Source organism: Ixodes scapularis, unplaced genomic scaffold (assembly GCF_016920785.2).
Source record: "Ixodes scapularis isolate PalLabHiFi unplaced genomic scaffold, ASM1692078v2 PGA_scaffold1__304_contigs__length_218370807, whole genome shotgun sequence".
NCBI lineage: Eukaryota > Metazoa > Arthropoda > Arachnida > Ixodida > Ixodidae > Ixodes > Ixodes scapularis.
This window is the reverse complement of record NW_024609846.1, coordinates 179,412,535-179,484,623: the sequence shown is the minus strand read 5'-3', so window position 1 is coordinate 179,484,623 and position 72,089 is coordinate 179,412,535. Positions and strand designations below refer to the sequence as shown.

At 44.4% G+C, this 72,089-nt stretch overlaps 1 pseudogene; it reads right to left on the bottom strand.

Moving 5' to 3' along the window:
* Positions 1-48,408: 48,408 nt before the first annotated feature.
* LOC115327248 lies at positions 48,409-50,126 on the bottom strand (annotated as a pseudogene).
* Positions 50,127-72,089: the final 21,963 nt, after the last annotated feature.

Here is a 72,089-nt window from a genome sequence, read left to right as displayed (position 1 = left end):
AACATCTTCCACTTTTGGAGCTTTTTTGTGGTGGGGTTGTCTTGTATTATGTTTGAAGTAAGGCGAATGCATGGTTTATTTTTCAGGCAGTCGCTGTGAGTCTCATGGAGAGCTCTCACCTCGGCAACGTTCACCAGTCAGTCATTTAGCTCAAGAGTACACACATGGTAACAAACATTTATCACTTTTCGAGCTTTTTCTCAACACCACTCCAGGATAGCTTTCCTGCGGTGGGGTTGTCTTTCTTGTATCATGTTTAAAGTATGGTGACTGTTTGGTTTCTTTTTCAGTAAGCCGCCATGAGTCTTGTGCGGAGCTGTAACCTCGGCACCGTTCAGCACCCGGTTATTCCTCAGAACAGTGGACACATGGTAATAGATATTTATTACTTTTGGAGCTTTCTCTCAACACTCCCGGATAGCATCTCTGTGGTGGAGTTGTCTTTCTACTATGTTTAAAGTATGGCAAATGCATGATTTCTCTTTCAGGCAGTCGCCGTTAGCCTCGTGGAGAGCTGTCACCTGGACACCGTTTCGCAACCAATTATTCCTCTCAAGAGTGGACACATGGTAATAGACGTTTATTATTTTTGGAGATTTTTCTCAACACCACTCCAGGATAACTTTTCCATTGTACGGTTGTCTTTCTTGTGTTATCTTTAAAGTACGGCAAACGCATAATTTCTCATTCAGGCTGTCGCCGCGAGCCTCGTGAAGAGCTGTCAATTCGGCGCCGTTCAGCAATCAGTTATTCCTCTAAAGAGCGGACACATGGTAACAAACATTTGTCACTTTCGAGCTTTTTCTCAGTACTTTTCCAGGATAGCTTTGCCTGTTTTGTTGTTATATTTATTGCCTTAATTGTATATACCGTAATGTACCGAGCAAGCGCCCACTTAAAATTTGGAGATAATCGCGAAAGGGGCGGGGGGGGAAGGGGAGGGGTGCTCGCTAGGTCATCAATTTCCCCTATATTTGTACTGCGCGTAATCTTTGAGATGCCACAATATTTGTGGGTGGGCGCTTAGTGTGAAATGGGCGGACGCCCACGATTTTACTGCACTTTTTTAATATTGTGCACACATTATTTTGTCATCAGATATACTTACCGTGCATTCCATAAAGAAATGTCGCCTCGTAGTCAAGCGAGCAAGTCACCTGGTTGGCGGGAACATGGTGAAAAATATTTGGTTTTTGTTTGCTTGATTTGTTTATGGAAGACAGGAACCTAACTTGTGCTTTAATGAAACTAGCATAGTCCACGCTTCGATTGGCTGATTTCACTGTTTTGCAAGTTATTATCTCGAGTGTTTTTTTTATATCTGCCCTATTGTGGTAATTAAGCGCTAGAAGAGCTTTGTTACACTTCTCTTTTCTCCCGGGAACCATCCCACCTCTAGACAGTGGAGGATTACTAACTGTGGGCGTTCATGGAAACATAAGTTATTAGTCTCAGTCTATTTGCAATATTTGGGACTAAGTTTGAACCTGTTTACTGTGGATGTGCATTGTTATACACAGTGTGTCGAACCGAAAAAAATACGGGTTCGGTTACGGTTCAGGTTCAGGTAAATTTATTTTGTTCCGGTTCAGTTCCGGTTCGATTAATTCGATCCGCGAACCGGTTCGGAAATTATAAATGACAAATTGCAACATCAAAATAAGTTACAAATAAAACATCTGAAATCAGCACATACGAAACGGGATACATCGTAGTGTAAGGCTCAGGGATTTCTACCAGGAATGGTTTCTTTATGTGCACTCAAAGGTTACCTCACCGACGTTTACGCATTCGGACTTCATCCAATTGGGTCCGACGCAGTAGCTGTAAAATCCGCGACCTCCTTACAAACCCACTTACAAGTAGAACTCGCTAACTATCTCGCCACCTCGGCGTGTAAGCAATTGAAGGAACAGTGGGGAGAAAATACAGCTTTCTTTATTTGAACTAGCCTTCGGTAATTCAAATTAGACCCTTAAAGAAGTTTTCATTAAACAAGATACGGAATATGAAAAACACTTCACCGAACGCAACGCCAGAAGGACGTAATAGGATAAATATTAAAATAGAAGAGTTCGCTGTCTCACAAACATGTTAGCTTCTAAGTGCCTATACGAAACCGGATGCATTAATATCAAACTCCACAGCCTTTTCTTTTCTCATTCCGATGGAAGCAAGCTTCAAGAAGTCGCGCGTTCTAGAAACGTGTTATGAAATGAGCACACAGCAGCATTTAGGATTTACGAGATTGTAGGAAAATGAAATCCCGTGACGCGATTTTTTTTTTCTTTTGCACAGCCTTTTAATTTTTTTTTTCCGTGCAAGCCGCGACCAGCGCAATACTGGTTCCTATGTCAAGATTCATGGATGCAGCGTTTGTCAAGATTCATGGATGCAGCGTTTATATTCCTAAGACTGAGTGGAGAAGAAAAATATGTAAGCGAGGTGTGTGTCAGTTGACGGCACTTAAAAAACAAATGGCATTCATAGCACATTCATTGTCAACAGCGCGTGGCCAAACCGTTTTGACATGAGCCGGTAACCGTTATTTTTTTCCGGTTCAGTTCCGGTTCGAGTTCATCGCGATAGCATTATAACGGTTCGGGTTCAGGTTCAGTTCCGGAAAAAATACCGGTTGGGTTCCGGTTTTCGGTTCGGTTCGGTTCCGGTTCGACACCCTGGTTATACAGATCAGACCTGAACCGCAGTTTCCGCAGAATTTCTTTGCCAGGAGGCCGTTCTATGTCCCCTTTGACTCCGAGACATGAGCAAGCAAGCCAAGAACACGGTAACAAATCCAAATTTTTGTGGTATATTCTATTTAAAAAAAAAAAAAAAACAATCCCTTCTGCTATTTGAACACACTCTATAGATCTTTCTCTTACTATTATGTTACATTGTTCAGATGGTGCTTCAAATCCTATTCAAAGGTACTTTTGCTGTTTCACAGGTGATCCCATTTTGAAAGACGGGCAGCCTTACACTCAAGACCCGAGTACGTCAACATCCAGCCAGCAATTGAGTGGTGATGACATGCAATTTTTTTCTTAAGACTAGATACCTCTTGCTCTAACATATGTTTGTCTGCTGAGGTCGCCTCACGTACAACTTTTTGTGCACTCGTTCTAGGCTTTATGATGTAAGTACTGAAGTCACTACACATCATGAGACAAACACAACAACACCTATCTGAGCAGCTGATTATGATCACCGACATGTTACACCATGTGGATTGGCTACCCGCTGAACCTCTAAGCTTTGCACAGTTAGAGACCCTACAGGAATTCCTTGCCTTTGAGAAAGAGTTGACTGCATGCGAGCAAAAAAGGGTCCAACTGGTTAGTTCATGTTTGAGATGCACTCTTTCTATCAGGATGATAAATCCATACTACCTTTTGTACGGCGTCTGAGGCCTCTCACATCCCGTGAGAGTGCGAAGGGATGTCCGCGGGACCTCCGTGGGAACCTCCCATGCTATTGTCTCCGGTGCTATATGCGACGTCTACGGGAAGTTTAAAGGGGAATCTGGGATATCCCTGGGATGTCGCTGCCATCCCGGTGGGACTTCCGTAGGACGACCCTGGGATACATTTGTGTTGTCTGAGAGAGCTGTCTCGACTACCTTGACGATGTCGTAGTGTTTTCAACTGACTTCGACGAGCACTTGCGACGAGTCCGAGTTGTTCTCCAAGCCATACAGACCGCCAGGCTCACCCTCAAAGCGTCAAATTACCGGTTCACCTATGACGAAGTGAAGTTCCTAGGCCACGTGGTTAGCAACGAAGGCGGCCGCCCAGACCCCGAGAAGACTCGCGTCGTCGCGGCATTTCCAGCGCCGAAAGACAAGAAGACCATGCGAAGATTCCATGGACTTTGTGCCTACTATCGATGCTTCGTTCGGGATTTCGCAATGATTTCCGCACCGCTCACACACCTCACAAAGGACGCCGAGAAGTTCGAATTGGCCGAGGAGCAGCAGCAGGCATTCGACGAGCTGAAGCAAAGACTCCACACTCCTCCCTTCCTTGGACACTTTGATCAGGATCCGGAAACCGATCGAGATTCACACGGACGCTAGTGATGCAGGACTTGGAGCGGTACTGGTTCAAGTGCAAGAAGGCACCGAGCGAGTCATCGCCTACGAAATAAGGACGCTATCCAAATCGGAGAGAAATTACTCCACGACTGAAAAATAATGTCCTGCGGTCGTCTGGACAATCACGAAGTTTCGCCCGTACTTGTACAGGAGCCCGTTCCGCGTACTCACAGACCATCACTCACTCTGCTGGCTTGCGGACCTGAAGGACCCTTCAGGACGTCTCGCTCGATGGAGTCTCCGACTAGCAAAAGTTCAATATGACTGCGTAGTCTACAAGTCAGGCCACAAGCACAGCGACGCCGACTGCCTGTCCAGTAGACGTCGAGAGGAGAAAGCAGGGTTGCCAGACAAGCAGCAGCGTCCAAGATGGCGGAATTCGCCATTTTTCGCGTTAAACAAATACTTAACCTATCGGAACAAAGCTGGTGGCTATAGACGAATGATAATTTATACCTCGCATAACTTATTCAAGCACATTAATGTGCTCTTTTCACCTGAGTTTGGAAATAAAATTACCCTTTTTTCTGTAGACTCCCAGCAATATTTACCAATTAAATGGCGTTCATATCCCGTGATCCCCGATCTAGCGATTGCGCCCACCCTGACTAGAGCCTCCCTACCGAGAAGCGCTCCGATTGAAAACCGAAACTAAAAAACCCGTCGAATTGGTGCGGTTTTTCCGAAAGCCGTAAAGTACCGCGTAAAGCACTGCAATTTGTTGATTTAGTGTTTTTCGATGATGCTCAGCAAGATTCTAATTAAAACCATGACCTTAAACTCAATATTTAAAAAAAATTATATGCGCGAAAATAATTTACAACTCAATTATCCCGAACTTTATTATTTTTCTAAATAGGTCTCTGGCCTAGGACCAAAACGACACGAGCCTTTTCTTGGTACGGTGCGTAGTTTTCGCAATATCGAATTTGTCCTCCTTTCGTGAAACACCCTGTATATTGCATCAAAAGAACCCGTTGGTTTATCTTTTTTTCACTTGAATGTTCGGTCAGCCAAGGAAAAAGATGACAGTCTGAATCTGCTGTTGGATCGTCTTGGTTTTTATTTCTTGTTGATCATCGTCTTTTCGTAATATAGTCCGATTTACATTAATTAAGTACTGCTTTGTTCTTTCTGCTCATGAATATGTGCGAAGATGCTTGTTCTGGGTTCAAAACATCATCCGCACGCTCCAAATCTTTGCAAATAGGGAGAAGCTAGAGAACAGGTGCCCGATAGAAACTGCCCGACATAGGAAATAATAAAAAGACACCTTTTGTAGCCCACGTACTTTATTTCTTTTACGTTCGAATGTTTTCTTAACCGATTGTAAAGATGAGCGGGACGCAGTCATTTTTATATAATGACAGGACGGGCATATTAGCAATATATAAGCGCCACCGGAATGCTAGCGAACCTTGAACACACTATACATACCTTTCGATGGTTATTTTGCTTAGAATCGTCGCTCGTTTTTACATACCTGCCATGGTACAGAGGTTTGGGCCTGATATATAGCGAAGTTTAACATCGTTCAGCGGTATAGAAAAATGCAGTAGCTAAAGCAATTACACTTCCGAAATATAAATAAAGGTTCATACTATACGGTATAACCAAAATAACAAAAAATCATTAGTGTTATTTTCCGCGAAAAAGACAAAATTCACGCGCGTTTTCCCCTACACTGTTAGAAAAACTCCTGTCAAAATATGGAACACATACATGCTAACCTTGTTGCCACAACATGTACTGTATTACCGGACTACAGAACATGTTCCATACTTCTTTAGTACGGGACATGTTGTTGCTGTATGGCCAGCCACAATAAGTTCCATACGCCATCATCACGGAACAAGTAGTGTATGCTACAAGAAATGTACCATCATGGCACACAGCAGCACATGTTCGGTTGCGAGCCTTGCTAGAACATGTACCATTTTTACGAAGTACGTCACATGTTCCAATGCGTCCAAAATGACACGGGTTACATTTCTTGTACTTACGGAAAAAGTTCAGTCTTGTTTGTGATAGTACTCGCCCCATTTTATGTTACTACCGCTATTCACGAGTACATCCGGGCTTTGTATGTCACCATGCCAAGCTTCTCCTTGAAAAAGTTGGTATGTGACATGCGAAACAGGGATGTCCTGACAGTTTGCAGGCGCAACTTGATGCAAGTCTTTGCAACATAAAATTACCTGCAATGCGGAAATGTTCCCCAAACTTGTATAAAAAATTTGAACTGTCGTATCTAATGCGAGCACTATCCTGAAAACAAAACAATAACTCTGTGACATATATACTCAATAGAACAGCCAGGAATGCTATGAGAAAGTGCTCGCATGCTACGTCAAGTTTAGAGAACATTTTATATGTGGTAACGGGGATAAAGGCATATAAACATTTGTAGACATCCTTATGAAACTAAGTTCACGCTTGGTCCTTTTGGTTCCAAACCATAGCAACGGACCCTTTGCGAAGAAGACTGAACAATTTGCTGCTTCAAAAATATTTACATTTATTTTTCTTTTAAATGACTGGAAAACATACACGATACAAAAAAACATTTCATGCCGCAAATATATTTGGGGCAGCTCAGCCATCAAAAAAATATTAAAGTGAGCAGTCTACTAAAGAAAAATGTCACAAAAACATATGCTGACATGCTACACCTCGAAAAGAACCATCTCGGCCTATGACAACAAATAGTAATATTGACAAGAGAAAAAAAATTTACCTAAACAAGCACCGAAGTTTCTTTCCACTTCTTTCGGAACTTCGAGAACTCTTGGAGGGCTCCCTGCGCCTTCAGACGCACCAGAGCAGCTTTTCTTCAAGACTGCCGGGGCCCCTCCTGTGGGTTTATTGCCACAAGTTGCCTGAAAGAAAGATCACTTAAATAATGGGCGGGATTATTTAGAGGACGGTGTCTAATAGAAGCTAAGGAGTTCCTGATTCCTTCTTTAACTTCTCTATCGGTTAGTAATCCGATCTGAACGAATTCTAAATCTTGTCTATAATATCCTTTCAAGCCGATACAAACGCCCTTAATCTGGACAGTCCGTGCACACACCATGAGCCTCCAAGTCTGATCCTTGCATCAAGACAAATTTTGATAGTACAAAAAAAAAAGTTTCACCCCACTGGCATCACTTCTCAGTAATAACTGGGCACATTTCAGAACTTGCGTGAGCACACAAAGCTAAGGCATTCTACATCGCGAGACGGAGGCTACAAAGGAGGACAAACACATCCACCTCAATTGAGACGTATGTCTTCCTAGCCTCCATCCCGGGTTGTAGAATGTCATATTAACCAGCTGACCTGCCTAGTAACGTTGTACACAAGGATACTTCGGTTAAAAAAAGGAATTCAGAGTACCAGTCAATGCAATATTACAAAAGGCTTGCCTGAAGTGCTTACGCAGAATATTGTGGTTAATATTAAAACACTGAACATTCATGTCTTTTGGTTCATATTACTTATTCTAACTGATGAGCATAGCCCGGTCACAGGTATATTTATGTTCCCCTGCAGAACAAGGGCCCATGCATTTGCAGCTGAGTGATACTAAGGCGGGTTAAAATATAAGTTGCACGTACCGTAGGATGCATAAGTTCTAGTATTGGTCCTATATGGCAATACATCTGAATACCAGATTCATATTGACTCTTTAATTATATTGCAACATAATAATATCACTTAAAAAGTAACGGTCCTCCCCAGCAGGTCACGCAGTTACTGCAGCACATCCAATTAATGTGAGTAACGAATTGTAAAGCGAATTGCGAATTGCCAAGCGAATTTTAAATAAGGGTCTCTAGAAAGCAGCACTTTAACATTAGACCTTTGCCTTTCTTAGTGTAAAGTTTCTACAAAAACATGGTTCAACATGTTCCATGTTGCTGTTGAAGGTGCCAAAGAAACACAAACCCTAAGGCTAATATTCTGCTCTACAAAACATATTTTTTTCCAAATTGCTGTCGAAAGTTAGACACTTTGCTTGATGTAATTGGCAATGCCTCAGTGACAGTGCGACCAAGCTGAATGAAACTCTTAATATTTACATGGGAATAATGCAATACGTTCGAGGAATCGTTATGCGTCTGCTATGCTGTTTTTTTTTGTTTTTTTTTTCTTTACAGATTTGTTTAAAGCCATGAAAGCTACACTTATCCGGTTTGTGCGAGTGAGTTATACGCCCAGGAGGACATTACCGGGGTGGCTAATCTTCGCGATAAGTCGGCTAATTAATTGAAATTCGTTAATTATATTTTAATTAGAGGAAGTAGTCGTATGGTTCCAATTAGATATTTGCTGAGCGTCGTTCAAATCCCATAGATCAGTAATTTTTAGAAAGACTTTGAGCGCGTGAAAAGCGCAACAGTGCGCTGAAGTTACTACTCGTGGAGCAGGTACAAGGCTGGGGCTAGCTAAGAGACGGAAAAATCGCGCGGGCGCCTTACCGCAACCGCTGGCCTCGTGCTCCACAAGTGGTAAATTTATTGTACTACTACACTTCTCACGCGCTGAAAGTCTTTCTGAGAATGACTCATTTAATGGTTTTCGATAACATTCAGCAAGTTTTTAATTGGAACCACATGTCTATTTTCACTAATTAAAAAGTTAACAAATTTTAATTAATTAGCCGACATATTGCATAGATTAGCCACCCACACAATGTCCCCCTGAGCGTATAACTCGCTCGCACAAACCGCATAAGTGTAGCTTTCATGGCTTTGTTTAAGCAAATCTGTAAGAATAAAAAAAAAATCCTGTATATGTACAGTACTCAGCAAAGGAACACGCGACTGTATTACCTCTTAAGATTACATCAATCTATGCGTAGCGCACAAAATTGTTGCATTAAGCGCCATGTTATAGTTGTCGTTCGGCCACCCGACAAGTTAGCACTTTTAAGAGGTAATGAACAGTTTGTGTGTTTCTACAAGTTTCGGAAACATTGCACATCGCCAAAGGAAAACAGAATTTGAACTTTTTGACTTGTACCCTATACTGTAAACGACTTATTTTTCGCGGGCTCCATATTTCGCGATTGAGGTAAAAGTTGAAGATTTGGAATAATTCGCGGGTTAAAATTTTCGTGATGCGGCGGGATCTCAATATAGATTCCAATCTGTTTACATTTTACCAGAATCGTTCGCAAGACATGTTATTTTTTTTATTGTAGGCGATTTGGGAAAATTAGTATCTTGCGAAAAATAAGTCGTCTACAGTCTTCGAAATCTCCAATTTTGAGCCAAATTGGCTTTGCCGGAAATACGTTGAGGAGCACACCACCATTCAAAGGTATGCCAAACTGCTTAGGATGTTGGCAAGGACACGATAAGAGATTAGGTACATAATTTATTGCTAACGGCCTTTTATGTCATTAACGCTGTCAAAAATTACTTATCAGTTATTGCTGCTTCCCAGACAAAAATAGATCGGATATTTATTTCTTCACGAAATGCAATATCCACTTGACAATTCCATCACTTGAAGGAATTAGAACTGTCCATACGATACATTTTTCCAAAGCAAATTCACCTCTAAACGAACTTTAACGCTGCTGGCAGCTCAGCAGGGTACTTTAGGTTGAGACAACAGTATATAGAATATAGAATAGTTTATTTCAGATATACATGTGTGATACATATGTCTGGGGGGCTGCAGCAAAAGAAGGCAAAAAAAGCCCTCTGACGAGGCCGCTAGCTCCCCCCCCCCCCCTTTCCTGCCCATAGCAGTCAACAGAGACAGCATACAATAATTTAGCAGCAAGATTGAAATAAACATAGGCATCAGTAAACCCCCCCCCATTCCAATCAATATAATCAATATAAACATAAGCAATGCGTCATAATCAAAATAAAAAAAAAGAAACAAAGTAAAAAAAAAATCATGAAACAAAAACCAGAGAAAACTGTATTCATTGACATTAACATCGTCATTATCAACAAAATCATCCAACGCACGTCTGATATTAACACATCACAACACTTCATAACACCATGAAAGAAGGACATATTAAAGGCACTATATTTGCAATAAGAACACATAAAAGCCACATTAAATAATCTAAGGTAGGCGATCAGCTTCAAGGAAATATGCTCTAACTTTTTTCCTGAACGGGTGGATTGTTCTACACTGCTGTGCTATTTGCACAATGCTTGGGTGTTTATTTAGTAGGTTAGGAATTTGGTAATCTAGTTTTTGAGTTCCATAGTTAGTTCTAACATTTGGTTTTGTATAATTGGTACTCCTAAGATCGTATTCCGCAGGTTCATGAAGATAAGTATCGAGGATAAGTATAAGTATTTGGCGTACATCAGCTCCATAGCAGAGAGGAAGCTGGCGCCTTCGAAGCACCTGTTGCCATCCAGTGGCAGTCGAAGATGCTTCTGCCTGAAAAAAGTCGATCTTTTTAGTCATAAAGGAACGCTGAACCAAACATTTATGACTGCAATTGTGTTTGAGAGTATTAATACCTAGGACTTTTGGAGTTATACTATTTTCAAACATGGCACACCTTTTGAGTTTTTATCTGGAGAGTAGATTTTCAGTTTCTTCCGGTTAGCATGTATACCCATGAGTTTTATCGCTTTATTCTGGTGATATGTATAGTACTTTCCTTTAATTCACAAGACAAAACCGCACTCCGTTGCGGTGAATGAACTTGATACGCGATGAAAACAAGTCAAATCCCATCCTCTAAAAAAAGGGAACTTGACGCACAAAACCCAATTACAATTCACGAGCATGCTCATGAATGTGCGAGGCTGCATGCACAATGCGCGAGTCTAGTCGCATATTCACGAGCAAGCTCGTGAATTGCGATGTTGGTTAGGTCATGATGGGCGAAAATATTTGTTTGAGGGCTCCGCACTTAATTTGTATTGGCAGAGCAAAGCTCTGCCACTATGGCCAGGATTGGGGTCGTCCAATGAAAGAACATTAATGCGCGTCGTGCGTGCAGCAACTTCCGGTAGAGCTACACGACGTCGTGCGTGTAGCATTACTCTACATAAAATGGGTGTCCTTCTCAGGCCATAAACGGGAGTTCACTCTGAGCATGCGCAGCGTTCAGAGAGCTTCAATGTGGCGTCCAGTGAATACCACCTATTACAATAGAGGTTTCGACTCGACCGGGGTAATTTCGAAGTATATTCGTCTATCAGTAGCCCGAGTTATATCAGAAATATCAGTCCCAAAAAAATGGCATCAATTTAGTCCACAAAACACCTGGAGTGACGGAGCATCCGCGGCGCGCACACGAGTATTAGCAAGACGATGATTAATTACTGGCACAGCGCGGATAAGTTTACTGGGCGTCTCAAAATATCGCACGATAATGCGTTGCTATTCCTGAGATGCAAAAGCCTGCATTATTTCTCTGCATCAAGCAGGTGCCACCTTTATTGGACCGCATATTCGGAAAGCTGCAAAGAACGCTCACACGGTCGAGCAGCTGAGGAACGCAGTGCTCCACTCTGCTTTCAGACGCATAAAAAAAAAGTTAAAAACAAGCTCCGTTTATCGAACGTTGTACTGAGAATATCTTACGCTTTCGACCTTAGGAATATACTTCGTTCCTTAAAACATCAGTGACAAATGTTCACGTCTTCTAATCCGATCTTCCCTCATTCTCCAATTGCCCCATCCCCCTCCCCGATCAAGCGCTGAACTTTGAACTTTGTGAGGTTGAAGTTGACGGCGAATCTAGTTTAATTCGACGCGCTCAAGTCACGCATCTTGACAGCGGCTTGGCATAATAATGCGGGAATATTGCGGAAACCGTGCTTTCCTAGTAAGCAATTACTAAGTAGGGTCGGGCAGTATGCCGCCCCGAATCAAGAACTATAAAAGGCCTAGCTTTATGCGGCTGGGAAGACGAGACGCTGCACGATGGGCATCCCGAACTTGGAATATACGACACTTTTAGAGATAGTAAACTAACACTGCGTTAGGAACAACTTAACGTATACGTACCTTGGAAAACGAAGCCGTCTACGCACCGTAGAACGCCGCTGACGACGCGACAACAACGTCAAACTCGCCTTCCGAACGGGTAGCAGCACTCCGCAGCCCCCGGGCCCACGCCGGCCGGCAGCGGCTTGCGCATGCGCGGGAGAGAGATGTCTTCCTGCGCGCGGCGTAACTCGGCTCACGGGCGCTGTACTTCCGCGGTCTGATAGAGTTCCATAAGAATTGCTGGATATCCGGCACTTTTGGGCGCGTTCAATTCGCTTATACCAGTTGAACCGACTATAAACTGTAATCTTGTAAGGCTTTTTTTATTTATACGAATAAGCTCATACTTATTGCTTAAATAGCACATTTCAATGCATATGGTACAGTTCCTGTTTTTCAAAGCAAACAGCACATTATATGCATTTCCAGAAAACGGGACATGTTCTATGCGGAGGGCAAGTTCGTCTGCTCCTTGCGCAGGGGGTAGCGGTGACGTCAGAACGCCGAGCCCTGATTGGCACATCGCGACCCCCTATCTCAGCGTCGTCTGCTCCTTTGCAACGCCGTCTGCTCGCAACGTCGTCTGCGTCTGTCTTACCTTTCCTGTGACTTTCAAAAGTGCAGAGGCCAGGTTCACAAAACGATCTTACGCCAAAATTATGCGTAAGACAAAACTTGAGAACAAATTCGTATTCACGAAACGAAATTTTCGTAAGTTTTGCGAAGGTTACGACAAAATCCTACGACAGCACCGAAGCTCTCTTAATCAAATCAGCATGGCCGACAGCGTCGCGGTCGCGACGACCAACGGACTTTTATTTTTTACGTGCGCTTTTTACGCGTCCCGACTTCAAGCAGAAAGGAAAAAGTAAAAAACACTGGAAACAGACCACGAAGAACAAGAACGCTGGATCCACGAGCACCCGGAAAAAGCTCCAACGGCCACGATTCCACCGACAACGACCAAGCGAGCACGGCAGATAGGCCTAGCAGGCACTCCGACTCGGCGACCGTCTGCCCACGACCGGCTAGCGTGCTGAATGGAATATGCTGGCGCGACCCTCGTGAACCCTTCCCGTCTTATACTTTGATCGCTGACCACAATTTTAGATTAAGAGGTCAATCTCTTCCTCTTGTCATCTCCTTGTTTTCCGAGGCAACGGTGACTCTCGCCGGTAAAAAAGCGGTGAATCTCCGACAGACGCAGGAAAGGTAAAGCAGCCATCGCTTTGACTAGCAGACGTAAAGCAGACAACGTTAACTGCGCCAACCCGCCGACGCCGTTAAAGAGTGAGAAGTCTCGCCGCACACGAAAGGAGGAAAAAAGTATTTGGAAGGGAACTTGCGGACACTAACCATCCTCACTCTTGGTTCTTAGCAAGGAAACCTCGGCGCCTCGGGACACCTCGCCAGTGAGTCCTCTGACTTCCCTCCTTGATGCGCGTCGGCTAGTTGTTAGACAAAAAAAACGTACCGCTCGAGTTATTTCGTCTGCCCCTCTGAAAGGTGAAGTCGAGCTCGCTCGACTTCCGAAAGTCGCAGGAAAGGTAAGACAGTCGCAGACGACGTTGCGAGCAGACGACGTTGCAAAGGAGCAGACGACGCTCAGATAGGGGGTCGCGATCAGCCAATCAGGGCTCGGCGTTCTGACGTCACCGCTACTTCCTTTTTCATGCGCAGAAGACGAAAATGAGCCCACTTGCGAGGCGTATTCGGTTTTTCCACGTAGATGATGGAATTTTCTAACAGTGTAGGATTGTACAGGAGCACCGCAAAAGTAGACTGGTTGCTGTCTGCTTCAATTTGCGTCACGGAAGTCGCAAAGACACTAGCGCCAGTTGAACCTCTAGCGTACATTATAATAAGTCTAGGGTAGGGAGGCTCTATAGTCGGTTACAAGTCAAGAAGGTAGGAGAAGCTCCTCCCACAAGCGTGATGCGCTCGTTTCAAATCCCTCCGCAGTTGAAAGAAGAGTTCACTGGAAACGCTCCTTGTTCCGCTTCAGCGGATTAGAACTTGTCTCCGATCCTACTTTTTAAGAAAGGAACCTTTGTATTTATTGCAGGGGGTACCGAGCCCCTGAAAGCAGCCTTTGTATTTATCGGAGGGGGAAGCTAATCCCCGAAAGTCGTATTTGTTTCCATCGGAGGGTTGAAACTCTAATCTCCCTCTCATGGCTTCCACAATGCTAAGTCAAAGTCGAAAGGTAAAGCAAATATGTACAGAAAGGCAAGACCCTCCTCGCGCGTTGGCCGCGACGTCACGGAAACTATGGGACGCTATTGGATGCGGAGGTGGCGGAGGGATATGGGATTCCTTTTGAGGGGCATTGGCCGCTACCTTCTTGACTTGTAACCGACTATAGTGAGGGTGGGCGCGACTCAAATCCTAAAGAGCGTTTGCAATTTAATGGCGGCGCCTGAGGGAGAGGATTCGGAAAGGATATGCGCCAATGTTGCCTGCACGAGAGTAGACGCCCGCTCCGTTGCAACTCTGTTGCCCCATGCGCCTTGCCCTCTCTCGCCTACCGTTGTAAGCAACGAACGCCTTGGCGTAGCCTTTCTTGCTTCCTTCTCGCTCCGGGAATCGCAAACGTCGAGAGGATAAAGCAGGGTTGCCAGACAAGCAGCAGCGTCCAAGATGGCGGAATTTACATTTTTCGCGTTAAACAAATACTTAACCTATCGGAACAAAGCTGGTGGCTATAGAAGAATGATATTTTATACCTCCCATAAATTATTCAAGCACATTAATGTGCTCTTGTCACCTGAGTGAAGAAATAAAATTACCCTTTTCTCCATAGACTCCCAGCAATATTTACCAATTAAATGGCGTCCATATCCCGTGATCCCCGATGTAGCAATTGCGCCCACCCTGACTAGAGCCTCCCTACCGAGAAGCGCTCCGATTGAAAACCGAAACTAAAAACCCGTCGAATTGGTGCGGTTTTTTTCCGAAAGCCGTAAAGTACCACGTAAAGTACTGGAATTTGTTGGTTTAGTGTTTTTCGATGATGCTCAGCAAGATTCTAATTGAAACCATGCCCTTGAACTCAATATTCCAAAAATTATATACGCGAAAATAATTAACAACTCAATTATCCCGAACTTTATTATTTTTCTAAATAGGTCTCTGGCCTAGGACCAAAACGACACGAGCCTTTTCTTGGTACGGTGCGTAGTTTTCGCAATATCGAATTTGTCCTTCTTTCGTGAAACACCCTGTATATTGCATCAAAAGAACCCGTTGGTTTATCTTTTTTTCGCTTGAATGTTCGGTCAGCCAAGGAAAAAGATGACAGTCTGGATCTGCTGTTGGATCGTCTTGGTTTTTCTTTCTCGGTGATCCTCATGTTTTCGGAGACTGTATACAGATGAATGTTGAACTTTTGCTTTGCCGATATCAGCATTACTCATTTTGCCGTGATGAAAAAAGAGGTGATGTTGTGTCGTTTCTTGTACAAAATGACTACAAATGCGAACGTGAATCGAAATTTACTTAAGTTACGGGTGATTTTGAGTTTCTGTGTTTGCGCTGTGGCACATGTATAATTGCTGTGGTTTATCGTCCACCATCTGGAATCGTGGCAAATTTCATAAACTTCTTTTACGGCTTCCTAAGTTTTGTAATAGAAAACAAGTATATTCCTTTATCTTGGCGAAGACCAATATTAACATGCTTGAAAGTACAACTTATAAACAAGCACTTGATTCAGTCATTGCCGTTAATAATTTTAAAATTATGGCAACCGGAGCAACAAGAATTACATGCACAACATCTACACTCATCGATTTTTTTGCTAGCAACCACGATGCGTCCTCCATCACCGCTAAGCTATAAACACCGAAATCGGTGATCATCTGTCGATATTCATGTTGATAAACAAACCTCATAAACCTAAGAAACGTTCAGCGCAGCGTACTCTTCAAATTCAAAACATAACAAACACTACAGTAGAAAACTTCAAAGCGTCTTTAAGTGTAACTGATTGGAAACAAGTTTATTTGCAAACAAACACGCCAATGAGAACTTTCTACAGACATTTGAAAACTTGTACGAGGAGAGTTTCCCACACAGCACGATCAAATGATGTAAAAGAATTCATAAGCCTTGGACGACAAGGGAGCTTTTGAACAAAATAGACAAAAAATAGTCTATTTCAGCATTTCTAGGAAAGAAGAAAACCAGACTTTTAAAACGTATCGAAATAAACTTGTTAATCTACAGAGGCGTGCGAAGTTCAGTTATTACATAAACCTCTTAAAAAAGAAGATAATAAAGAAGCAAGAATACTCTGAAAAATAATTGTTAGTGTAAGTAATTCATATAAGTAGGAACATAATTTACATGAAGTAACTCATGAAGAGCGTATCCTTTCTGGGTATTCTCTGTGGAATGTTTTTAATAATTACTTAACATGGTAGATGACGTTGCGGTGTTGGAAAATGTGCTTGGTCCATGTAGTTATATTAAACGCTATTATACAAAGTCTCTTTTTACATCGGACAGATGAAAGAGAGGTCCGTGCCGTGTTCAAAAACTTAAGAAATTGCAAGAGTCGTGATGTTAATAAATTTGACATTAAAGTACTCAACTATATTATTGACATAATTGCGCCTGTAGTAACATATATATTTAACGTGTCCCTTTCAACTGGTTGTTTTTCAAACGCTACACAGGTTGCCAACGTTGTGCTCATAATTAAAGGCGGCGATAAGAACATATTTAAAAATTATAGACCGATATCCTTTTTCTTAATTTATTCAAAGGTCTTGAAAAAATAATGCACCCCAAACTTTCTTTTTATCTAGAAAAACAACACATACTCTCTGATCTTCGTCACGGTTTCCGGAAAAAGCGTTCAACTAAAATAGCGCTGCTAATGAAAAAAAAAATATATATATATATATATATATATATATATATATATATATATATATATATATATATATATATATATATATGGGTGGTTTCATCTCAAATCGTGCAGGCAAAAAGGGTCGAATTTTTAATTTCGATGAAAAAAATATATGTTACGGCGCCGTTTCTAAAACCGCAGTCGACACAAACCGCAAGTTCGTCGGATTTTTTGTTCTCGACTTATGAATTCTTAAAGTGGCCGCGGCGAAAAGCAGTGTTTTTCACACCCGTCGTGGGTCGGATGTTTCGCTTGATCTCCCGCCATGGATTTTCAGTCCACATTATATTATCTTTTTTGAGGCACTCTGTGGACACATTTAAAAGGCTCCAATACCATGAAATAATTTTAGGCCTTTTGCTTTTTTTCTGTAAAAATGTCAAAAACGCCTCCTCGGTCAATTGTTGACGAAATTTGACAATTAATTACTGGCGATCTACTTGGGTTACACCGATATTTTGTATGTCCACGGAGAGCCCAAAACACGCTCTTTATATTTATCATAAAATGCCTTGGCTGTATAAAATATCCATTGCGGTACGTTTACGTTAATATTGTGCAAAAACCAAAAAGTACCATTTTTGAAATTAATTTTCAAAAAAAAAACATTTTTTTATTTTTTTAATTTTTGTTCAAATGTAGATATGATGGTTGTCTACACGAAAATGAAGCCTAGAAAGTGTATATTTTGTTTGTATGTTCTACATTTAAGCATCAATATCGTACAAAAACGTGTTTTTAGGGCTCGAAATGGACTTGCGAATTGCGCGTCTTCACAAGCTTGGAAATAGTTTTTTACTTTTTTTCAACGTTCCCACATAAAAATGAAATACAGTATTTCCACCCTGATATATTTATTGATTATTTAAATTTTATTATAGGCGGCAAGCTACATTGGAGGAGTTCCAAAAAGAGAAAGCAACACTTCTTAACAGACCAGCAGGTGTCGTAAATTTTTAACGTGTAGGAGTCGGCAGACGTCTTATTTATTCAGGGCCCTCATTGGCCTGCATGAACCTCCCGCCCTTCCGGAGCCAGCAGATGACCACGACCTTTCGCGCTCGTTGTGTTAGATGGGACGGCCCGTGACAGTAAAGCGAGCAGCGCACCCTGTGTCACGAGGAGTGAAATGGTACGATTGTGTCGTTGACGCGGCGAACAGTGACAGCCACCCAGGAGGAGTCTGTCAGAGTATTGCACAAGGGAAAGCAAAGGAATCGTTGCCTGAAAGGATGAGGACACCACGGCCTTACAATGTCGACGGTCAACAACTGTTCTGCCAGCCAAAACAACGCCGCGTGCGCGCTAAAACCGGCGGCGCGGGACAGAAATCCCGCAGACGCACGCACGAAGATGGGCTGGTTTCGTTAAGGATGTGGGGAAATTTGAAACCAGCCATCCGTGCTTGCGTGAAACGATACCGCCTGTTTGCCCTAGCTTCGAGCGCCCTATCCTTACCTTGAAACGGCCGTGCTCTCTCTCTCTCTCTCTCTCCGCGGAGATCCGATAGCACCGAAGGGTTATCTATTAAACTTGAGGAAGAAAACGAGAAGGGAGTGTTTAAGTTTAATTATCCCCACCAACCCGCTCCTTCTGTCCTTATAAAGGGTTATCTCTTTTGGAAACAGCGAAGCCCGGAGACTGACATTAAAACGAGCGTGTTGGTAAATATACTTGTGTTTGTATTCTGCCCGGAGACTAGTTGGGTCGAAGTCAGCCTCCTTGTTAACTATAACCGTTTGTGAAGAGTGGGCTTCTCCCGAGATGAAAAGTTAGCGCCGGCTGACGTGTTCTTTTGAAAAAGGGAAGGGTAAAGAGAAAGTTTGAGTAACTGCAGAAACTACCTCGAAAGCTCCTCTCCCGATATGAAGCTTCCCTTAGCGAAAACTAATACGTTTGAAATATACCACATTCTAATTTGAGTGTATTTGAAATACAGTTCATAATTTTAAGTACACGAAAAATAGACCGAAAATATAAACTTCATTTTTTTTTTAATTTGTACCAAAATATACTTCTAAAAATCATTTTAAAATACCTTTACTTAAACTACATTTCAAGTTCCCTTCATGCGTTTTGAAATATGTAAATACTAAATTAATATGCACAAAATACCTTTCACATATATTTCTTGAAGTATTTATTTAATTCATGCAAAATATACTCCAACCCTAAAAAAATGGAGCAATCAAAAATACGTGCAGAATACTCTTAAAATACCTGAAAATCGTAAATACTGTTGTGTTGTACTCTAAGTACCTTTTGACTGCAATACTTCGGTAGTTTGACTTAAACTACCAAAATATTGAAAAGCTACCCTTCTAGAAGCTCGCTTCAAGCCACTGAAGCGCCTAAATGCAACATTTGATTAGTTTGTCAACTGAATTGCGGAGCATCGCACTGATAAATCAGCCCAGTTTATGTTATTGTTTCCTTTTTTCTATCAAGAACACACCTGATCCGTTCCTTGCACACCAATCACAAACGAGGTTCGGGAACTACAACCACAACGTTTGCTGATGCTGGAAAGCTTCAGCAGGTGCTGTGAACAGATACGTTTGGCGTGGTTTTGTTAGCACAATGTTAGTTCACTGAACGTGTATACTCACCATTGTACGTGATGCGAATAGTGACTTTAATATAGTGATATTAACTAGCATATTAAATAGTCAACTACTAAAATGGAAAGGCAAAACAACTACTGTAAAATATTTTTTTTTTCGCGGGCTCAATATTTCGCGATATAGGTCAAAGCTGGAGTCTTGGAATAATTCGCAAATTCTAATTTTCGCGACGCGCTGGGATCGCATTATTGATTTTAATGTTTTTACATTTTGCCGGAATTGTTCACGGGACCTATTTTTCGGAATTGTAGGCGATTCGCGAACTTTGCGAGAATTCGTTCCTCACGAAAATAAAGTCGTTTACAGTATTTTAAAGTGAAGATACTGCTTTGATTCGCTTCGTCCTGAGTGGTGCTACGCGGAGAAGCAATAACATGTATTTTATAAGCCGTTTGTGTGGATATTGTTTTAAGGACTGCGCCGAATTGTTATTAGTTGTACCAATGCCTTTTACTAAGAGATATCGTCCACGAACTTCAAAACACTGTTTCCCCTTTGACAGACTCCCGAGGAGAAGATCGAATACTTGGAACCTTAATAAGCGCAGAGGTGGTCACCGAAAAAATGATTACCTTCAATGTGTAGGCTATATAAGGCTCTAGAGCAGTCAACGGGACTGTGAATGAACTGTTCAGTGCGTCATGGTGTTCGTGTTTGTGTTCGTTTCTAATGTAGTTTTGTGAGATGTATTTAGTAGAGCCTTCAAATACCACAGGGGCACCATTTGCTGACAAAATCGAGAAAAAAAAATTGTGCAACCGGTTTTTAACGCACAAATGGCATCTTGAGTGTGAAGGGATAATATTTTTGGTATATTTAAAATATTTTTTTATTCATATTTATAATGTATTTTGAATACCTTACGCGCGTATTTCGAATGCGGCCAAAATAATACAGAATAAATACAAGATGAATATTCGTACTAAATATATTGCAACTTCGTTTGAAGTACGGCCTCTTTTTGCTAAGGGTTGAAGCATAGTCTCGGTTACCTTCTCGCGCATCGCCTGCTCGAATCTATTCTTCACTTTCTTTCGTACAGTCACTGTTCCGCACAGCCGTCGTGGATTTGCGTAATAGAGGGAGGAACAGATTCGAGCATCACCTGGACGCCGTCATCCTGCCAGACTTCAATGTCGTGGGACCGACTCGTGTGTTTTTCTTCGCCCCGCTGAACTTTGTTTCTCGGGTGCGGTTCTTTCTGAACGTTTTTTTTTTTTTTTTTGTTTTTTTGTTTTTTTTTTTAATGTTTTCTTACTAACCGTTTGTTAGCACTGTTCAGTTGTTGGGTTTATTTTGTCATGGCGTAGCGGCCTGGCGGTGATGTAGAGAGCATGTTCGCACGCGTTTGGTTGCGTCCCGTTTAGGGAATGCCCGGGGGAGTTGGTTTTTGTTCTTGCCATGTGCGGCTGAGTTTTACCGTCTTTATTAAATTATTGATTTTTTTGTTTGTTTTACCTTTACGTGCCGTCGACTTCTTTGTCTGACCCTCCACCAGGCGTGGACCTATCGCCTTGCCACCGCTCGAACCTAAATACTTTATTTATTTTTTTTAACGCAATTTTTGTTAAGATCGGAGTCGGGCAATTTAGTTCCTATTTATTTATTTTTATTTCCTACCCCTCTCCATGACACACTCTCTCTGTGTTTCAGACCGTTTCTGTGTCACCACTTTTGTGTATTACGGAAGTGAAAGGACATTCCCTGGTGACCTGTGCGATGTGCGGTGAACAAGCCCCAGTGTTTGGTTTCGTAAAGAATTGTATATAATATATCGACGATGTGGTGACTTTCTTTGTCTTAGTAATATGACAGCTAATAGCTAGTCGTGCTAGTTTACTTTGAAACGAAACAATACAATGTCTGTGCCTTTTGGTTATTGAAAGTCTACTAGGCCTGCTGATTTGGTTAGATATGTATCTCATGGTTCCCGCTCTTATCAAAACATACATAAATATTCAATACCACAAAATCTGTTTATAATTGATTACGAAATGCAGAAGAAAATTCAAGAAAACTTTTTCACAATTCATAGAGACGCATGGGTCGCTATGTCTGACTTAGGTCTTGCAAAACAAAGACGTCTTTTTCCGATATTGAGGCCTAAATATAAAACATGCAAACAAAATATACACTTTCTAGGCTTGATTTTCGTGTAGACAACTATCATATCTACATTTGAACAAAAAATAAAAAAATTAAAAATGGGTTTTTTGAGAAAATCAATTTCAAAAATGGTACTTTTTGGTTTTTGCACAATATTAACGTAAACGTACCGCAAAGGATATTTTATACAGCCAAGGCATTTTACAATAAATATAAAAACCGTGTTTTGGGCTCTCCGTGGACATAAAAAATATCGGTGTAACCCAAGTAGCTCGCCAGTAATTAATTGTCAAAGTTCGTCAACAATTGACCGAGGAGGCGTTTTTGACATTTTTACAGAAAAAAAGCAAAAGGCCTAAAATTATTTCATGGTATTGGAGCCTTTTAAATGTGTCCACAGAGTGCTTCAAAAAAGATAATATAATGTGGACTGAAAATCCATGGCGGGAGATCAAGCGAAACATCCGACCCACGACGGGTGTGAAAAACACTGCTTTTCGCCGCGGCCTCTTTAAAAATTCATAAGTCGAGAACAAAAAATCCGACGAACTTGCGGTTTGTGTCGACTGCGGTTTTAGAAACGGCGCCATAACATATATTTTTTTCATCAAAATTAAAAATTCGACCCTTTTTGCCTGCACGATTTGAGATGAAACCACCCATATATATATATATATATATATATATATATATATATATATATATATTAGAGCATTATGGGTATCCGAGGAAATGGTTTTAAGCTTTTTGAATCATATTCGGTGAGGGGGCCGCCAGGTCCTACCATGTTATTTAAAGTGAGAATGAGAAAGAAGGATCTGTAAGTGCGTTGCACCCCACATTGGAATATCGAACGCAGTTTGTTAGCATAAATATATATAATTCAGCAACCAAAAGAATTGTAACTGGAGTGCCCCAGGGCAGTGTACTTGGACCACTGATGTTTATATTATTCAGAAATGATATCGAACAATCCGCATTAAACGGTAGGTTTATTTCATATGCGGACGATACCACTCTTTTTATTAAAGGCCAAACTTTGGAGATCGAAAGTAAAGCGGCAGTTCTCAAAAACCTACACTTATGGACGCAAGTCAATGGACTAAAAATAAACACAGACAAAACAAAATGCGTACTGCCAGCCACGGAATCGTGAAATTTCGTTGCTTTTAAATATCATGATTAATTCCTCTTGTTTAGAGATTGCCAAATCCGTTAAAATTATTTCTGACATTTTTACTGAGTCACTTTCTTGAACTGAACACGTTGAGTATATCCACCGAAAAGTTTGCACAGTGACAGGAATAATATCTAAAACTCGTTTTATGTTTAGCGCCCGAGTGAAGTTGCTCGTATTATTCTCTGATCTACACAAATTACGCGTACTGTAGCCTAGTTTGGGGAAAAACAACGACACAAAACTGAACAACACTGCTTCAAACACAGAAGAAAGTGTTTCACACAATTGAAAATGCCTATTTCTTTTTCTTTCTTTTCTTATTCTCCTAATGGGCTTTTTCGAAAACATAGAGTTGTGACAATTAATCACTTACACAACAATCGTTTCATGGGAGTCTACAATAGGGCAGTAAAACAAAATAACCTTTTTTTCTTCTGTCCATACTGTCGCGCTTGGCGGGAACAAACCAGGCTTATGAAACTAGACATAGCGAGAACTGGTGTGTTACTACTCCGCGTACTAATTATGGATTAACCTCTTAAAATATACACTATACTTCGCTTTTAAATGATCTCGAAGGTGAAAATAGGAACCTTACTAAGAAATGAAAGTGTATGCTACGTGGAATGTTATTAGAAACAGAGTAATAACGACTTTTTATAGCAAATCGATGTAATAAGGTGTAGTACCTTGTTTTTTGCGTATGTTGTTTGAAATGTTTCTGCTGCTTTTCTGCCACATGGGGTAGGGCCTCGTCAAGCTGCAAGCCATGCAGCGTTTTGCCCTATTTCCCTCCTTTGTTGATAAAGGAAAATAAAGAAATTAAAAGTACAAAACGGCGAGATTGAAATCTTTGAAACAGGGCCCATATAGTCATGTGCCATTTGCTGACCAATCGCAATTCCTTAAGGGTTCAAATCACATCGCCACTTTTGAAAAATTGAGCCAGTGGCGTCGGAAGTGTTTGGTAAGAAAGGGAGGGGGGTGCACAGAAATAATAAAAATAATTCTACTGAATTGATTGCCATACGCGCCTAGTAACTAAAACAAAAAAAAACGCGCTGCCGTCGCCTCCAACCCCCCTTCCCCTCCCCCCTCCTCTATTAGAATGACCCACTCCTCGAGTTTTTCTTTAAATCTAGTATAGGAGTTCGCATGTTGATTCCTATGTGGAGGCAGTGAAGTTTTTCAGCCTAACCCAGAAGCTGTACGTGTGCTTTTCTGTCTCGCCAATGAGCCGGGGATATTTTATGAACAGCCTTGAACAAGGACTAAAGCCCTTCGTCCTCAATAGCCTGTCTGACACTAGATGGTCAAGGCACGCCGATTTCTGCAAAGAAATTGTAGGTAATTTCAAACTAATTCAGAATTGTCCGTGTAGCATGATGAACGACGAAGATGAGACTTGCTATTCTCGTATTGAAGCGCATGCAGTCTCTTTTCAATAAGTTTTTTAAGCGTGAAAGAGCGTTAATGGCAACACTGTGGAATGATATTCTGGAGCGGTCTGACAAGACCAGCTAGTGTCGTACTTCAGAGACCTAGTTTAGACTTCTCAACAGCTGTTAATTGTTGAACTCAGTTGACGGCTTCGTGAATTCCCTTTGGCCTAAATTTGAAGCTTTCCAGGAGGGGGCTAAGGCACTCAGTGTAGAGCAGTGTTTTTAATGTAAACGAACTCGAGACCCCTCAGGGTAATTCACAAAAGTCGAGGCGATTGACAGGACTCGCGACAGCAAAAAACTCGAGATAGATGCGTTTAACATCTCAGCACTGTATGATAGGAAAGCTGTGTACATTGACATCTGCCGACTGTCTTACGCTTCTAACGGAAAATCAAAGCGACGACAAACTAATTAAGCGAGTTGATAGGCTAGCTGGAATTTACAAGGACGACCTTTTCAACTGAAGTTCTTCAGTTCTCACATTATCTACAGAATTGCACTCGTGAAGACAAAAGTGCTCCAGGACTTTTGAGAATGTTGCAGGAGAGACCCTTACGAAAATGGCACATCTGGACTTATATAAAACAAATATGGTTATATTAATTAGGCATATCTGGCCATATCAAGCACATCAGTTTTTATAAAGTTTATCTAGCCAGATCTGCCCAATTTTTATATATCCATATCTGGGTCTGCCAAAAAGGGGTATATCTGTTTCCCATATCAGGCCAGATATGTCCCAATCAAATAAGGGAACCATTATATACAGGGTGATTTTTTTTTTATTCTTCCAGATTTGTTTTAAAAAAAAAGCCATGAAAGCTACACTTATCCGGTTTGCGGAAGTGAGTTATACGCCCTGGAGGACATTATGTGGGTGGGTAATCTTTGCGATAAGTCGGCTAATTATTTGAAATTCACTACTTAATTTTTCAATTAGTGAAAATAGACATATGATTCCAATTAAAAACTTGCTGAGCGTTGTCCAAGACCCCTAAATCAGTCATTTTCAAAAAGACTTTCAGCGCGTGAGAAGCATAGTAGTGCACTAAAGTTACCACTCGTGGAGCAGGGACAGGGCTAGCAGTTTCGGTAAGGCGCCCGCGCAATTTTTCCGTCTCTTATCTAGCCCCAGGCTTGTACCTGCTACACGAGTGGTAACTTCAGTGCACTACTGCGCTTTACACGCGCTCAAAGTCTTTCTAAAAATGACTGATTTAGGGGTTTTGTACGACGTTCAGCAAGTTTCTAATTGAAACCATATGTCTACTTTCACTAATTAAAAGCTAATTAGTGAATTTAAATTAATTAGCCGATTTATCGCAAAGATTAGGAAACCACATAATGCCTCCCTGGGCGTATAACTCACTCGCACAAACCGCATAAGTGTAGCTTTCACGGCTTCTTTTAAAATAAATCTGCGAGAATAAAAAAAACACGCGGTATATTGTTGTTTCCTACAACTAACTACCAAAAGTGATTTTTCATCTGCATAAGAAAAATACCAATCGGATATTGAGCATGTAACTTTTATTAATTTTTACATGAGCTGCGCTTTACGCCACTCCTGATTTCGCTCAACTTAATTCCCAGGGAAACCAGGATTATCGACATTCGCTTAACGAATGTCGATGAAACGTTAATGTCGACGAAACGTGTGTCCATGAAACGTGTATCCACGAGAAGGTGGCCGTGGAACGTGTTATCACGAAACGCAGGGAGAATAAAAACAATCAGTATTCTACCTGCAGTTGTGACATGATTTTAGAATTTCGGAGAAATTATTCTCCCGGCTGCCAGGAGATAGACACGGCTTAATTCTAGAGGTAATCTGGAAGAGTACCTTTGGAAAAACGATCAATTGTCACGAAATAGGTTGCAGCGCAGTTACGTTGACGAGACGGGACTTGAAAGGTGTAATCCAAGATACATGTCGACACGGCCATGGCAGACCACCACTCAAACACAAAAATGAGAAGGAAGGTGTCCGTGAAGATTCAACACGATGTAGCACAAGCTGTCATTTGTAGAACCGAACACTAAACGCATCACAAAATATTCTTGGGCTTCTTTGAAGAAATCGCTTGCAGAAGCGGAAATCCGCAGCAGCCACGCAGGGCGAACACACGACAAACTAGATCCGGCAAAACGCATTCCGAGATTGCCAACAACTAATGCGTCATTCGTCAAACCACGTGACCACACGCCTTCTACCAAGCTTTCAGATTAGGGAGAGAGAAAAAAGGAGAGAAGGAAAGGCCAAAAAGGGAGTGCACAAGCAAAAGGCTTATCTTATGGGGCATCAAAGACCACAACGGGCAGATTTGTAACTTGTACCCAAGGTTCATAGTGATGTGAATGCAATTTGTGGCCTTGGGCTCCAGGCAGGTGCCGTGTTCTGCTTTATCACCAGCTTCTAGACTGTAGTCACGTGACCCTAACCGGAGACACGATTGGCCTAAAACATGCATAGCGTCTACCCTGCTGTCAATTACGAGTGAACATACAGCTCTATGAAGTCCAGCTTTTGAACTTCCAAAGAAGCTGTCTAGCTGGAAAGTGACCGAAAACGATGCGAGTTTGAAGATACTATGTTTTATGCCGTATAACCCACGTTATAATTTTAGATAAAAAATAAGCGTGACTATATTTTTCCGCACGATGTCCACAAATAAATAGATAAATTTGTATACATTTTTTATCAATAAATGTAAAATTATGTGTGCACTGTTAGGTTCGCGTTTTTAAATTTCAAATTTTTTCGCGAAAGAGTTACAGATAAAAGACACCACGCACAGCACATCTTCCGACTTTCAACACACGATGAATCGCAGACGCTCGCAAACGGAAGGTTGCTATGCTGCGCGAACGGTTTTTGGAAGATTCTGAGTAAGGTACTCCGGGTGCAATGGCTTCGCAGCCATTCGAAGAGAAAAGGATTCGGGACGACGAAGTAGCGTCTTGCATTTTCAGTAAGCTAACGGTTCGTGTTTCCCCGCCCAATTTAGAGGGCAAACATGAACAAAATTAGTTTCACTGCTAGATTTATCGGGAAAATTAACGTCACGTGACATAAGTACCATTTCAATTTCTCGCTAAATTTAGCAGGGCGGTTACACCGATGGCGACGCCGACACCGCTTAACTCAGAAACGGGCGCCCAAGAGCTGCGATCTAAAATCCATTATTAGATTAACTCGCTTCCCAATCTTATGCACTTCGTCATGTTGTCACACATCAAACATACAACTAAATTTCATTTGTCTTTCAATCTTCAAAATGCGCGATTGAATATTGGTCCGAATACCTGGAATAACTTCACTTTAAGGATGTTAACAATAGTTACCCAATTAAATGAGTGTCATGCAGTATAGATTAATCAACTAGTGTCTTGGCGAGTACATGACTTATTGCTTGCACGACCAAAACGGGCCCATATATCATTATCAGAAACTATATTTGCACGTGTATATGGCGATATATGGCCGTATTTACGCACTTCTAGCAGTATTTGCCCACTTGTATATATCTGGCCGTATTTTTTCCCATATATAGCGGTATATTGCCATATTTGACTCCTAATATTATCATATATGGCCATATATAAAATGTATCAGGGCCATATCTGACATTTTTGTGCGGGGAGAAAATGAAAGTGTTTTTCCCAACATTTCCATTACTCTTAGAGAATATATCTGTGTATCCCCGTATCAAACTGCCCCACAGGGTGCACCTATGAAAGCAGGTGTTTGGTGAGTGGCGTCACACCCCGAGCCATGCGGGTTCGCCCGCCCACGTCTGGCTTTGCGTGACTTTCCCGTGTCCGGGGAAAAGGGGATCCTGGTGGTTGAGCCGAGCCTGGGGGAGGTTTGGACCCTTCGGGGCCCTCCGGGTGAGGCAATACACGACTTCGGCCCCTGCTTCACGGAGACGATTGTGCTGGCTTGGACCGACCAGGATGATTCAGTCAGTTGCCATACCGTCTACTATCCCCTCTGATCTTTCTGTTTTAGAGCGCAGCTCTTAGGCTCCCGCTTTCGGCTTTGTCGGCGTCGCCGTCGCCGTCGCCGTAACCGCGCAGTGCATTAGGGGTAAATTTCCCCGCCAAATTTAGCAGAAAAATTCCCCGCTAAATCTGGCTGAAAAATTTCCCCTTTAAATCTAGCGGAACAAATTCCTCGCTAAATTTAGCGTCAAAACTTCCCCGCTAAATTTACCGGAAAAACTTCCCCGCCAAATCTAGCGGAAAAATTTCGCTGTAAAACAATTTTCCCCCTAAATCTAGCGGAAACATTTCCCCGCTAAAACTAACGGAGAAATTTCTCAGCTAAATCCAGCGGAAAAAATTTCCCGCTAAATCTAGCGGAAAAATTTCTCCACTAGATTTAGCAGAAAAAATTCCCTGCCAAATTTAGCGGAAGAATTCCCCCGTTAAGTTTAGCGGAAAAAATTTCCCACTAAATCTAGCAGAAAGGTTTCCCTGCTAAATCTCACGGATAAATTTTTCTGGGGGGGTCACATGACTTGGGGGTCACGTGACTCCGCCCCCCCCAGAACACGTGACCCTCAGTACCCTTTCCTCCTCCTTCTCAAGAGGTGTGCTCTAATTCGGTGTTACAGGAAGTTGTAAACGGCTTTCATTTTCAGAGCGCAGCTCTAATGCGCCCGTTTCCGGCTTGAGCGACGTTGCCGTCGGCGTAACCGCGCGGTGCATTATGGGTAAATTTCCCCGCTAAATTTAGCGCAAAAATTTCCCCGCTTAATTTAGCGGTAAAAGTTCCCCGCTAAATCTAGCGGAAAAGTTTCCCCACTAAACCTAGCGGAAGATTTCCCCGCTAAATCTAGCGGAAAGATGTCCCCGCGATATCTAGCGGATAAATTTCCCCGCTAAGTCTAGCGAAAAAATTTCCCCGCTAAATCTAGCAAATAAGTTTCCCGCTAAATCTACCGGAAAATTTTCTCCGCTAGATTTAGCGGAAAAATTTTTCCACTAAATCTAGCGGAAAAATTTCTCCGCTAAATCTAGCAGAAAAATTTCTCTGGGGAGTCACGTGACCTCGGGGATCACGTGGGAGGTCACGTGATCCCCCCGAGGTCACGTGATCCCCCCATGTGACCTCGGGGGGAAGTCACGTGACCTCCAGGTCACGTGACCCCCCAGAGAAATTTTTCTGCTAGATGTAGCGGAGAAATTTTTCCGCTAGATTTAGTGGAAAAATTTTTCCGCTAGATCTAGCGGAGAAAAATTTCTGGTAGGTTTAGCGGGAAACGTTTTTGCTAGATTTAGCAGGGAAATTTTTTCGCTAGACTTAGCGGGGAAATTTATCCGCTAGATTTCGCGGGGAAATCTTTCCGCTAGATTTAGCGCGGAAATTTTCCGCTAGATTTAGGGGAAACTTTTCCGCTAGATTTAGCGGGGAATTTTTACCACAAAATTTGGCGGGAAAATTTTTCCGCTAAATTTAGCGGGAAAATTTTTCCGCTAAATTTAGCGGGAAAATTTACCCATAATGCACCGGGTGGTTACGCCGACGGCGACGTCACTCAAGCCGGAAAGGGCGCCTTAGAGCTGCGCTCTAAAAATGAAAGCCGTTTACAACTCCCTGTAACACCGAATTAGAGCACACCTCTTGAGGAGGAGGAGGGAAGGGATCTGAGGGTCACGTGTTCTGGCGGGGGGCGGAGTCACGTGACCCTCAAGTCACGTGACCCCCCCAGAAAAATTTATCCGTGAGATTTAGCAGGGAAACTTTTCTGCTAGATCTAGTGGGGAATTTTTTCCGCTAAATTTAGCCGGGGAATTCTTCCGCTAAATTTGGCAGGGAATTTTTTCTGCTAGATTTAGCTGGGAAATTTCTCCGCTAGTTTTAGCGGGGAAATGTTTCCGCTAGATTAGGCGGGGAAATTTTTACGCTAGATTTAGGGGGAAAATTTTTTTTACGGCGAAATTTTTCCACTAGATTTGGCGGGGAAGTTTTTCCGGTAAATTAAGCGGGGAAGTTTTGACGCTAGATTTAGCGAGGAATTTGTTCCACTAGATTTAGCGGGCAAATTTTTCAGCTAGATTTTGTGGGGAAATTTTTCCGCTAAATTTAGCGGGGGAAATTTACCCCTAATGCGCTGCGCGGTTACGGCGACGGCGACGCCGACGCCGATGCCGCTAAGGCCGAAAACAGGAGTCTAAGAGCTGCGCTCTAAAACAGAAAGATCAGAGGGGATAGTAGACGGTATGGCAACTGAATGAATCATCCTGGTCGGGCCAAGCCAGCACAATCGTCTTCGTGAAGCAGGGGCTGAAGTCGTGTATTGCCTCTCCCGGGGGGCCCCGAAGGGTCCAAACCTACCCCGGGCTCTGCTCAACCACCAGGATCCCCTTTTCCCCGGACACGGGAAAGTCACGCAAAGCCAGACGTGGGCGGGCGAACCCGCATGGCTCGGGGTGTGACGCCACTCACCAAACACCTGCTTTCATAGGTGCACCCTGTGGGGCAGTTTGATACGGGGATACACAGGTATATTCTCTAAGAGTAATGGAAATGTTGGGAAAAGCACTTTCGATTTCTCCCCGCACAAAAAATGTCAAATATGGCCCTGATACATATTATATACGGCCATATATGATAATATTAGGAGTCAAATATGGCAATATACCGCTATATATGGGAAAAAATACGGCCAGATATATATAAGTGGGCAAATACTGCTAGAAGTGCGTAAATACGGCCATATATCGCCATATACACGTGCAAATATAGCCTCTGATAATGATATATGGGCCCGTTTTGGTCGTGCAAGCAATAAGTCATGTACTCGCCAAGACACTAGTTGATTGATTTATACTGCATGAGACTCATGTAATTGGGTAACTATTGTTAACATCCTTAAAGTGAAGTTATTCCAGGTATTCGGACCAATATTCATATGTGCATTTTGAAGATTGGAAGACAAATGAAATTTAGTTGTATGTTTGATGTGTGACAATATGAGGAAGTGCATAAGATCGGAAAGCGAGCTAATCAAATAATGGATTTTAGATCGCAGCTCTTGGGCGCCCGTTTCTGAGTTAAGCGGTGTCGGCGTCGCCGTCGGTGTAACCGCCTTGCTAAATTTAGCGAGAAATTGAAATGGTACTAATGTCACGTGACGTTAATTTTTCCGATAAATCTAGCAGTGAAACTAATTTTGTTCATGTTTGCCCTCTAAATTGGGCGGGGAAACACGAACCGTTAACTTACTGAAGACGCAAGACGCTACTTCGTCGTCCCGAATCCTTTTCCCTTTGAATCGCTGCGAAGCCATTGCACCCGGAGTACCTTACTCAGAATCTTCCAAAAACCGTTTGCGCAGCATAGCAACCTTCCGTTTGCGAGCGTCTGCGATTCATCGTATGTTGAAAGTCGGATGATGTGCTGTGCGTGGTGTCTTTTATGTGTGACTCTTTCGCAGAAAAATTTGAAAATTAAAAACGCGAACCTAACAGTGACACATAATTTTAAATTTATTGGTAAAAAATGTATACAAATTCATCTATTTATTTGTGGACATCGTGCACAAAAATATAGTCACGCTTATTTTTTATCTAAAATTATAATGTGGGTTATACGGCGTAAAACAGTATCTTCAAACTGGCATCGTTTTGGGTCACTTTCGAGCTAGACAGCTTTTTCGGAAGTTCAAAAGCTGGACTTCATCTGTATGTTCACTCGCAATTGACAGCAGGGCAGACGCTATGCATGTTTTAGGCCAATCGTGTCTCCGGTTAGGGTCACGTGACTACAGTCTAGAAGCTGGTGATAAAGCAGAACAAGGCACCTGCCTGGAGCCCAAGGCCACAAATTGCATTCACATTACTATGAACCTTGGGTACAAGTTACAAATCCGCTCGTAGTGGTCGTTGATGCCCCATAAGATAGGCCTTTTGTTTGTGCACTCCCTTTTTGGCCTTTCCTTTTCTTCTTTTCTCTCTCTCCCTAATCTGAAAGCGTGGTAGAAGATGTGTGGTCACGTGGTTTGACGAATGACGCATTAGTTGTTGGGAATCTCGGAATGCGTTTTGCCGGATCTAGTTTGGCGTGTGTTCGCCCTGCGTGGCTGCTGCGGATTTCCGCTTCTGCAAGCGATTTCTTCAAAGAAGCCCAAGAATATTTTGTGATGAGTTTAGTGTTCGGTTCTACAAATGACAGCTTGTGCTACATCGTGTTGAATCTTCACGGACATCCCCTTCTCATTTTTGTGTTTGAGTGGTGGTCTGCCGTGGCCGTGTCGACATGTATCTTGGATTACACCTTTCAAGTCCCGTCTCGTCAACGTAACTGCGCTGCAACCTATTTCGCGACAATTGATCGTTTTTCTAAAGGTACTCTTCCAGATTACCTCTAGAATTAAGCCGTGTCTATCTCCTGGCAGCCGGGAGAATAATTTCTCCGAAATTCTAAAGTCATGTCACAACTGTAGGTAGAATACTGATTGTTTTATTCTCCCTGCGTTTCGTGATAACACGCTCCACGGCCACCTTCTCGTGGATACACGTTTCATGGACACACGTTTCGTCGACATTAACGTTTCATCGACATTCGTTAAGCGAATGTCGATAATCCTGGTTTCCCTGGGAATTAAGTTGAGCAAAATCAGGAGTGGCGTAAAGCGCAGCTCATGTAAAAATTAATAAAAGTTGGTACATGCTCAATATCTGATTGGTATTTTTCTTATGCAGATGAAAAATCAGTTTTGGTAGTTAGTTCTAGGAAACAACAATATACCGCGTGTTTTTTTTATTCTCGCAGATTTATTTTAAAAGAAGCCGTGAAAGCTACGCTTATGCGGTTTGTGCGAGTGAGTTATACGCCCAGGGAGGCATTATGTGGTTTCCTAATCTTTGCGATAAATCGGCTAATTAATTTAAATTCACTAATTAGCTTTTAATTGGTGAAAGTAGACATGTGGTTTCAATTAGAAACTTGCTGAACGTCGTCCAAAACCCCCAAATCAGTCATTTTTAGAAAGACTTTGAGCGCGTGTAAAGCGCAGTAGTGCACTGAAGTTACCACTCGTGTAGCAGGTACAAGGCTGGGGCTAGATAAGGGACGGAAAAATTGCGCGGGCGTCTTGTCGAAACTGCTAGCCCTGTCCCTGCTCCACGAGTGGTAACTTTAGTGCACTACTATGCTTCTCACGCGCTGAAAGTCTTTTTGAAAATCACTGATTTAAGGGTCTTCGACGACGCTCAGCAAGTTTTTAATTGGAATCATATGTCTATTTTCACTAATTGAAAAGTTAAGTAGTGAATTTCAAATAATTAGCCGACTTATCGCAAAGATTACCCACCCCCCTAATGTCCCCCAGGGCGTATAACTCACTTGCGCAAACCGCATAAGTGTAGCTTTCATGGCTTCTTTAAAAAAAAAAAACAAATCTGCAAGAATAAAAAAAAATCACCCTGTATATAATGGTTGCCTTATTTGATTGGGGCATATCTGGCCTGGTACGGGAAAAAGATATACCACTTTTTGGCAGACCCATATATGGATATATAAAAATTGGGAAGATCTGGCTAGATAAACCTTATAAAAACTGATGTGCTTGATATGGCCATATATGCCTAATTTTTATATAACCATATTTGTTTTATATAAGTCCAGATGTGCCATTTTCGTAAGGGTCTCTCCTGCAACATTCTCAAAAGTCCTCGAGCACTTTTGTCTTCACGAGTGCAACTCTGTAGATAATGTGAGAACTGAAGAACTCAGTTGAAAAGGTCGTCCTTGTAAATTCCAGCTAGCCTATCAACTTGCTTGATTAGTTTGTCGTCGCTTTGATTGTCTGTAAGAAGCGTACGCAAGTTGGCAGATGTCAATGTACACAGCTTTCCTATCATACAGTGCTGAGATGCTAAACGCATCTATCTCGAGTTTTCTGCTGTCGCGAGTCCTGTCAATCGCCTCGACCTTTGTGAATTACCCTGAGGTCTCGAGTTCGTTTACATTAAAAACACTGCTCTACACTGAGTGCCTTAGCCCCCTCCTCGAAAGCTTCAAATTTAGGCCAAAGGGAATTTACGAAGCCTTCAAGTGAGTTCAACAATTAACAGCTGTTGAGAAGTCTAAACCAGGTCTCTGAAGTACGACACTAGCTGGTCTTGTCAGACCGCTCCAGAATATCATTCCACAGTGTTGCCATTAACGCTCTTTCACGCTTAAAAAACTTCTTGAAAAGAGACTGCATGCGCTTCAATACGAGAATAGCAAGTCTCATCTTCGTCGTTCATCATGCTACACGGACAATTCTGAATTTGTTTGAAATTACCTACAATTTCTTTGCAGAAATCGGCGTGCCTTGACCATCTAGTGTCAGACAGGCTATTGAGGACGAAGGGCTTTAGTCCTTGTTCAAGGCTGTTCATAAAATATCCCTGGCTCATTGGCGAGACAGAAAAGCACAAGTGCAGCCTCTGGGTTAGGCTGAAAAATTTCACGGCCTCCACATAAGAATCAACACTGCAAACTCCTATACTAGATTTAAAGAAAAACTCGAGGAGTGGGTCATTCTCATAGAGGAGGGGGGAGGGGATGGGGGGTTGGAGGCGACGGCAGCGCGTTTTTGTTTTTTTGTTTTGGTTACTAGGCGCGTATGGCAATCAATTCAGTAGAATTATTTTTATTATTTCTGTGCACCCCCTCCCTTTCTTACCAAATACTTCCGACGCCACTGGCTCAATTTTTCAAAAGTGGCGATGTGATTTGAACCCTTAAAGAATTGTGATTGGCCAACAAATGGCACCCGGCTATATGGGCCTTGTTTCAAAGATTTTTAATCTCGCCGTTTTGTACTTTTAATTTCTTTATTTTCCTTTATCAACAAAGGAGGGAGATAGGGCAAAACGCTGCATGGCTTGCAGCTCGACGAGGCCCTACCCCATGTGGCAGAAAAGCAGCAGAAACATTTCAAACAACATACGCAAAAAACAAGGTACTACACCTTATTACATCGATTGGCTAGAAAAAAGTCGTTATTACTCTGTTTCTAATAACATACCACGTAGCATACACTTTCATTTTTTAGTAAGGTTCATATTTTTACCTTCGAGCTCATTTAAAAGCGAAGTATAGTGTATATTTTAAAAGGTAATTCATAATTAGTACGCGGAGTAGTAACACACCAGTTCTCGCTATGTCTAGTTTCATAAGCCTGGTTTGTTCCCGCCAAGCGCGACAGTATGGACAGAAGAAAAAAAAGTTATTTTGTTTTACTGCCTTATTGTAGACTCCCATGGAACAATAGTTGTATAAGTGATTAATTGTCACAACTTTATGTTTTCGAAAAAGCCCATTAGAAGAATAAAAAAAGAAAGAAAAAGAAATAGACATTTTCAATTGTGTGATATACTTTTTTCTGTGTTTGAAGCAGTGTTGTTCAGTTTTGTGTCGTTGTTTTTCCCCAAACTAGGCTACAGTACACGTAATGTGTGTAGATCAAAGAATAATACGAGCAACTTCACTCGCGCGGTAAACATAAAACGAGTTTTAGATATTATTCCTATCACTTTGCAAACTTTTCGGTGGATATACTCAACGTGTTCAGTCCAAGAAAGTGACTCAGTAAAAATGTCAGAAAGAATTCTAACGGATTCGGCAATCTCTAAACAAGAGGAATTAATCAGGATATTTAAAAGCAACGAAATTTCACGATTCCGTGGCTGACAGTACGCATTTTGTTTTGTCTCTGTTTATTTTTAGTCCATTGACTTGCGTCCATAAGTGTAGGTTTTCGAGAACTGCCGCTTTACTTTCGATCTCCAAAGTTTGGCCTTTAATAAAAAGAGTGGTATCGTCCGCATGTGAAATAAACCTACCGTTTAATGCGGATTGTTCGATATCATTTCTGAATAATATAAACATCAGCGGTCCAAGTACACTCCCCTGGGGCACTCCAGTTACAATTCTTTTGGTTGCTGAATTATAATGATTTATGCTAACAAACTGCGTTCGATATTCCAACATGGGGTGCAACGCACTTACAGATCTATCTTTCTCATTCTCACTTTAAATAACATGGTAGGACCTGGCGGCCCCCCCACCAAACATGATTCAAAAAGCTTAAAACCAGTTCCTCGGATACCCATAATGCTCTAAATTATATATATATATATATATATATATATATATATATATATATATGGAAGAAAACGCACCTGAGACGGTTGTTGGAGTTTTTAAAACATATTATTGGTGAAGTTGGTCGACGTTTTGGGCCTGAGACATACCTTTTTCAGTCTTGAAAAAGGTCTGTCTCAGGCCGAAACGTCGACCAACTTTACCAATAATATGTTTTAAAAACTCCAACAACCGTCTCAGGTGCGTTTTCTTCCGTATATACTTTTCGTCATCCTGCGCTTCGTTTCTCTCTCTCTCTCTATATATATATATATTTTTTTTTTTTTTTTTGCATTAGCAGCGCTATTTCAGTTGAACGTTTTTTCCGAAAACCGTGACGAAAATAAGAGAGTATGTGTTGTTTTTCTAGATAAAAAGAAAGTTTGGGGTGCATTATTTTTTCAAGACCTTTGAATAAATTAAGAATAAGGATATCGGTCTATAATTTTTAAATATGTTATTATCGCCGCCTTTAAATATGAGCACAACTTTCGCAACCTGTATAGCGTTTGGAAAACAACCAGTTGAAAGGGACACGTTAAATATATACGTTAATACAGGCGCAATTATATCAATAATATAGTTGATTACTTTTATGTCAATTTTATTAACATCACGACTCTTGCAATTCCTTAAGTTTTTGTACACGGCACGGACCTCTCTTTCATCTGTCCGATGTAAAAAGAGACTTTGTATAATAGCGTTTAAAGGAGCGATGCAACAATTTTTGTACTGTGCACAAATACCGCTTAAATCGGATCCCTAACGTTAATGACCTATGAAACACGCGTTCGTTTTTCACCCCACGCAATAGAAGTCCCAGAAAAAAATTTAAGAAAAACGAGCGGCGTTCACCCCCTCAACTCGCAGCCAGAACAAGCGGCCACGTGATCTGGAGCCGATTATATGCCGCCAGTGTTGATCATAGCCACGCGCAGGGGTTGGCAAAGCGCAGGACACGCGCTGAGTTCCAGACATTGTTATGGCTCGGCTGTTGTCGTCGTTGCAGCGATTGGACACGGGTCACAACCCGAATGCTTCTCGAGCTAGCAATTGTCACGAGCCCAAGTCGAGTGCCCACGCAATGCTCGGGTCCAATCTATGAACCGCATTCAAATATCGTCACTTGGGTGTACTGGGATCCCCGAGTTAGGTCATCAAATTTTGCAAAGGAGAGATTGAATGAAAATGATCGCTTTTGTCCTTGAAATTACACCACAACAAAGGAGTTTCTTGGCCAATGGTGTTGCGTGTGAGTATCCTTGAGTCCGAGGTGTGCCAGTAAGCTAGTGTAGAGAGAAAAACATTCCAATTGAATATCGTTGCACAGCTCCTTTAATATAACTACATGGATCAAGCTCATTTTCCAACACCGCAACGTCATCTGCCCATGCTAAGTAATTATTAAAAACATTCCACAGAGAATACCCAGAAGGGATACGCTCTTCATGAGTTACTTCATCTAAATTATGTTCGTACGTATATAAATTAATTACGCTAACAATTATTTTTTCAGAGTATTCTTGCTTCTTTATTATCTTCTTTTTTAAGAGGTTTATATAATAACTGAACTTCGCACGCCTCTGTAGATTAACAAGTTTATTTCAATACGTTTTAAAAGTCTGGGTTTCTTCTTTCCAAGAAATGCTGAAATAGACTATTTTTTTGTCTATTTTGTTCAAAAGCTCCCTTGTCGTCCAAGGCTTAAGAATTCTTTTACATCATTTGATCGTGCTGTGTGGGAAACTCTCCTCGTACAAGTTTTCAAATGTCTGTAGAAAGTTCTCATACGCGTGTTTGTTTGCAAATAAACTTGTTTCCAATCGGTTATACTTAAAGACGTTTTGAAGTTTTCTACTGTAGTGTTTGTTATGTTTTGAATTTGAAGAGTACGCTGCGCTGAACGTTTCTTAGGTTTATGAGGTTTGTTTATCAACAGAAATATCGGCAGGTGATCACCGATTTCGGTGTTTATAGCGTTAGCGGTGATGGAGGACGCACCGTGTTTGCTAGCAAAAAAATCGATGAGTGTAGACGTTGTGCATGTAATTCTTGTTGCTCCGGTCGCCATAATTTTAAAATTATTAACGGCAATGACTGAATCAAGTGCTTGTTTATAAGTTGTACTTTCAAGCATGTTAATATTGGTCTTCGCCAAGATAAAGGAATACACTTGTTTTCTATTACAAAACTTAGGAAGCCGTCAAAGAAGTTTATGAAATTTGCCACGATTCCAGATGGTGGACGATAAACCACAGCAATTATGTATGTGCCACAGCGCAAACACAGAAACTCAAAATCACCCGTAACTTAAGTAAATTTCGATTCAAGTTCGCATTTGTAGTCATTTTGTACAAGAAACGACACAACACCACCTCTTTTTTCATCACGGCAAAATGAGTGATGCTGATATCGGCAAAGCAAAAGTTCAACATTCATCTGTATACAGTCTCCGAAAATATGAGGATCACCGAGAAAGAAAAACCAAGACGATCCAACAGCAGAATCAGACTGTCATTTTTTTCCTTGGCTGACCGAACATTCAAGCGAAAAAAAGATAAACCAACGGGTTCTTTTGATGCAATATACAGGGTGTTTCACGGAATGTGGACAAATTCGATATTCCGAAAACTACGCACCGTACCAAGAAAAGGCTCGTGTCGTTTTGGTCCTAGGCCAGAGACCTATTTAGAAAAATAATAAAGTTCGGGATAATTAAGTTGTTAATTATTTTCGCGTATATAATTTTTTGAATATTGAGTTTAAGGGCATGGTTTCAATTAGAATCTTGCTGAGCATCATCGAAAAACACTAAACCAAAAAATTGCTGTACTTTACGTGGTACTTTACGGCTTTCTGAAAAACCGCATCAATTCGACGGTTTTTTTTAGTTTCGGTTTTCAATCGGAGCGCTTCTCGGTAGGGAGCCTCTAGTGAGGGTGGGCGCAATTGCTACATCGGGGATCATGGGATATGGACGCCATTTAATCGGTAAATATTGCTGGGAGTCTATAGAGAAAAGGGTAATTTTATTTCCTCACTCAGGTGATAGGAGCACATTAATGTGCTTGATTAATTTATGGGAAGTATAAATTGTCATTCTTCTATAGCCATCAGCTTTGTTCCGATAGGTTAAGTATTTGTTTAACCCGAAAAATGGTAAATTCCGCCATCTTGGACGCTGCTGCTTGTCTGGCAACCCTGCTTTCTCCTCTCGACGTTTGCAATTCCCGGAGCGAGAAGGAAGCGAGAAAGGCTACGCCAAGGCGTTCGTTGCTTGCAACGGTAGGCGAGAGAAGGCAAGGCGCATGGGGCAACACAGTTGCAACGGTGCGGGCGTCTACTCTCGTGCAGGCAACATTGGCGCATATCCTTTCCGAATCCTCTCCCTCAGGCGCCGCCATTAAATTGCAAACGCTCTTTAGGATTTGAGTTGCGCCCACACTCACTAGTGCCTCCCTACCCTAGAGTTATTATAATATACGCTAGAGGTTCAACTGGCGCTAGTGTCTTTGCGACTTCCGTGACGCAAATTGAAGCAGACAGCAACCAGTCTACTTTTGCGGTGCTCCTGTGCATTCCTAGGGGAAAACGCGCGTGAATTTTGTCTATTTCGCGGAAAATAACACTAATAATTTTTGTTATTTCGGTTATACCGTATAGTATGTACTTTTATTTATATTTCGGAAGTGTAATTGCTTTAGTTACTGCATTTTTCTATACCGCTGAACGATGTTAAACTTCGCTATATATCAGGCCCAAACCTCTGTACCATGGCAGGTATGTAAAAACGAGCGACTATTCTAAGCAAAATAACGATCGAAAGGTATGTATAGTGTGTTCAAGGTTCGCTAGCATTCCGGTGGCGCTTATATATTGCTAATATGCCCGTCCTGTCATTATATGAAAATGACTCCGTCGCGCTCATCTTTACAATCGCTTAAGAAAACATTCGAACGTAAAAGAAATAAAGTACGTGGGCTACAAAAGGTGTCTTTTTATTATTTCCTATGTCGGGCAGTTTCTATCGGGCACCTGTTCTCTAGCTTCTCCCTATTTGCAAAGATTTGGAGCGTGCGGATGATGTTTTGAACCCAGAACAAGCATCTTCGCACATATTCATGAGCAGAAAGAATAAAGCAGCACTTAATTAATGGAAATCGTACTATATTACGAAAACATGATGATCACCAAGAAAAAAAAAACCAAGACGATCCAACAGCAGATTGATCACCAAGAAAGAAAAACCAAGACGATCCAACAGCAGATTCAGATTCTCATCTTTTTCCTTGGCTGACCGAATATTCAAATGAAAAAAAGATAAACCAACGGGTTCTTTTGATGCAATATGCAGGGTGTTTCACGAAAGGTGGACAAATTCGATATTGCGAAAACTACGCACCGTACCAAAAAAAGGCTCATGTCGTTTTGGTCCTAGGCCAGAGACCTATTTAGAAAAATAATAAAGTTCGGGATAATTGAGTTGTAAATTATTTTCGCGTATATAATTTTTTTTGACTATTGAGTTTAAGGGCATGGTTTCAATTAGAATCTTGCTGAGCATCATCGAAAAACACTAAATCAACAAATTGCAGTACTTTACGCGGTACTTTACGGCTTTCGGAAAAACCGCACCAATTCGACGGGTTTTTTAGTTTCGGTTTTCAATCGGAGCGCTTTTCGGTAGGGAGGCTCTAGTGAGGGTGGGCGCAATTGCTAGATCGGGGATCACGGGATATGAACGCCATTTAATTGGTAAATATTGCTGGGAGTCTACGGAGAAAAGGGTAATTTTATTTCCAAACTCAGGTGACAAGAGCGCATTAGTGTGCTTGAATAAGTTATGCGAGGTATAAATTATCATTCGTCTATAGCCACCAGCTTTGTTCCGATAGGTTAAGTATTTGTTTAACGCGGAAAATGGCGAATTCCGCCATCTTGGACGCTGCTGCTCTTCTGGCAACCCTGCCTTCTCCTGAGATGAATTCGACGAGATGAATTCGGCGCGATGTGCGATTTTTCAAATTTGTGTCGTAATATAAGTAATTTTGAAAGAGTTGCAGAGGTGCTTCTGATGCGTGTGTACTTTTGAAAAGTGATAAGACTCTAATTGCCTCACGGGGACGTTGAGGAGGTGATCAACGTTTTTGGCGGGGAGGAAATAAGCGGGATGCGACCGTTGGAAGGAGCGAAAAGTGACTCCGATCGAGATAAGCGAGGGGGCAGAAAAACTACAAGAACTAGAAAAACACCCCAAGGCACACCTCAAGGAAAGACAGATAACAAGGCCAGCAAGCCAAGTAAGAAGGAGACAACGAAACAAGCGAATACGACCGAGAATGACGGTGGAGGGATGGTAAAGTGCGAGGGATGCGACCGATGGGTAGATCTAGAGGCGACGCCATTCGAAGCACTCGAGGAGGCAGAGGCAAGCCGCTACAGATGCGCGCTGTGCATCAAAATTGAGGTAGTACAGGAGATTTTAGAGAATGCCCTGAGGAAGGCAAAGGAAGAATGGAGAGATCGAGAGGAGTGTCTCAAGACGCTTTTTGAAGAGGAGAAAACTTTGAGGACAGCAGAACAAGCGAAAAGGGAGAAGCTAGAAAAACAAGTTGCAGAGCTCATCAACACACTAGAGACAATCCAAGGTGAGACCAGGAAGGAAAGGAGGCCACCGAACCCGCACATGACGCAAGATGGGAAAGGGAGGATACAGGAGACAGGCCAAGTCAGGCAAGAGGGTACGATGGCACCTCCGAGAGGTCGAAGAAACTCCCAGGTGGGAAATGAAACCCAGGAGGTGATAGACGGGGACAGCGAAGTGATAGACCAGAATGGGGAGAAAGCAAGTAGGGTAGAAAACGAAGAAAAGACAAAAGCTGAGGAAGTGACTAGCACAGACAGAGAAAAGACGGACAACACAGGGGCAAGGACAAAAATAGCCTTCCTGCTAGGCGATGCCAATGCGGAGAAACTAAAGCCCGTACTGGAGGAGGAGGTGAAGGATGCTAGAATGAAGACGTGGTTCAAGTCAAGGGCAACTTTGGGACAAACTCTGGAGCAAGCAAGAGATCTGAAAGAACTGGATGAAAGAAAAAGAGCCCTCGTAGTCATACACGCAGGCATGGAGGATGTCATGAGTGGACAGGAGGTCACCAGCACGATCGAAACGACAAGGATCCAACTGAAAGAACTGCTGGAAAGTCACAATGGCACTGCTATGCAATATGTGCGGTACCTATGATACAAACAGGAGGGCAAGAGACCTTACAGAGAGCAACGGAACTTAACGACAGCCTGAGGAGACTATGCAGAGAGATGGGCCCACGAGTGGATTTCGTCCCAGTGACGGGAATGTGGAATAGACCAGGGTGGCTGCAAGGGACACAGTATTCGAAGGAGGCGGCAGAACATATGATGACGAGAATGAGTGCAAGGCTTCGGGCTTTTTTAGAGACCCCAAGGGGGCCCAAAACACCGAGGAGAAAAGAAGGCAAACGAGATCAACTGGAAGGGCTGCTGAGAGCCTTGATGGAACAGCTGAAAAGCGGGTAGTTGAAGGACGCGACGAGCCTGGGGCAGAGGGGCCAGGACAGGCAGCGGAGCAAGGGAGACTAAGGAGAGTGAGTTTGAACTGGTTTGGTAAAGGCACCAGAAATAAGGAGACATAGAAGAGGATGTAAACGCAGGGAGAAAATCAATCTTGCTTTTTTGAACATACAGGGGGGTCGAACAGAAGGGAAATGGGAAGAGATATACAACCACATGCGGCAAGAGCGGATAGCCCTGTTTGGGGTGGTGGAAACTCACCTTAGGGGGGAAGAGGTACCACCTCATGACCAAGACTTTGTGTGGGAGGGCTGCAACCGAACAACGGAGGACAGAAGAGGAGGGGGCTCTGGATCAAAACGCAACAATGGACTAGAAGGACCCCTGAATGTAAAGAGCACATGTGGATGCTGGGAAAGCTGATGGGTAGACCGGTGGCCATAGCAGTGGTGTATTTTTGGTCAGGGAGCCAAGAAGAAATGAACCAGAAAATTTATGAATGCCTAATGCAAGACATACAAGAGCTGCAGGGGCAGCACGAGGTGATTGTGTTGGGGGACTTTAACGGTCATCTGGAGGAGCTAGATGGAAAGATGGACGCCAATGGCAGGCGACTGATGAACCTAGCTAGACGAAACAACCTGGTGGTAAGCAACCTGGAGGAGAAATGTGAGGGAACCGTCACATGGACAGCAAGGGATCAATGCTCAAGCATAGACTATGGTCTACTCTCACCTGGAATATATGACAGGCTGACGAGCATGAAAATAGATGAGGATGGCTTGGGCAACCTGGGGAGCGACCACAACCGCCTCAGGTTGATCTTTGAGACACATGTGGACAGAACAGAAAAGGGGAAACAGGAACATAGAACAGGACACCCAACAGAGAGGGAGATAGAGAAGATAGCAACAGCACTGGAGGGCTTGAACTTACCTCTCAAGGGATATGAAGACATGGAAAACGCAATGAAAAAGGCCCTGAAGGAACAGATCCGGTCACGACCCCGACGGAAGCGAAGACCGAAAGCTTGGTGGAACCAAGAGGTGGACACGGCGGTGAAGAGAAGAAGAGAGGCGAGCCGATACCACTGCGGAATCGTAAAGAGGGGCAGGCGAGAGGAAGTCAACAGAGCCTGGGATCTCTTCAGAAGCTGCAAGCAGAAGGCAGCGGCATGTATCCAGGCCAGTATACAACGGTGTGATCGACGATTTATGGAGGAACTTCGAAGAGCGGGAAAGAGTGCACCACAGCGCTTCTGGAGGAGACTACGGTGGGAGGCCAGGTCAACGAACCACACCCAGATATTGAAACAGCCGGAAACCGGAGCAGAGATGTTGGGTATACAATGCATCCCCCTCATAGAAGAATGGTATGGGAACATGATCGGGGCAGAAGAACCAATGTCTGTGGAGGGAGATCAGGAAATCCCTGATGTGGACAATAAGGACCAGGGGCCGCCGGCAGAGCTTAGAGTAAGACCCACAGATGGGGAGCTATCAAGAGCGGCACGGAGGGTCGACGCAAAGACTGCAATGGGAAGAGACGAAATCCCCATGTCACTTATTCAGGGTCTGGGACCTAGAATGCGAGCCTTGGTGGCAGGAAACCTCACAGAGATCCTCGCGGATGCCCAAGTACCGGAGACATGGAAAGAAACAAGAATGAAGCTCTTGTACAAGGGAAAAGGCGAAAAGACTGATCTCGGTAACTACCGGCCGATTAGCATCACATCAGTGCTTTACAGAATGTGCACGCAGATTATCAGAACGAGACTGCAGAAATGGGCCGAGGAAACGGAGGTGCTGGGAGAGCTGCAAAACGGTTTTCGAACAGGAAGATGTATAGAAGAAAACCTATTTGTGGTAACACAATGCATCGAAGTGGCAGTCCAGGAGGGCAGACCACTTTACGCAGCTTTCCTGGACATTTCCAAGGCATACGACACGGTAGACCGGAACATACTCTGGAGTCGACTTCGAGGGCTAGGAATAAACGAGGCAGATGTGAAGCTGCTGCAGGCACTGTATGCTGGGGTCTCAGTGCAGATTGAGTGGGAGGGCCACATGACCAGGCGTCTACCAGTACCCAGGGGCCTGAGGCAAGGATGTCCACTATCCCCCTTGCTATTTATGTTGTATGTGGCACCGTTGGAGAAAGCGCTGGAGCAGTCGGGTGTGGGCTTCGACCTATCATACAGAGTGGAGGGAGCCTGGAAGCGGCAGAGAATACCGGCCCTCATTTACGCCGATGATGTGGTGCTCCTTGCCGGCTCGCCTGAGGACCTCCAGGTGCTTCTGGACATATGCGGGGAGCTCGCCACGCATTTTAGACTCCGTATCAACCAGAGGAAGAGTGCGGTCCTAGCCTGGGGAGACCGAGATGGACCGAATCGGGAACCAGAGGAACAACGGTGGCACCTGCAGGGAGGGAGGTTGACAAGACAAAACACAGTCAAATACTTGGGAGTGACCCTGACTGCGGAGCCCGACTACCTGAAGGTCCATGAACGGGAGAAGAGATTGGGAGCGATAAGGGGGAAAGGAATCCTGGCGAAGAAGAACACCTGGACGTTCAACAGGTTCGAGGTGGTGAGGGGTCTATGGAAGATGGCCATCGTTCCGGGACTCACGTACGCAAATGGCGTAATCGTCCTCTCATCGCAAACAAGGGCCTTCCTGGAGAGAAGAGAGAGGGATGCGGGAAGAATGGCCTTGGCAGTTTCAAGAACAGCACCCAACGAGGGTGTCCAGGGGGACTTGGGCTGGTCGTCCTTCGAGGCCAGAGAAGCCAGCGCCAAGGCACTGTACGAGAGGAGGGTGCACAGACTCCCGGATGGGAATTGGGCCCACCGCACCCTGCGCTACATGATATACCAGGGAAGAGGCACCAAATGGATGCACCGCCTCCGAAGGCTGCGGGACCACTATGGTTTCGAACCGATCTGTCTGGAGTCAGCGGGCGAGAGCCGGGAGGGCCCAGCGGCAATCAGAAAGGGCATCCGAGCAGTGGAGACGGAGAGATGGAGAGCGGGAGCGGCGGCGAAGCCGTCCCTCGCGATGTACTACGCGGAGAAGGAGGCCATAGGGAAAGAGCCCTGGTATGACAACTCGACAGGCAGTGGACTCCTCGCAGAGGCCCGCATGGGCACATTACGGACCCGGGTGTGGAGGGCCAGGTTCACGGAGGGACAGGAAAGGACGTGCACACTCTGCGGGCAGACCGACGAGACGATGGAGCACCTAGTCCTGCAGTGCCGGCACATTGTACCGGTCCCAAGTACAGAGGTGCTACCTGTAGCACTCGGTTTCCGAATCGGTGCAGAACAAGGAGAGGAAGAACAAAAGAACGTTCGATCGGCGGTAGACGTGATGAAGAGGCGGCTGAAGGTCTGGTGGAGGGAGACGCATCGGCGGAGGGAATGCAACCGATCAGCGGAACATCAAGCGGAAGCGGAAGTCGCGGGAGGCGCGACAGGCTAGATCCAGTATCCGTTGCTGTTGATCGCCCGATACAAAGGGAAGAGCCGCAGACTCCAATCCAATCCAATCCAAGTCTACTGGACAGGCAGTCGGCGTCGCTGTGCTTGTGGCCTGACTTGTAGACTACGCAGTCATGTTGAACTTTTGCTAGTCGGAGACTCCATCGAGCGAGACGTCCTGAAGGGTCCTTGAGGTTCGCAAGCCAGCAGAGTGAGTGATGGTCTGTGAGTACGCGGAACGGGCTCCTGTACAAGTACGGGCGAAACTTCGTGATTGTCCAGACGACCGCAAGACATTATTTTTCAGTCGTGGAGTAATTTCTCTCCGATTTGGACAGCGTCCGACTTTCGTAGGCGATGACTCGCTCGGCGCCTTCTTGCACTTGAACCAGTACCGCTCCAAGTCCTGCATCACTAGCGTCCGTGTGAATCTCGATCGGTTTCCGCATCCTGATCAAAGTGTCCAAGGACGGGAGGAGTGTGGAGTCTTTGCTTCAGCTCGTCGAATGCCTGCTGCTACTCCTCGGCCAATTCGAACTTCTCGGCGTCCTTTGTGAGGTGTGTGAGCGGTGCGGAAATCATTGCGAAATCCCGAACGAAGCATCGATAGTAGGCACAAAGTCCATGAAATCTTCGCATGGCCTTCTTGTCTTTCGGCGCTGGAAATGCCGCGACGACGCGAGTCTTCTCGGGGTCTGGGCGGCCGCCTTCGTTGCTAACCACGTGGCCTAGGAAATTCACTTCGTAATAGGCGAACCGGTAATTTGACGCCTTGAGGGTGAGCCCGGCGGTCTGTATGGCTTGGAGAACAGCTCGGAGTCGTCGCAAGTGTTCGTCGAAGTCAGTTAAAAACACTACGACATCGTCAAGGTAGACGAGACAGCTCTCAGACAACACAAATGTATCCCAGGGTCGTCCTACGGAAGTCCCACCGGGATGGCAGCGACATCCCAGGGATATCTCAGATTCCCCCTTAAACTTCCCGTAGACGTCCCAATTACCACCGGAGACAATAGCATGGGAGGTTCCCACGGAGGTCCCGCGGACGTCCCTTCGCACTCTCACGGGATGTGAGTGGGACTACTTTGGGAGGTATTATCCCACATCGGATGGCTATGGGACTTGCACAGGACAGCTCATTCTGGTTTACGGATGCCATTCGAATTTACTTGAAACCACTGGAGCCAGTGTTACGAGCCGCCAACACAGGCGATTCGCATTCTACGTTCTGATGTAAGGGACACATGGCTTGTGCCATTTTGAAAGAAAATAAATCTCACTATGGCGAGTGTTAAGAGTTTTACGAGGCATGACAACTGGGGTCTCTTGCAACCTCACAGCTGTAAATGCAGTTCTTACTGAGGATGTAGCCAAAGACGTCTGAAAAACAGCATCATTACATGCATGATATACTGATTCTCAAGTATTCATTTAACAAAATGGGTGACGCCTGCTGTTTACTATTATGTAAAACACACTGCATGGGAAGACGTCCCTTTTACAAGACTCCAGATGAGGTTTTCATTAACAAAGGGGCAACTCCAATCTCTAAAAAAAGGTAACATCTATTTTATTTGCACAGACCATTTCCCGGCTCTTACAGATTATCCTGTAGCTTTCAGGCCATCTTGCTTTCACAGATCCTCCCCTGATTCTTCCACATCCCTAGAAGATAGAAGAACAAGCCGATAAGCTGAATTCCCTGTTGAAATTGCCTCGTTTAATGTCTGCTTAAATTATTAATTATTTGAGTGCGACCATGGTTGTACCTCCTCAGGTAGACACCTCATCCAAAGCAAATGCAGTTCATTTGAGAGTGGTATGCTCCATTCCTTAATATGTTCCGAACCGTGGCCATATATTTCCGAGTTGGACATGCAACGTTTAATTTCATGAGCCATAACATTGCAACCTGAGCTGAACACAAACGAATGAGCTTACTTATTGCAATGCTTTTGAAGCCTCTCCTGGGGGCATGGCGCAGCCATGAAATTGTAGTGGCTTCAACATCTTTCAGGGTAGCACCAGCCACCTCCTTTGGCTTGTTCGCTGTAATGCAAGCTGTAAAATATTTTCGGGTTAAAATCTAGCAGAAGCAGATGTGTTACTTAGCTGAAGTACCATGTCTTATAAAATGTTTTTATTAATTAGAACCAACAGAAAATGAAATTAACCAATTGTAAATGAGTGTCTCGTAAACATTCCACACACACAAAGTAAAAATCATGAATGATACTATTACACTGCATGGGTACATACCACACATCACCTTGCAGAACTGTAGACTGGAGAACTTTCTCTTTGTCTTGGTCCCATACCACGTGAAGGCTGCCCCCACTTCGTGGCACAGCATTTTGCGAAGAATTCTGGCAGTTTTATCTTTCACATCATCACCCCCAATTATTTGCATCTGCTGCTTCTGAAATAAAATACCAAAGATAGTAAATGTAAACTTCCTGGATGTGGGAATGGGTCGCCTCTACTGCAGGAGGGTGTATGAAGGCCTCAGACGCCGTACAAAAGGTAGTATGGATTTATCATCTTTATAAAAAGAGTGCATCTCAAACATGAACTAACCAGTTGGACCCTTTTTTGCTCGCATGCAGTCAACTCTCTGTCAAAGGCAAGGAAGTCCTGTAGGGTCTCTAACTGTGCAAAGCTTAGAGGTTCAGCGGGTAGTCCATCCACATGGTGTAACATGTCGGTGATCATCATCAGCTGCTCAGATAGGTGTTGTTGTGTTTGTCTCATGACGTGTAGTGACTTCAGAACTCACATCATAAAGCCTAGAACGAGTGCACGCAAAGTTGTACGTGAGGCGACCTCAGCAGACAAACATATGTTAGAGCAAGAGGTATCTAGTCTTAAGAAAAAAATTGCATGTAATCACCACTCAATTGCTGGCTGGATGTTGATGTACTCGGGCCTTGAGTGTAAGGCTGCCCGTCTTTCAAAATGTGATCACCTCTGAAACAGCAAAAGTATCCTTGAATAGGATTTGAAGCACCATCTGAACAATGTAACATAATAGTAAGAGAAAGATCTATAGTGTGTGTTCAAATAGCAAATGGGATTGTATTTCTTTTTAAAATAGAATATACCACAAACATTCCGATTTGTTACCGTATTCTTGGCTTGCTTGCTCATGTCTCGGAGTCAAAGGGGACATGGAACGGCCTCCTGGCAAAGAAATTCTGCGAAAACTGCGATTCAGGTCTGATCTGTATAACAATGCACATCAACAGTAAACAGGTTCAAACTTAGTCTCAAATATTGCAAATAGACTAAGACTAATAACTTATGTGTCCATGAACGCCCACAGTTAGTAATCCTCCACTGTCTAGAGATGAAATGGTTCCCGGGAGAAAAGAGATGTGTAACAAAGCTCTTCTAGCGCTTAATTACCACAATAGGGCAGATATCAAAAAGCACTCGAGATAATAACTTGCAAAGCAGTGAAATCAGCCAAACGAAGCGTGGACTATGCTAGTTTGTTAACCCGTTGCTTCATTAAAGCACAAGTTAGGTTCCTGTCTTCCATAAACAAATCAAGCAAACAAAAACAAACATTTTTCACCATGTTCCCGCCAACCAGGTGACTTGCTCGCTTGACTACGAGGCGACGTTTCTTTGTGGAATGCACGGTAAGTATACCTGATGACAAAATAATGTGTGCACCATATTAAAAAAGTGCAGTAAAATACTGGGCGTCCGCCCATTTCACACTAAGCGCCCACCCACAAATATTGTGGCATCTCAAAGATTACGCGCAGTACAAATATAGGGGAAATTGATGACCTAGCTAGCACCCCTCCCCCCCCCCCCCCCCCTCCCCCCTCGCCCCTTTCGCGATTATCTCCAAATTTTAAGTGGGCGCTTGCTCGGTACATTACGGTATATACAATTAAGGCAATAAATATCAGAACAAAAAAGGCAAAGCTATCCTGGAAAAGTACCGAGAAAAAGCTCTGAAAGTGACAAATGTTTGTTACCATGTGTCCGCTCTTTAGAGGAATAACTGATTGCTGAACGGCGCCGAATTGACAGCTCTCCACGAGGCTCGCGGCGACAGCCTGAATGAGAAATTATGCGTTTGCCGTACTTTAAAGATAACACAAGAAGGAAAACCGTACGATGGAAAAGTTATCCTGGAGTGGTGTTGAGAAAAATCTCCAAAAATAATAAACGTCTATTACCATGTGTCCACTCTTGAGACGAATAATTGGTTGCGAAACGGTGTCCAGGTGACAACTCTCCACGAGGCTAACGGCGACTGCCTGAAAGAGAAATCATGCATTTGCCATACTTTAAACATAGTAGAAAGACAACTCCACCACAGAGATGCTATCCGGAAGTGTTGAGAGAAAGCTCCAAAAGTAATAAATATTTATTACCATGTGTCCACTGTTCTGAGGAATAACTGGGTGCTGAACGGTGCCGAGGTGACAGCTCTGCACTAGACTCATGGCGGCTGACTGAAAAAGAAACCAAACAGTCACCATACTTTAAACATGATACAAGAAAGACAACCCGACCGCAGGAAAGCTATCCTGGAGTGGTGTTGAGAAAAAGCTCGAAAAGTGATAAATGTTTGTTACCATGTGTCCACTCTTGAGCTAAATGACTGACTGGTGAACGTTGCCGAGGTGACAGCTCTCCATGAGACTCATAGCGACTGCCTGAAAAATAAACCATTCATTCGCCTTACTTCAAACATAATACAAGACAACCCCACCACAAAAAAAAACTCCAAAAGTGGAAGATGTTTATTACTGTGTGTCCACTCTTGAGAGGAATAACTTGTTGGTGAATGGTGCTGAGGCGACAGTTTCTCGTGAGATTTACGCCGACTGTCTGGAAGAGAGACCACGCATTAGCCGTAGGAGTGATGAATGTTTCGTACCATGTGTAGCCTGTTCACATGAATCCTTAGACCTAGGAACTCTGGAGCGCGGGGACAAAAAAGATGAACACAAACACAAAGCTCCGTGTTGTGTCCATCCTTTGTCCCCACTCCAGGGTTACTATGTCTCTCCTTTACCAGTTCGCCTGCCTACTGGCTTCAACTTCAAGGAATTCCTGACTGCTGATTGGTACCGAGGTAATGGATCAGCCTTTAAAAAGGCGGTGGCTGCCTAAAAAGACATCATGAATCCATTGTCGCTGAAATCACATGTTAAGATTACACCACCAACCATGGAACATTGCAGCGATTCTACTAAGGCACTGAAACAAAGCACCAAAAGCAATTAACATTTAATACCGTGTGCTCGCTCACCGGAGGGCTTATCAGTCTTTTCTCAAACCTGGGGCGCTTTACGCTTGCGGCGGCTGCCTGGAGAAATAAACATGCCCGAGTGATATTCGAAAGAAAAAAAAGCCGTTTACAAATCCCTGTAACGCCGAATGGGAGCGCAGCTCTTGAGGAGGAGTAGGGAAGGGTAGTGAGGGGGTTCACGTCACCTACGGGTAGTCACGTGACCTCGGGGGGGGGGGGGGGTCACGTGATCTCGGCGGGGGGGGGGTCATGTGATCTCGGGGGGGGGGGGGGTCACGTGATCCCTGGGGGGCGTCACGTGATCTCGGGGGGGGGGGGGGGGGGTCACGTAACCTCGGGGAAGGGGGGTCACGTGATCTCGGGGGGGGGGGGTCACGTGACCCCCCCCACCCCCGGTTACGCCGACGCCGACGGCGACGCCGCTCTGGCTGGAAATGGGCCCCTAAGAGCTGCGCTCTCAAACTTGAAGAACTCAGACATGTGAAATGTCAAAAAGCCAATACCTTTCATAGAGGTGCACTCGGTTTGCTGCTTGCGGAGTAAAACTCTCACTTTTCGCTGTTGTTTTAAAGCATGGTGGTTAGGGATGCCGCGAACCACCCTAGGTTCGATTTCGAAAGGTTTCGAGATTTTCGAACCGAGCTCAGGTTCGAAATCGATAGATTTCGAGGTTTTCGACCGTACGGAGGTTTGAATTCGAAAAATTCGCAGCTTTCAAAAACCGTGGAGTTTCGAATTCGAAAAGTTCGAAGCTTTCACGATTTCTAAAAGTTCGGGTTCGATTATTTCAAATATCTTTTTAATTGAGGTTCGAGAAATTAGAAGACTTCGAACTTTCCTAACTTTAAATTCGAGAGATTCCAATGTTTCAAATTTCTTTTGATCTGAAATTCGAAAAATTTGAACGTTTCGATGTCTTATAGACAAAGGTCGATAAATTCGAAGATTTCGAATTTCTTTCCACATAAAGTTATGTGGGGGGGGGGGGGGGTGTAAGAGAAGAACAGTATTATATTTCGATTGTGGCAACTGCGAAAAAAAGCTTAGTGTGCAGTCGGACTGGTGGAAATTTACCATGATGCCTTTCAACCGGAGACTGGAGCAGGAGGAGGAAACGTTTCATTCTGCCTTCTTCCCCAGTCTCCGGTTAAAAAAACAAAACAAAAACAGAACAGAAAAAAAGTAACAATTCGAGGAAATTTGTCAACACGCGCGCGCCGCGAAATGTGGCTCTGCTAACTCGTTTAATATCCTGTCTTGACCGAAAGCATATTATACAGCTGAAAATTGTATTGCGGCAACTAAGCTAATAATTTTCACTCCCAGTGACATCTTTTAAGTTTTCATGCCACATATACTTACCAAAGGGGCCTAAGTTGAAAACATAAAATCGACAGCAGCAGAACTCAATCTATAAAAAGGATAAAAGAAGCAGTAAATCTTTTAAGGCTTCTAGTTTCCTGTCGATTCTTATTTTTTACAACATTTTCCTACGCAAATTTCGAACATTATGTTGTTATTTTTGACCGTTTTGAGTTGCAGTTTTCTTGCCTTGTTTAGTCGTCTTCAATAAAAAAAGAAGTTATTTACAGCAATCTTTTTGCATTGACACAGCACGATTTGAAAATAATTTAAATAATTTATTTTGGACGTTTGGTGAGCAATGTTTTTTTGCAATATTTTGCCACCAAGGGAAGGAAGGCACAATGGCGCATGCGCATCACTCCTGCTGCAAGAACGACGGTCGCTTCCCGCTGTGCTTTGATGGAAAATGTTGTACCATCGCGATTCACATATCGTTCACCAGGGATCTCCGCGCTTCCGCGTGACCCGTTGTTCGTCAGCGCCATGAGTTGCGTAGTGAATCTTAAGACAGTGACGAATGCGGGACATTTTGAAGATTTTGATATTTCTTGCGGGACTCGAGATACGAGCTTCAATGTGGGACAGTCCCGCGAGTCGCGGGACGGGTGGTCACCCTATTTGGAGGTTTATTTTTCGGGACGGAAGAAACGCTGAGCAAAAAGCACAGAAGCCGACACAACTTGAGGTCGAGGAGTGTTCTACCATACCAGTGGCGTCGGAAGAGGAAAAACGGGGGGGGGGGGGGGGGGGGGGAAGGGGGGGGGGGCTCCAGTTTTCCCCCCTCCCCCGGATATTTCGGACTTTTTAAGAAAACAATACGGGAAAAGAGGGCACAGTCGAGCTCATTTTAATCTGAAATTATTTATTGCATATGTATAGCTACTGTCGCTCTTCACTACATAAAAGGTCGTGTAGATGGTCATTCTTAGAAACTCGTTGCAAGAAGGCACTACTCATCACATGTTCGGTGGTTTGGAAGTTCAAAGCTATGTCTTTTTGACATAAATAACTGTGCCATTGGTAAAAAAAAAATAAAAAAATAAACATAACAATAAATGTAAAAACGAAAAGCTGGAGAGAAAAGAAAAAAAAACTATCAAGCGCCGGAAGTGTTGTATTCTGGCATATTCAGAGCCCCAGAACTACAAAACAAGTTTCTCCTGCAAAAATGTGTAGAGGGTAAAAGAAACACGCCCCAGAAACGTAAAAAAAAAAACAAATGTTGTTTTTTTATGGAGTGCTGAACTTGAACAATTTTAGAAATCATCCCCCATGAATTAATTTATTCTTCAACGTGAAAAAAAAACAATAAATAAATTTTGTATTCTGCCGATGGTAATGCTATGTAGTACTGTCTGTGGTGTTAATTTAAATGCGATACCTCAAACAATTTTGACCAAAAAAATTACCAAGTTTACCAAGCAATTCTGCCCGTAGATACATGTTTCGATATTTCTTTGAAACTCGTCTTGAACAACGATAATCATATCTTAAGGCGACACTTACCTAGGCTATACATAGATTATTCTTAAAAAGTTTAACATCTCTACCATAAATAGCTTCGGCGATAGCGCGCTTCAAATATAGCGCAAGCGACAATTGTCAAAACCCGTCGTCCTTCCTCATTCCTTCGGGAATATTCTTCGCTAAAACCAAGCATGCCAGATGATTGAAATAAACGGCATTGTTTTTCGCAAGGAATGCAGCACCGCATGTAAAAATGCGGAAAAAAAATTACGAATTTACCTCATTGCTTGAATTCAAATAAAACCGCCCGCCGGTCTTTCGAAGTTCGACGGACTTCGAACTTTTACGCTAAAAGGTCGAAGTTCGTCGAACTTTTTACTTTTCAGGAATCGAAAGTTCGACAATTTTCAAATTACTTAAAATTATAAGTTCGACAGTTCGAAAATAATCAAATTTCTTAGCGTAGAAAGTTCAAAAAGCTTCGAACTTTGTAGTGCAAGAAGTTCGAAAGTTCGAAAATCATCGACCTTTTTAGTCCATCAAGTTCGAAAGTTCGACAAGCATCGAATTTTGTAGCTTGATAAGTTCAAAATTTCGAAAAGCGTCGAACTTGTTAGTTTAACAAGTTCGAAAATCGACGTCTGTCGAATTTCTTGAGATGGAAAGTTCGAAAATTCGAAATCTTTCGAACCTGTCGAACGCTTGATTCGAAAAACGTTCGCGGCATCCCTAACGGTGGACCTGGCGGTTTGGGTAGCTAGGTCTCTTCCCCCTCAGTTTCAGATTCACTATACAAAATCCTCTTAGCTTTTTTCCTTCTCCCACGACCCATCTCCACGTCGCTACGAAGGTTCGATGCCACCTCGGCCGTCGGCAACTTGCTTCTGGCTTCCTTGTAAGTGTCTGTAAAAAAGAAGGGATTGCTAGTAAAACATATAAAATAGCGAAAAAAAAAAGACAAGGACAACAAGTATACAGGACAGGCGCTAACTTTCAACTAGTTTTATTCAGGAAAAGCAAACATATATATACACACGACACGCAAAGCAGCACCACGTAAAAGTTGATAAGTTGATTAATTTTTTACCCGATCACTCAAGAACTGACAAAATCGACCTCGCGCGGAAAGAACTCTTTCCTTTGATTCAGCTCATTCAAAGAGCGCTAAAGGACACATGCAAAGGAAAAAAACATTTTTTTTAGACAGCTTAGATGGAAAAAGGATGTCATAAAACGATTTTACAACGAAGAAAAAAAAATTTTAGAACTATATTTACGGCGCTATACGAATTTCTAGTTGGCGCTCGTGGGAGCCGCCCCTGGTCACGTGGTAGGCCCGCGCGCTGCCGCGCTGCGTCGCCGCCGCACGCTGAGCGTTGTGCGAACGCCGCTTCAACGCGTTTCTCCACGCCGCCGTCGCCGCCGCCGCACAAGTTCGTCTGCTTCGGGGCGCCGCCGCCGTCGTCTGGCCGGCGCACAGGTCTATCACGTCTGCTTGCGCTTTTTCAGAAGTTTCCTTTGGGCTCTAAAAGTTACTGATTCACCTTAGTTTTTTGTTATACTTCAAACAAAGATGAATAAGTTACTTTTAGAGGCCATAGGAAGCTTCCGAAAGAACGCAAGCATCACGTGATAAATAAAGACCAGCACGTGATAAATACAGACCACTTTTCCGCGGTGCCCGCTGGCGCCAACTACAAATTCGTTTTGCGGCGTAAATATAGTTTTAAAAATATTTTTTCTTCGTTGTAAAATCGTTTTATGGCGTCCTTTTTTCATCTAAGCCGTTAAAAAAAAATGTTTTTTTCCTTTGCATGTGTCCTTTAAGAAAGCTATTGCAACTTCGTGCCTGCACTCTTAAGAAAAAAGAGTGTCAAAGGGTGTATCGTTACACCCTTTGTCCCATATAATACACCCCAAACCTTCAATTCGACGTGCAGCGCCCTACAGTCGAACAGACGGCCCGAAATTTCACGAGGCGCTTGATAGCCCCCCATGTTGTACAACTTATTAAAATAGCTAATGTACGTTTTACTGACTAAAAAAAAAAAATGGTTTTTTCTGGCCCTACCGTAAAAAAATTGGTGCTTTCTTTATATGGTCTTTGATACGTACTTTAGATTTAAAAAAGTTATATCGCACCGTTATCAAGTCCCTCGTAAACTTTGGGGCCGTCTGTTCGACTATAGGGCTCAGTACGTCGAAATGAAGTTTTGGGGTGTATTATATGGGACAAAGGGTGTAACGATGCACCCTTTACACCCTTTTTTATCGAGAGTGTGGAGTCTGCACTGCTGAAGTCTTGTGACCATCAGGCGGATGCTAGTTTTAAATATCAAATTTCTGGACTGGAATTGGCTGGCTTCCCGTGTTCGGTCTTGGTTTCTGTGGCGGAGACCGCCCTACAAAAAATGAAGGGGTTGAAAAGAAAGGTCCAAACGAGGCAGAGAACAAAAAGACCAGAAGTTATTCCGTGCATCCACAAGGTTGCCCACAATTTGAAGAAGGTTGCAAGCAAGTACGATGTTCTTGTTGTGTTCTCTGCCCTAAAGAAGTTGGCTGGGTTGTGCGCCAGCATTTCTGATGAGAATGCAAAAGCACCGCGTGATAAGAAACACGTCACCCCTTACGTGGACTGCACAGTGGGTGTGGTCTACGAAATCCTACTGAGTTGTGGAAAGGTATATATCGGCCAGACGGTGCGGTGCATCAATGACCGAGCACGGGAGCACGCATTATCAGTAAAAAATAAATATGGCTCGCATTTGCCAATACATTGCAACACCTGTGGCTGTGTTCTGCGACTTCAGCAGATAACAATACCAGGAAGAAGCCGAGAGACGGTCGCTCGAGAGTTATTGGAAGCTTTCTTTTTAAAAAAAAAAGTGGGACGGCATGTGTCAGCGACACTTCTATTGTACTTCATTGGGCTGTACAACACTAGAGCGGACGACACTAGAGCGCCGACATTAGAGCGCGGACAGTAGAGCGCTACGACGTTCGCGCGCGCGACACGAGTGCGCCGCGACGTTAGAGCGCGCGACTCGAGAGCGCAGCGACATTTGGGCGCGTGTTATTAGAGCGCCCGTCACGAGAGCGCTCAACCAGTCCAACGCGAGTGGCCCGACCCGACGGACCACTTGTTCGGACATCGCGTTCACGGCGCGGGAGGGAGGAGGAGGAGAAGAGGGTACAGATGAGGCATACCGTCGTCTCCGTACCCTCCCCTTTTCCTCCTCAACAGCTCCCCTCTGATTCGGCATTACTGGCAGTTCTGAACATCTTTTATTTTTCACTTCGAAGCTTATTCCTGTGCTACAGTTCCATTTGTCTTTTTAGGAACTCGTTTTCATAACCGGCATCTCCTAACATTTCCCACTGTCTTTTGACGGCTTGCGCGATGAAGTGCACACATGATTTCTCCATAGCGTTCCTGATTAGTGATTTCACAACACCTAAATTCACCGGCTTAGCGTGGCAACGTTTCTTACTTAAAAACCGGTTTTGCTGCTATCTTTTCGTAGTCCCAGCAAAGACCGCCCTCCATGTGAATACGCAAATCCATATACTGCAATACTCCGTTGTCCGGCTGTTCTACGGTAAACGTAAGCTCTGGAGCTGCACCCATTACCGCCTGTTCAATGTGTAATACATACTTTTCCCGAAACGGGGAAATCACTATATCGTCAACCTATCTCTTTACAAAGCCTGTGCACAGCGACCGGTCTGCCAACGCATCAGTGACCGTAGAGTAAAAGTTGTTTAAGTATATTTCTGCTAGCATCGGAGCAACCGTTGCCTGCAAATACAAATCAAGAATGCAAAGAAAACTGTTTAACGCTACTCCTGATTTTGATTGAAAACTACACAAATTCAAGTCCAAGACCTCTCAAACTTGCTGCATTTGTCTTGCCTTCTCTAGAGATTAATTATAGTCCTTTTATGCCCATTGAAACAACTGAGCAGTCCTTTCCATAAAACCCCTCAAGGACATTGATGAGTTCATTTGAATTCTTCAGAGCGAGACTCTTCTCCAAATGAACCAGATTTAAGCCTCGTTGAAGGAACCTCGAAACAGTGTTTCGCCATGTGCGGTTTTTTATTAATTATTGTACGCAGGGGCATTTCCTGCTCGGGTTTATTAAGCTTGATCATCATCCACCAGCTCACTTACGCACTCGTAATCTTTGCGAATTTGTGATAGATCTTGACGCATTGGTGCTGTGTCTCTGGAGACGTTTTTTACGGAAAAAAGCTGACCTACGAATCCTATACAATCAATCCTTTAAATTTAAAACCCGCGTCACTATCCTCGTGTAGATGTTCGGTGTCTAATCCTGTTTAAAGCTTTTATGTTCGAGTTGTTATTTCTCTCTGTGCTGCGGTTTTTTCTTCGATATTCAATAAATTTCTGAAATCTTTGGTATTCAAAAATATCTGAATCAAAGCACTCTGGTTCGGCTCTAGAATATTGGACTACTTTTTAAGAACAAAGGTGGAGAACCTACGGTTCTGTAGAATGCAAAGAACGTGCAAAGCGATAGACAAGTCTTTTTTCTTCGTACACTCTTTTCTGAGACATGCAGAACGAGCATTGTCTTAAGGTTGTGTTCTATCAACCACAGAAGGTGACGTCGTCACCGTACTCGACGCGTCAACGAATTAAGATTTTGGAAAAAAAGTTCTCAAATATATTTCGCAGATTTGCAGGGGAGGTTTTCCAGTGTCCGTCAAAAGGCTGGAAAGCTCTGCATCCGGTAAACTTGCGTTGAGCTTTCCTTCGATGAGTTTTTTACTGAGATTTTTTTTTTGGCGGTGAGCTTTCTTGATAACGGTTATGGACGTCACAATACTATTTAAAATTATGTGAGGGACGTTTAAATAGCCACCATTAAGATCGGAGCCCAAGTGCTTGTCAAGAATAGACCAAATATAGCAAAACGTAAACCCAACTGTAGATAGTCCCGGTACCTATAGACGCTTTACACACGCGCCAGATTGAGCCGCCATAGCTGCCCTTCTCTTGTCTTACCGAGATGCCGAGCCACTGAAGCGGGCGTTGACGGGTCTTCACAAGGGCCTATGCTGGGCACAAGAACACAGTAGCATCTAAAATTGCAATAACCTGTCCTACTGTGGTAATGATGAAGTGAAGCGGACGGAATAAGAGGGAACAAAAACTGAAGGTCAGTTATGGCGGCGCCCATGCACAGCTGCTGTAAAGCGTCTATATGCCCAACCCCACTCTCCTGCCCGCTTTTCTTTCCGATGTCAGTAAACAATTGGATAGAAAGAGTCGTATCCGTTTTACTTTTATTTTTTACTAAAGGCATATTCAATCAATCAAAAATCACCGACGCTCCGATACGAAGTATTCACTGAACGCCATATTTGTGGGTGCTGTTTAGAGCGCTTGCTCAGAACGAGCTCACATCAATAGGCTGCTAAGACCGGCACTCTCGATGGTGCGAAATGCACGTTGTAAAAGAACTGTGGAAGCTCGCCATCAGCACGCGCTCAGAATGCGTGCACACAGATATGGCCGCCAGTGAATACTCCCTATAAGGAGAGTCCCACAATTTTGTTCTGTCTGCGGAGCCGCAGGTGCATTACATATTTTGCGGTGTTCGCTCAACTGGGGTGCGCTCTCGTGTCGCGCGCTCAATCGGTCGTGCGCTCTCGTGACGTGCGCTCTAGTGTCAAGCGCGCTACTGTCGCAGCGCCCTCGTGTCGCGCGCTCTAACGTCGGCGCTCTAGTGTCGCGCGCTCTAAAGGAGCTCTCCCCACACTAAACATTATAACACCCATAATCGTGTAGAAAGGGTGTCAGAAGGCTGTAAAGTTAGAACAAACACCCTTTTTACACTTTTTTTCGCTTTTTTTTTTTTGTTTTTTTTTTTGGTACGCGTCAAACCGCGTTCCAACTGGCTTTGTGTACTAATTTTGTGATTTCGTGGTCGGCATCAGAGCAGGCACGCTCTGCATGAAGCAAGTCCTGACATGTCCCATTTTTCGACCCTCCCTGGGCAGCGCAGGTGGCCTAAACAAAGCAGCAGAGGGAGATTAGCTGCTTTGTCCACCCCCCTTTGAAATCGTCTTCTGATAAGCCTACACACATTCGTTTGTGTCTTCGTGTGGCTGTGAGCGAGCGCGAAGGCCCGTTCTAGCAAATCAGAGGGGTGGTGCGGAACACGTGACCGCTCTCCGTAGGACAAAAGCGCTTAAATTAAACGAAAATTTGTCACGCGACTCGCTCTGACGCGCTGATGGGCTCACCGGGGCGTAGTCTTTGAGTATGCCAAGTTACGGTTAGATGTAGGGGCCAGGTAGGTCAGGGGCGGATTTAGAACTCCGTTTTGGGGGGGGGGGGGGGGGGGGGGGAGGGGGCGGAAAATTTGTAGGGATACTATTCTCCCATTCTTTCTGTCCACCCATGTCAAATTGCCTACCGAGAAGAGGGAAGGAGGGGGTCGATTTTGTTGGGGGGGGGGGGGGATGGCGGCCGCCCCCGTCGCCCCCCCCCCCCCCCCCCCCCCCCGCCCCCATCCCCTTGGATCCGCCCCTGACGTAGGTCCGGTTTTCAAAAAGCGCCCGTCAGTGTTTTCCTGTTTTTCGTGCGTTACAGTCGCGGCCGTGATTTTTCGTCGTGGACAGCCGGAATACATCCATGCCAACTTTTCGGTAATGGTCGTTCATTTCGTCGGTGCTGCATATGTGTATTTGACCACCAGGGGTCAGCGTCTTCCGGTGGACTTCCCCGCGCACGCCGCGCCATTCTTCTTTCGTGTTTCATGCAACCGCCATGCGGTTAATACTCAACATGTAACCTAATCAGTTAATAAACAATATGTGACTTCGTGACAAGTACGTTTCCTCCACTGACACAACACTGGCGACGAGAACGAACTCACCCGTGGCGGCCGACCGAGCAAGTTACTACTACTCAGAAAATGGTGAGCATCCAGCTCCAAGCACACCATGTCGCAACCAACGTCGGGGCCAACATTTGGAACACTTGGTGCTTTCAACGCAAGCGTCGAATCATGGATCAATTGCGCCGAAAGGCTCGAAGCATTCTTCGAAGCAAACGCCATCGTGGATAGTCAAAGGAAACATTCAATTTTATTCACGTCGGTGGGACCCGAAACTTACGCGGGTCTGCGAAGCCTCTTGGCGCATAAGAAGCCCATGGACGAGGCCTACGAGGAAATTCTCAAGGTCTTGGCACAGCACCTTAACCCGGAGCCCTCAGAGATCTACCAGACCTACCGTTTTCAAACACGGGTTCAAGGGCTGAACGAAAAGGTGGCAGACTATGTCGCCAAGCTCCGGAAGATCGCAGACGACTGCAACTTCGGCGCTGCGCTCGAGCGGAACCTCCGCGATCGCTTCGTCATCGGACTGCGCGACAAAACTGTGAAGAAAGTGCTACTCGCTAAGCCGAAGACCTTGGACCTGAATGAGGCGCTCGTAATCGCAAGAGCTGCGGAGGTGGCAACGGAAAACGTCACCCAGCTGCCAACGCGGCCCAGCCTTTGCCGGAAACTACTTCAGTTAGCGTTATGCAGGCCACGGAAAGGAAAGGACGCTTTCAAAAGAAAACTTAGCAGAAGTCTCAGAAGAGCTCAGCACAACCTTGCATTCGTTGCGGTGACAGCACACACACTCCACCCAACTATCCTCACAGATTGACAACATGTTTCAAGTGCAAGAAACGAGGACACCTGGCAGGTGCTTGCCTGGCCTACCAGCGGGAGCCAGGACGACCCCAACAGTTTTACGCACGCACCTTGTCGACGGTGAAGATTATGCGGAACCAAGCGATCCGTCGCAGCATCTTCACTCGGTGAATACGGCACCGTCAGCGGTTCAGCTGATTGTCAGGCCTCTCCAGTGGGGGCAAGTGACGTTAAACATGATCGTGGACACTGGCTCACCCGTGTGTGTCATCTCCAAAGACACATATAGCAAACATGCTGCTTCATGGCCTCCACTCAGTCCAACGGACACAAGTCTATATTGCTACCTTGGAAAACTGCCAGTGGTGGGAGCCCCGCACCTACGAGTAAAACACGGCGACAAGCAAGCAAATGTGGTAGACTATCCGGGCCCAATTCTGTGTGGTCGCGACATGATCCAGCAGCTACAGCTTCTGTCTGCTGAACACGTCGGCAGCCTGCTGCCCTCTGACAACAGTGTGGCAATGGCAGTCAAATAACCAAAAAAAAGAGTTGAACAGGCCTGATGAAGCGTCTCCCTGCACACCTCAACTTGCGGAAGGATGTCAACCCCAAGTTCCTGAAAGCACGCTCACTGCCACATGCGCTGCGCGACAAGGTGACGGCAGAACCGGAGAGGTTATACAGGAGTGGATTCTTATCACCAGTGCCTCATGCCGACCGGGTTATCCCAGTGGTACCCGTCACGAAGAAGGATGGCGGAATCCGTACCTGCGGTGACTTCAAAGTGAGCGTTTTACATAAAGGAGGAGAGTTAGGCAATATTAATAATTTTGGACCCATTTCTATACTTCCAGTGTTTTCCAAACCGCTTGAAAAACTAATTTCTGTGAGAATTACCTCGCATCTTGAAAAATACAGTTTAATAACTGAGTCGCAATTTGGTTTCCGTCAAAATCGTTCTACCGAATTTGCTTTATTAAAACAGAAGGAATTGATATTAAAAGCACTAGACAATCGCTTATTAAAAATTGGAATTTTTCTAGACTTTTCTAAAGCTTTCGACACAATAAATCATGACATACTTCTTGCAAAATTAACATGTTTTGGAATTCGAGGTAACACGTTAAAGTTATTAAAATCATATTTGCAGCATAGAACTCAATTTGTAGTTATATCTAACTTTAAGTCGCATATTCTAAATATAACCAGTGGCGTTCCCCAAGGTAGTATATTAGGCCCATTACTTTTTACTATTTATATAAATGACATTGTTAACGTAAATCGCGACCCTGACATCGAGTTTATTATCTATGCCGATGATACTAGTATTTTTTTTCCTGGGCGAGATATTAATACACTTGTAGCCAAATGTAACAACTTGCTTGATAAAATCAATAGATGGACGACGAGCAATCTGCTTAAACTAAATTCACAAAAAACCAAGGCCATCATATTCAGTAGTTCCAATATTCCAGTTGTGATCTCAAGCCCCGTGGTTTTAAACAACGAAGAAATTGAATTTGTAGATAAAATTAAAACTTTGGATATCTGGTTTACTAAAACTATGTCCTGGACCGCACATGTTGATTTTATTCTATCCAAATTATCAAAAACAGTTGGATTACTCATAAAATTTAAGTCGTTGTTACCTCAATCTGTAAAGCTTTTACTTTATAACTCATTGGTATATTCGCAGTTTAATTATTGTCACCTTGTGTGGGGCAGTACGACAAAAGCAAACATGAACAAGCTGTTTATTTTACAAAAGAAAGCTGTGCGCGCTATCGCTAATTGTTCATATTATCACCATACCGAACATTTGTTTTCTTCGTTAAAAATTAAACCTATTCAAAATATCTATGAATATAAGCTTTTAGTCACGTATATGAAATCATTGCTGATTACAGATAGCTTTTTTATGCGTCTATGTAGTCTTGTCCCATTCACTTCACCATATCAACTTAGACCAAAAGAAAAATGGTTTGTTGCACCATCACGCACGTTGTATTTTAATCAAACATTAAATTACCAGTTAACTACTCTATTAAATTACTTATTTACCAAAGAAATTGATATCGATGGGATGACACTGACTGAGGCACGAAAATGTTTTTGATTTTCTTTTTCTTTGTATTGAAAAGTCCCGTATGTGTATAATTATATTTATATCTATTTTTCTTAGCCGTATGTGTGTAATTATATTTATATGTATTTTTCTTCGCCTGCTGTAAGAGGGGGCTCGGACCTTCGTCAAGCTGCAGTTGCAGCCTTTTGTCCATGTCCCCTGTTTTCGTCTCCGAAACGAAATAAAGAGATTTATTATTATTATTATAAAGTGACTCTCAACACTGCTTGTGACTTGGAGCAGTACCCGCTTCCACGAATTGAGGATATGTTTGCATCTTTGAAGGGTGGCTACTGGTTTTCCAAACTGGACTTGCGAGAGGCATACTGTCATGTCGCGTTGGACGAGGAATCCAGAAACGCGTGCGTCATCAACACGCACAAAGGACTGTGCTGCTATAACTGCCTTCCGTACAACATCGCCTCTGCACCTGCATTATTCCAGAGGAAGATGGAGAACATCCTTCAGGGGATCCCAGGGACTCAAGTCTTTTTGGACGATGTTCTAGTCGCTGAGGGACCCCACGATTTTAGAAAGACCCTACGGAGAGTGCTCGGTACACTTCGGGAAAATGGGATCCGCCTAAGGGAAGACAAGTGTGAGCTCGGTTGTGAACAAGTCTACCTGGGTCACCGGATCAATAGAGAGGGACTTCATCCATCAGAACAAAAGCTCGAAGCCATCATGAAGGCTCCAGCACTACGGAACCTACACGAGCTTTGCTCCTTCCTGGGATTTATCAGCTACTACAGAAGCTTTCTACCTCACATGTCCCAGGTACTGGCACCACTCTACAACCTGCTCCGGCAAAATGTGAGGTGGAGGTGGGAAACCAAGGAAGATGCAGCCCTCAACAACGCAAAGCAGACACTTCTGCGGTCAAGTCTTCTAGTGCACTACGACCCCACTCAGGAACTGATCTTAAAATGCGACGCATCTCCGGAAGGCGTTGGAGCGGTGTTGTCGCACAACGTCAATGGGGTCAACAAACCCACCAGTTTCAGAACCGGGACACTCACCAGTGCCGAAAAAAACTACTCACAACTTGAGAAAGAGGCCCTGGCACTAATTTCTGGAGTAACAAAGTTTTGTGACTACTTGTTTGGTAGAAATTTCACGCTTAAAATGGATCAGAACCCTTGGTAGGGCTCTTCAAAGAAACCAAAGCAACTCCAACCACCGCACCTGCCAGAATCCAGCGCTGGGTACTAACGATTGGGGCATACAGTTACAAGATTCAATACAATCCTGGGCAAGCAAACCAAAACGCAGATGCGTTAAGTCGTTCATCCCTCCCACATGACCAGCCCAGGACTGAAGACATCAGATTACAGGGAGTGCACGCCCTCGACATCTTGGATACCAGTCCAGTCTCTCGGAAGCAGCTGGAAGATCTCACAACGAAAGACCCTGTGCTTGTGGTACAATCAGCCGTAAAAAAAAAATTGGCACAAGAGAGCGATGGCCAGGCCGGCGATAAGGCGACACGGGGCGCTTCGATAGCTTAAGCACGCTGGGGTCGCGATTGCCGGATTATTTAGTCCACTCTTGGATGCACGGGGGACGTCGACACACCGGAGCCGTTCCCAAAGCGCGCTTTCGAAACAACACAGCGTGACTGCGCACATGTGTTCTGTTTTTGCTCGCTCGGTGAGAACAGCGCGCTATCCTTTTTTCATCACATCACATCACACTGTGATCAAGTTCAGACTTTTTTTTTACAGCTTTCTATACTTTCTCTTATTGAATGTGTCACGATTCGAAAGATTCGCGTTTTTATAAGGAAAATACTCCCGTCTTCCACGCACAAATTTGAAACAGCAAATAAAAGAAATATCACCGCGAAGACTTTGTTTATTACAATTAAAAAAAGGCGTCGTCTCACGCGTGACTCGTCACCCTCGAAAGCAGGCCGCACGTAAAAAAAAAAAAAAAAGAAATTGCTACAAACGATAACTATATTTCTCTCGAAGCACCCCTGCGATTCAAAAGTGGGAACGTTCCGGCCACTCTCGTTCCCCGTGTTATAGCTAAATATAGCGCCGCGTGTGGCGGTTTCACCGCACCGCCCACGAATCACTTGTGTCAATCTTTTTTACGGCCGACTGTACTTCGAGTGACCATTAAGAAAGGTTGGCCAAGGAAACTTCAAAGGGGTCCATATCACAAGAGCGAATGACATTTTAGCGAACGGCGACATTTGAGCGAATGGTCGTTTTAGCGAATAACGGGGGCGCGCGTTAACCCATCCGTCGCGCTGCGCTTTACGCCGCTTCGCGGCGACAGTCTACGGCAACTCATTACAAAAATGTGAACTCACTTGGCCCACCCGAAAACGCCGCTTCGCGGCGTCCGACTATTCGCTAAAGTGTCGTTCGATGAAACGTGGGCGTTCGCTAAAACGTCATTCGATCAAGTGAGTGCCTCCCACTTCAAAGATGGCTTGAAGAATCTCTCGGGAGGTTCCCTCGGCACACGTTTGGCAAGATGGCTGCTTGTGCATCGTCGCACTCCATTGGCCATACGAGGCCAATCTCCAGCAGAGCTGATGCTCGACTTCTGCCCAAATGTTCGCATGGACCTCGCCGCCATGACGACCAGCGAGACAATGGACGACATAGAAGGACTCGGCAACCTCAAAGAAGGGAATTCTGTGTTCGCAAAGAACTACGGAGATGGTGAGCGTTGGGTGCCGGGAGTCATCTCGAAGGTTTTGGGAAACCGTATGGCTATAGTGGAGACCCACCACGGCTCAATGAGGCGCCAGATCGACCAGTTGCGCCTCCGACACCATAACTCAACTGTTCCAGAGACTTCTGTGGATTGGCCACTGGACCCCAGCCTTTTCGACAGTATACCGGACAGCCGACCTGAAATTCGATCTACCCCACTACGGTGCTCTGCTCGAACGCGCAAGGCACCAGACCGGATGGACTGATAGCTAGTGTGGGGGAGTGCTGCATATGTGTATTTGACCACCAGGGGGCCAGCGTCTTCCGGTGGACTTCCCCGCGCACGCCGCGCCATTCTTCTTTCTTGTTCCATGCAATCGCCATGAGGTTCAGACTGAACATGTAACCTAATCAGTTAATAAACAAAATGTGACTTCGTGATAAGTACGTTTCCCCCACCGGCACAACAGTCGGAGTCCACGGAATTATTGTACTGTGTTTGTTGGACGCGTTTCAACAAAGAGCTGTTCATCGGCGGTCACGAGACTTCCGCTGAATGTGATCGACCGCCTTCAACATCGACATTGTGTTTGCGCTGTTTTGTGCTGCCCGAATCGGATTGTGCATCTATCGCGACAGAGAGCTGCTCATCGGCGACCGCGAGAGTTTCATTGAATGTGAGCGACCCCCTTCATCCTCGACGTTGTGTTTGTGAATTGTTCTGTGCTGCCCGAATCGGGATTATGCATCTATCACGGATTACATGAAATCGGTGTTTTATTTGTAAGTACCCTGCAAGCATGCTTCTGATAGTAGTCATGCTTCCGTCTCAATAAACCATTTTACTGTTTACCAACATGAACTGCCGCAATTACGCCCCAAGCAATTCCCGGTCGTTCCGTCTTTTCCAGCCTGTCGAGTTTTGCTTACGTCATCAAAGCTAGAAAGCATTAAAGTAGGCTTAGGCGAAGGAGGGCCTTACTAAAAGTTTGAGTGCATTTATTTTAAGCCTCTAAGAATTTTGTAGCATTTTCACGAAAACTTAACATTAGGTCACAAGTGCTCGCGTTTCAGGTTTGACATTGGTTTGTCACCGATTCGCCACAGAAGAGGATAAGATCCACGCACGTTTTTTTGGATTGAAAAAAATGAAGTGGTGGACCTGTTTCAACTTGTTAGCAATCATTTCTCCGTAAATACTTTTCGATGACGTGCTGCGGGGGTCTGTGCCCTATTCTGTGGATGTGTTACACATTTTGCATTACCTCTTCCAGCTGAATGAAGTGAGAGCTACTGCGCAGGCGAGCTGGTGAAGGATCATGGTGAAAAAACCCCGAGACGAGGGACGAAAAATCGGGACAACACAACGATTATAATAGACGATGTAATCTTAGCAGCAATATAGCAACGTAAAAATATGATTTTGTTATCAGATAGACGTTGCGAGCGTTCAGGATTGCTAACACTAATCACTTTTCTCCGGTGATGAAAACCCGTGAAAATTCGCATCCTTTATACGGTACGCGCCAGTAATACATTGAACTTGAGCACATACGTAAAATGTGCCAAATAAGAAATCCGAGCGATGTTCGAGGACACAAATGCTTAGAAAACACCACTGTAGTCGAAGTAAACAAACAGGACGGCACGGGCGTTTCAGCTGTCTTGAGAGTGCCGCCACGACATCGCCGCACGAGTAGGTGGATCTTCCCTTCTAGTACGTGCTGAGTTATCATAGTGACACACGACGAAAATTCACAGTCAAGGATAGCGCTTTTACGCGGAACGGTGCGCTTTCACCACGCCGTCCACGTCGACGATCATCACCGACGCCATGTTTGCAGATAGAAGGAGCCCGGCACAACCGGCATGCAACGCGCGCGACCAGTTCTCCTCGACTTGTGATTGGTCTGTCGTTGCGGTTGTTTCCGACTCAGCGGTCAGTGGGAAAAGTTGGGCTCGCTCCAACTCCTTGCGACGTGAACGACATGTGCGTGCGTCCCTCCGTCGCTATGGCAACTGACGGTTGCAGACCCTTGCAACAGTCGTTTCGGTTGTTCCAGTCGTTGTGATCGCTACGGACGCATGTGTGTGAACGGGCCTTCTTTGCTTCGCTCGTTTTTGGCAACGCCACCTCCAGGCGTTGCCGCAATAATATTCCCGACGAGATAGGGGGGGGGGGGGGGGGGGGGCAGGCTGTCCCGTTGTAAGCGGCGGAAGGGCGAAAGCGCACGTCGAGGCGAAGGCGAACGGGAACCTCGGGGTGGAGTCGGCACCGGGAACCGGGGTCGTCGGAGGTACTCCTCGATGTCCCTTAGTCGCTCCCCCAGGCGGGGTCGCGGGTCGCTCGGCGCGAAGCCTCGCAGGCCCATTTGTTGGTACGGGCACCTCCGGTAGACGTGATCGGCCTTGCCGCAATGATAACACAGAGGTCGTTGATCGGATCGGCCGTGCGCCACACATTCGCCTTCCTTGGCGCCGGTTGTTCAGTGCGGACAAGCTAAGGTTGCCCTTCCCGACGTCGCAAAGTCTGTGACTCTGGTCACGTCGAGGTGGGGTCGAATACTGCCGGGCAGCTGGCGCCGGTGTCCGAGCTACCGCGGCGTAGGACAGAGAAGGCTCCTCGGCTACTGCTACGCTGGCAGGAGCCTCAGGTTGGAATGCCCGCTGAACTTTCTCGCGGAAAACTTCGGCTATTGACACCGAAGCAGGCTGGTGGGTAGCAGGCAGGAGCTTCTTGATTTCTTCCCGGACGACATCCCGGATGATCTTGCGGATGTCCGGGGTGTTGCTGCCCGCATCAGAGCCCGCAGCTTCTTCTGTTCGGGAGCGTTTGGGTCGGCGCGGTTCATGAGGCGGAGAACGTCTTTGACGGAACTTGTGACGCTCTCGTTTGGCCCTTGGCTTCTTGCTTGAAGTGGTTCTTCGGCTCGCTGACGTCGCTACTGGCTGGCAAAGGTGCGTCGAAGCTCGGCCGGGAAGTCTTCCCACGACGAAATCGACGCTTCGTGGTTCTCGAACCAGGTGTGTGCCGTGCCTTGCAAAACGAAGTAGATCTTCCGCAGGCTCTGCTCAGGACCCCATCCGCTGAACCGTGCGACGCGTTCATACTGGCTCAACCGGTCGTCCACATTTTCATGAAGATTGCCACTGAAATTCGGAGGCGTCCTTGATGGGGCCTGCACGTAGACGATGGACGTCGGTGGCGTTCCGTTTTGCTGCGACGTGGAGTTCATCGTCGGCTTCGGTCTCTTCTTTGTCCTGTCCGGCAGTGGTCCAAGTTCCGGGGGTAGGCCTTGGTTGCGGCGACATGATCGGGTCTCGGTTCTCTCTTCATTGGGTCCTCGGCGCTTAGGGTCGGACTTCCACTAAGGGCCCTCGGAGGGGTGCGCTGAACGGACATGCGTTACCTCGCACCTCCACCAAAATGTCACGAATGACGAAGGGACAAACAAGAAATAACTGAGTAAACTGAAACGTTTAATGGGGCAAAATTTTACCCCCCCCCCCCCCCCCCCCCACAAAAAGAAACAACAAAAAAACACGAGATAACAACAGAGCGTCGCGGCGTCGAAGTCGGCATAACAGCAGGATCGAACGCTGGGGCGAGACTGACTGCGGATCGCCCCGCGGAGCACCTTATGTAGACGCGTTGGCTTCTGGAACAATCGACCTATAGATTCGGCGACTAGAACATTCGTACCTCGAACAAGCAACAGTGTTCTCGAATGTACTAGAACATTAAATTGCAAGAATAAATAAAAGACGCGTCGCGCCCAGGTATCGAACCCGGGCTCTTCGCGTGTAAAGCGAGCACGATAACCGTCAGGCCACGGCCGCACTTTTTTTTTTTCTCTTTATTGTTAGGCTACGGCCGCGCTGCCTACTTGGCCAGTCGTTCCGGGCTTCCTTTCTTTTCCAACAGTTCTCTCTCTCTCCCCCCCTACTTGGCCAGCTGCGCGCGCGGCAGTATGGCATGCAAAGTCATATAGAGCGATAGACACTCGGGGCTAACTGAGACACGAGGCGTCCCGTTATTGAAGTAGCTTTCCTTCCAGTAGCTTGTCTAACGATGGAAATGTCGTCTTCGTTTTCGATATGAATCGCCCGTGCCTCTGCAGTTTTTCGCACAAGAACCTTTTCGCCAGTGTATCATGCAAACGCATATCCTTTTTCTTTTGCCTGATCTTTCGCTTTGCATCGAAAACCTTCTTTGCTTCACAGCGTTGCTCTATTCGTGCCGCCATGTGATTCATTAGAGTAGATTTGGAACATAGCCATGGTCAATAGTGCATAAAAAGAACCCTGCAGATTTTCCCCTCTTTATTGATAGCATGGCCGTAACAGCTAGACGATCCAGAGCTTCGTGGCCATTATATGATGTAAAGACATCTACACGCGATATACTTCCAAAACTTTGCCGCGGCGTCGATTCTTGTTCGGTATCCAAGCTTACGAAGGCACAAAGACGCAGCACCTCGGCTTGCCAAGGAAGTTTTGATTACGCTGCGAAACCGGCGAAACTTTCTTTCGACTACTTGTGTCTTTTTCCTGCGGTGCTGCGCTTTCAAAAAATATTTTCACGTTTTCTCAAAGGCAAGTTTACCGTTTTCACAGGGCTTTAAAAACCTTCTTCGGCGAATAACAACGGACGAGTAGAAAGCGTTTCTTCAGCACGCTGCCGCCAGCCTCTGCAACGCTCGCAGAAACACGATTTTCCTGCATGCAGGATGGCCGTCCGGTGGCTGCACTCACGGAGCGGAGAAGCGCGATCCAGCGATTATCATAGAGATCAGTGGCTTCTCACTATAACCGCTATTCGAGAAAACAAGTGGCGCCACCTATTGTGAATTGGAGTCATGAGAGCAAAGTCGAAGACTCGAACAGATACTAGCACGAACACACATACTAAAAGCTCGTCACAAGACACTAGCTGTGCTTGATTGGTTTAGCCGACGAAATAACGTACAGGAGGTTGACGA